Below are 72,089 nucleotides of genomic sequence, written 5' to 3'. Positions count from 1 at the left end.
TTTATCACATTATCTATGTTATTGTTACAATAGAAATATTATCTATAGTAGTGTATTTAATGGTTGAAACCTATCTTGTAGAGCTTAATTCAATAGCCACTACATCCCTCTTATATATTTGGGGAAATTGTCATAAATAATACAAAGTTTGAGCGATCTGCTAAAAACAAGTCAATCTTTTAATTATTTATGAATAATAAAAACTTTGGGAGATATCTTATTTAAACAAGTTATTTTACCTAATACTTATTTCCGGTTAATTTTTTTTATTTATCTTTTAAAGTTTTTTAACAGTTTTAAAAAATATATACAATGTTACGCGCTCCATATAATTTGTTCATGAGGTAACTAACCGGTTTTAACTTATTTAAAGTGAATATCCCTTAAAATTTGTATTATTCAAAAATAATTAAAAGTTGGACTTGTTTTAGACAGACAGCTTAAAGTTTGTATTATTTAATAAATAAAATAAAATAAAATAAAAAAATTGAGACATTAAATCAAATCAACTTATCAACGGCAAGTAGGGATTAACTTTGAACGACTAATTCTAAATAAAATAAAATAAAATAAAATAAAAATAATGATACAAGTATTAAAAAAGCTGTACATAACATGATATATATGAGTGCCTTAAAAATAAAGGGAATATATTCCATTTTATCCATCTCCTTAGAAGTAGAGTAGAGCCTATTAGGTCTATACTTCTTTAAATTATTCAAAGTTGTAAGTAGTAAAGATAATTAAGCTACTGTCAATTAATTTATTATTTTTTTTTAAAAAAAAATATATATATAATTAAGCTTTCAAAGCTCCTTATATTAAGAACATGCATGGTGGTATAAAAGGAGACATTCCTCTTTCTTTCTTTAGCTAGGCAGTAGGCAGTTGCAAGAGATCAGATGAGAAGAGCTTTTTCACTTTTGTGCATGTATCTTTCCTTTATTAATATGTGCTTCCTGTGCTTTTCATTTTCTGTTCCTCCACGTGCCTCCTTTAATTTGCTAAATTTTGATTATTAGCAATTAATTCATAATATAACATATACCACCTCCTACAAGTGTTTACCTGTATACTACCCTATTTAGATTTTGACTCATTTGGAGACAATATTTTAACATGACTCAAGTTTGAAATAGATTCAATCCGACCTGACATTATCAAACCTGACCCGAATACTTGGATTGAAACCTCTACCACCTACCCCTTGTATGTAAAATTTAAGGGAATAGGAATACTAATATCTTGTTTAATACTCCGTACTAAGTAATTATTCGCCGTTTTCCATAGAGTTTAGGTGACAAGTTTTTATTTATTTATCTATTGCATTTTAATAGAAAAGTAATGTTGCATGTGAAAGAGGTAAACAATAATTACTTGTAACAAATGGTTTGTAAATAGTTTTAGGTGATAAGTTGCTCACTTATCTATTGTATTTTAATAGAAAAGCAAAAACGTTTTAATGCAAGATGATTAATAGATTTGTGCGTCATTTTGTAGAAAAATTTTATGGGTGGATTCCTGACTTCCCATGAATCCATGATAGTTTTCTTACGACTGTTTTTTTTAACATATATATATATATATATATATATATATATATATATATATATATATATATATATATATATATATATATATATATATATATATATATATATATATTAAATCTCGTGCAATGCACGGTTTTTATTAGGAAAGATAATATTGTGAATATTGGGAATATATCTTAGAATATATTTTGTGAATATCTTTAGGTTATTTGGTCTTGCCCTCCAAGTATCCTAGCCTATATATTTTTGTATGTGGCTGCTTATGTTGAGTGTGAAATACAGAGAGAATTATTCATTCATTATATTTTATCATGGTATCAGAGCCTTGTGAGATCCAAATCGTCGCCTCATAGGTAGACTGATTTTTTTGTTTGTTACGAGACCTGATTTAGCATACTTTGTGCACATTTTATCCCAATTTATGCAAAATCCCATGATTGATCATTGGGAAGCAGCTCTGCGAGTTGTTAAATATTTGAAGAAGAGTACGGGACAGGGAATTTTATTGAGATCTGATAGTGCTTTACAGTTGGAAGGTTGGTGTGACTCAGATTGGGCAGGTTGTCATCTTTCCAGACAATCCTTGAGTGGTTGGTTTGTGTTTCTTGGTTTGTCCCCAGTGTCATGGAAAACTAAGAAGCAACCCACTGTTGCTCTTTCTTCATCGGAAGCTGAATATCGTTGTATGAATGCAACGACTTGTGAATTGAAGTGGTTGAAGCGACTACTTGGTGACTTAGGTGTAAGACATGAGAATGGGATGCACCTTTATTATGATAGTCAGTCTTCCTTATACATTGCGCAGAATCCAGTGTTTCATGAACGAACAAAACATAAAACAAAACATATTGAGTCAGATTGTCATTTTGTTCGGGATGCGATTACAGATGGGACGATTATACCTTCGTATGTTCCTACGACGGTTCAGTTGGCCGACATTTTTACAAAAGCTTTGGGAAAAGCTAAATTCGAGTTTCTACTTCGCAAGTTGGGTGTCCGAGATCCGTACTCTCCAACTTGGGGGGGGGGGTATTAGGAAAGATAATATTGGGAATATTGGGAATATATCTTAGAATATATTTTGTGAATATCTTTAGGTTATTTGGTCTTGCCCTCCAAGTATCCTAGCCTATATATTTTTGTATGTGGCCGCTTATGTTGAGTGTGAAATACAGAGAGAATTATTCATTCATTATATTTTATCAGTTTTCAAATAACTTTAACGACAATAAATTTTATCAAAAAAAGTATGATTAAGTATTAAAAAGGAGCAGGCCCAGGTTACACACGGTGAGAAACAATCTACACGTGGCATGGCAACCAGTTGGCAAGTTCAGTTAAAGATGTTACACGTCATCAACCTCTCCATTATTTCGTTAAGTCACGCTGTTAGTCTTCCACCACTAAACACCTGAGTTTCTCGCGAGTTTCAATTGAAGAAGCTCCCATCTTCATCTTCACACCTTCAATTGTGAACCTGCAATTGTTGCTCTGCATTGGCCGGATCGCCTGGTAGTGTCGGTGGTGGTAGGTGGCAAGCTCAATTTAAGGTAATTTAAGCTCAATTTAAGCTCCCATCTTTTGTGTTGTTGATGTTGCTTTCGCCACTTTTCATGGAGTTATATCACGAATTTCTGTGGTTTAATGTTCAATTTTTGTTAATCTGTGTGGCCTGTTGTTGAATTAGGGCATTGGTGAAAGTTTGTTATGTGAATTTCCTTTGCGTTTGCTTAAATTTGTCAATTTGCGGCTATATCATGAATTTCTGTGGTTTGACGTATAATTTTGGTAAAATTACGCAATTTAGTGTACTTGCATTTGTGATTTTTCTATGAATTTGCTACTGCTATCATTTTGCTATACTTGGGTATGTATTTTGTTAATTTCTGTTTAGTATTTGATATTAGATGGTATTTGTAGATGGACATGGATGTTAATTTGGTAGGTGGGTGTGCTGAGGCGGGTAATTTTATGGAAGTTAGTGTAGAATATAGTCAACACGAAGGTTGTGTTTTGAATTCAGAGAACCTTAGTTCAATGGGAGGTGGTCGTGATGATGGGGTGGGTAATTTGATTGAAATTGGTGTAGATGGGAGTGACAGTGAACATGAGGGGTGTGAAGTTTTGAGTGCACAGATATTAAGCTCAATGGGAGGTGGGTGTGATGAAGTAGGCAACTTGATTGAAATCGGTCTTGATGGAAGTGAACAGGAAGGGTGTTAAGACGCGAATACACAGTCCTTGGAGAACATCACCCTTACACAGACCATTGAAAACACTTCACCTTTGCCCACTAGAAATGATACGGCTAACAGTCCAGTGCAGAACTGCTCCCCAAATGAGACAATTCAAACCGTTGAGACTAATGTGTCAACGAATGAGTTCTGTATGATAACCACTATTGACCCTCCAAAAATCGGTATGGTTTTTAAGTCCTGGCAGGACATTGAGCTGTATTACAAAACATATGCAGAGCAGTGTGGATTTGGGGTTAGCAGGGTGCAAGCTGCTCCTAACAGTTCCAAATCGATTAGCAGGATCACATGGAAGTGTGAATGTTGGGGCCCGCCAGACATGAGGGCTAGGAGGGAGGCAAGGAAAAGGGCCAAGTTAATGGATGTTGGTGGCTCTGCTGGTAATGTGAATGGTGACATTGGTGAGGATGAACTTGCACGTGGTAAAAGGAAATCCAAGAAATGTTTCTGCTTAGCTAGGATATACGCCAGTCTTTCGAGTGATGGCCTATGGGTTTTGAAAACCGTCCACCTAGAACATACTCATATTCTTTCTCCAAGCATGGCTAATTTGGTGAAAGAGTATCGTATGAAGAAAATGACCTCAACTGTACGAAAGAGGTTAGTTAATTTTTATGGGGAGGGTGTTAGTGTTTCGCAAATTCGTGGGTGTTTAGGGACGGAGAACAAGAATTTTCCGAATGTGAAGGATATGCAGCACGAGGTTTACAAGCATAGGTGCCTGAAGATGGCCGGTGGAGATGCACAGGCAATGATGGATTACTTTGATTATATGCAGGCTGATAATCAAAACTTTTACCATGTCCATAGGTTGGATAAGAAGGGTCGTCTGAAGGATGTGTTGTGGGTTGATGCAAGGAGTCAGGTGGCTTATGAAGAGTTTGGAGACGTGGTGTGTTTTGATTCCACATATCTAACAAACAAGTACGAGCTACCATTTGCCAATTTTGTGGGAGTAAATCACCATGGCCAGTCCATTTTACTAGGTTGTGCTCTAATTTCACATGAAGACTCTGACACCTTTCGTTGGATATTCCATCAGTGGTTAGCCTGCATGGGGAACAGAGCGCCCGGTGCTATTCTCACTGACCAAGCAGCTGCAATGAGGAAGCCTTTAGCTGAAATTATGCCCAATACACGTCATCGTTGGTGTATATGGCATATACTTAGGAAATTCCCTGAGATACTTGGAAGTTGTGCCTTGTAAGTAGCCTACCGTAAGCTTCGTATTTAAAACCTGCTGTTCCATACACCTAATTTTTATCTTTTTTTTGTATCATAGGTATAAGCAGTTCAAGAACCCTTTGAAGGAAGTAATATATGAAAGTTTCACTGTTGAAGAATTTGTCACTCGTTGGTGTGATGCAATGAAGCTGTACAAGCTTGAGGATAATGAATGGCTACAAGAGTTGTTCATTGAGAGGCACATGTGGATACCGGCTTACATGAAAGAGTACTTTTGGGCTGGTATGAAGACAACGCAGAGAGTAGAGAGTATTAACAGGTTTTTTGACGGATTTGTTACGCGCAAAACTAAGCTTTGTGAGTTTCCTGAAAAATATTGCAAAGCTATGAAGAAGAGGACCTCCGATGAGATAGATGCTGACGCAAGGGATTCTAAATACATAAGGAGGCTTGTCAGTGGATTCAGAGCAGAGAAGTTTTTCCAAAAAATCTACACAGATTCCAAGTTTCAAGAAGTGCAAAAGGAATGTTCAAGGATGCTCTATGTTGTTCCTAAGGGTGAGAGGGTTGTTAGTGAAACAGAAATACACTATCTTCAAGAAGACAGAGTTTGGATCGTTCCTGAAGGAGCAAGTGAAGAAATCATTACTGAACGCCGGAGGTTTTACTCTCTTGTTTTCAATCCTATTACGAAAGACACTACCTGCGACTGTCGCAAGTTTGAGAAGGATGGTATTCTTTGTAAGCACATCATTAGAGTTTGGGATGATAACAAGGTCAAAGATATTCCATCAAAGTATGTACTTGATCGTTGGCGGAAGGATATTCCCAGGAGGCACACACGAGTTAAGGTGGCTTATCACGACCCCAGTGAAACCAAAGAATGTAAGCGCTGTAACAGCCTGATTCATGATCTCGAGGCTTTGTGCGACGAGGCATCATCGGTGGATGATGATACGGTTGAGGCAGTTCGCACAACAGTGTCAAAGATACGAGCGGAAATAAGGGTACGCCGTGCTAATCACTTGGCAGCCAATGCTCCAACTGAGTGTTCAGCATTCCCTTGTTCTGAAATTGGATCATCTAATCCCCAACCAGGGCCAAGCAGTACACCAAAGTCAATGTCCAAGGCAGCGATACCTGAAAGTGGGACTAATCACAAACCTTCAGCATCTGTGATTAGTGATCCCTTATGTCCAAAACGTCGTCGTGGCCGTCCGAAGGGCTCCAAAAATAAGAGCCCAGCTGAATTAGGGAGCACACCCATGCCTGTTAACGAGCCAGATCAACCACCAAAGCCAGGCACCGGAACTCATCAAAGCCATACCCATGGTGAAGGAAATGAGAACTCTGCATTTGTAATTCATGAACCTGTGGGCCAAGAAAGGAGTCGTGGGCGGCCGAAGGGCTCAAAAAATAAGACCCTGGCTGAATTAGGCAGCACACCGATCACTAAGCATGTGACCGAGTCACCGCAGCAAGTACTAATGCCAGACACCGAAACTGACAATTTTTCTTGTGTAATACATGATCCCGTAACTGCAAAAAGGCCTAGGGGGCGTCCTAAGGGATCTAAACACAAGACCCTGGCTGAATTAGGCTACAATCACAGTAAGTCGAAAGCTGCAAAGGTAACAACCTCAAATACCCTCCTCACTTGTCCTATCGCGTCTTCATTTGCTATTACCAGTCTCTTAATTACCTGTTATGTGCCCATTTCAAAATTAAGCCTCAAAACCCGGAGTCGTCACAGGACAAACATCCGGAAATTTCACAGGACAAGCTTCAAAGTTACCGGTAATTTTAGTATGTAACAATTACAGGTTGTTCACTAGTAATGCAACTAAAAGTCAACTAACTATGCTTTGTGTAACAACAGAGGAAGTGTAAAACAAGACAGAACCCATACGTTGAATTTAACACTGCCACTCATGATGCTGAACGTGATGAATTCGACCCATGGGGTGCCACGGAGGAAGGTCTCACAGAGCACTGGTACGAGTCTCCTAACGATTGATCACTAAGTACCATGACTTGGGGTCGTGGTTTTAAGTATCAAATGATGACACTCACTTTAAGTTTTCAATCAAGACAATATTTGTTTCACTTTGAAGTGATGATTTTGTTTGTCTGAATAATTTTCAACAAGATATTAGTTGCATCTAAAACTTAATTAAGGGGATGGAAAGACCATCATGTGTTATTCGTAATGGAAGTGCTAACTTCGGTCACTTGACTAGTTTCGGATAACTCATTCTGTTACTTGTTATATGTAATCGTAGCATTGATTTGCCTCATTTTGTAGTTCTGCATCTAAGATTTTGATCAAAATATTTGCAATTATTTTTATTCTTTTGGTTAAAAAAAAACGATATGGGCCTATAACCTATGACCAAATCAGGTGTCTGTACAAAAAATGTTGAACAATTTTGGTAAGTAACCATTTTGCAATATGGGCCTAATTAAAATATTGGAAAATGTTTGGCCCAATCTCCAAAACAAACATAACCAATGTGATATGGGCCTAGTTATAAGTGTAGCCTGCTTTTAGACCCATCAATATTATCATGCAAAAAGGTTCTTTCACTAAATGGTTACCAACCAGACCCACAATACCATACTCGACCCTCCATGGCCACAAACATAGCTGCAAATTCCATTGGTAACAAAACTAGTCCGAAGGGATGTAAATGTAAGTTGCAAATACCTTACACACTGTTGTAAGTAACTACGTCACTTACTTACTTAATTCATTTTCATTAGATGCAAAATTAGTTTCTAAGGATTCTGGTCGATCCACTACATCAAAACTTCAAAAACCAACCTTAATTAACTAAATAGGTTAATTCGTGAGATTAAATGTCACCAAACACAATATTTTACAGCAAAAGGGTGACTACATATGAAACTTTCTACTTGCATTTAAATCCCAAAAGGCACATCACATTAGACGAACGTCAAGCCACAAAGGCCACAACTTAATTCTCCGGAAACGCATATACAAAATCCTTGTTCTTGATTCCTACATCCCCAACGTTTAGACGCCTGTCCAGTCTCACGTCCTGATGCATCAAAACAATGCTCCTGGGATCCTTGTTCACTTGCTGCCCCCATTTCTGGCATACCCTAGTCAGCTTTGTGGTAAGCCTTGCACACACCTGGACCTCGTGGTATGGAGTACAGGTATTTCTCATGGTAAAATGTTTCACCCTAGTGTTCATGTTTCTTCTAGGAATCTGCCAACCAAAATTTGCCAAATTAACCCAGGATTAGTCTAAACAACTAATTAACTACACCTGTTTAATATAACAACAACACTAATGAAGTACGATTGAGATTACATACCACCCCAATAGCGTCGAGGACATCACCAGATGTTATCCTCAAGCTTGCAGCCACATCGGTTGGTGAGATGACTATGTCATTTTTTTCAGCACAATATCATGAGGCAATAGATCCACACGTGATGCGTAATCCTGATACATCTCCTCAAAGGTTTCGTCATCCCTCATCTCATACACAACCCCCCAGTCATTACGCTGCCTGCTCTTCACTAGGACAGTGTGAGTGTCCGAAGAGGGCTTTCGATCTGCAAGAGGAATACGCACATCCTGTTCAACAACAGGACCTGTTGGTAGGTCTGGCTCAGAGGATGATGCTGGTGGGCAGTTGAGTGCCTGGCGTAGCTCAGCCACGGCTTTGCCAGCTCTCATTTGTCCCATCACCCTCTCTTGAGCACCACCTGCCATGCTTTTGTAAGGGATAGCAGCTCGCAGCCTGCTTAAGGCATTACGAGTGACAACTCTTACAAGCAGACTTCCTTTCTTCCTTGTGAAACGCCTATTACACCGTGGCTTAATTGTACGCTTGGGTTTATGGTAGTAAGGAGAGCGATCTGGGAATGAAGCGGGTTTGGTTAAACCAAGTGGTGAGGGAAAAGTGGTGGAGGAAGTGTTTGGAGCCATGGTTGCAAGCACACAAGCTTAGGATTTTTAGAAAGGATGTTGTTAGTTTGGTGGGAAAATAAGAGTTTTCCCTCCACCACTATTTATGATGATACTCACCCAATACCAAGCTACCACGTAACATAAACTTTTGGCGGGAATAAGTATTGAGTGTGCCCTAATAGGGTTGCCATTGCTATACATATGCAATAACCTAATCAAGTTTTACTAAACTCACTATTAACTTTAAGTGAATGCTAGTATAAGATGTTTTGGCAATGATTGACCCAACTACTTGCCCTAACTGAATATCATTTCCAATCAATAAACAAACTTAATGCGTACACTAACATGCCGAGAATATTAACACCTACTTTTAGGATCAAGGTGTGCTTAATTGTTATTATTTAAGTTTGCATTTGATGATGAGGGATTTTGGGAAATAACAGGTCTTTATTTTTAACTACGTACTTGTATTTTACACCCACCGTTTTAATTAATATGGATATGTAAATGGTAATCGAGATCAAATTATCTCGACATTTGCAGTGAACACATTACACTCAAGTCCTTTGTCTTCAAATTTTTTTTCTTTTTTTTTTGTTAAGGATAATAATCACCAAGTGAGAGTAGCAAGACTAGCAACTAAAATTAAGCCTTTACATAACACTTTTAACATACCCTAGCTTTGATATCATAAATGTTAAGTAAAAAAAAATCCGCCCTTTCACTTAAAGAGGTAATGCTCATAGTACATTGCTGCAGTATATGCCTCACTAGGAAGGTAGAGCATGGTTTTATCCATTGGACGGTTGAGGCTGATGGAGACAAGTCCCTGCTACCCTTTTTCTACATCTCATTTTCCTTCTTCTCAGCTGAATACAAGTGCTAGCAGGCTCTATTTGGTCTACAACTATAGCATATGTGTACTGTCGACTATGCCCTAAACAAATACCAATACAACCCTCCTTCAAGAAAAAAAAAGGGAAAAAAAGGGGAGAAAAAGAAGGTGACCACACATCCCTCTACTTCATGTAATACCATTTTTGTTTTATGATTGCTCTTATCTTGTTTCCAAATAGCTCATTACGATTAACTACATAAAAGGCTATTATAATTTATGGCACTATATTCATATTAGTAATACTAGTAAATTATATTCTTATAATCAATCATGATCAAGATCTCTACTCGCAAAAAGATCAAACTACTAAATAATTCCCTGTTTTGGATTTATGTTTAAAGCACTATCGAGGTTTGTCCAGCATCTCGATACATAAACTGTGGCAATACTCAAATGACCATGAGATTAACCTATGCTACCACTTCAACTATAAGCATACAACAAGCTCATAACTAACTAGGTCGAGCCATAATCACCTTAGGTCGAAGTTATACACCATTGGATCTAATTAAATTAAAAGTACTCGTACTCATCACTGTTGGAATCTTCCAAAGTCTTCCCCAAGCCTGGTGAACTCGATAGATCATCAAAAGCAATCCATCCTGGCTGCATCATTAAAAAAAATGCATATATACTTAGAGTTATAATTGGTGTTGAAATCAACAACAATAGCAAAATATGAGTATAAATGTACTAGATAGCTGGAGGAATGCCTTACTGAAACAGTTGTAGACATAATGTGGCCATACACAGTTTGTTGCTTATGATGAAAACGTGGAACAGCCCGATTATCCCATATTACCATAATACCACCAATGTTAGTGTCCGGACCAATTACCTCTACAAAATATTCTCCTATCAATTTCTTTCGAACCAAGTTGATAAAAGGCTTACACGCTCTAGCCTCGGTCATAATAACTAACATCGGTCTGAAGGCCCTAAACAAATTCCCAAAACTTTCTTCGAAAGAAGGTCTATGCACGCTCCTTGCATTCCAAAATATAATAGTTGACCCCCTCAAGAAATTCCTGGTGCTAGAGGATTTAACAGTCTTTTGCGACCTGATATTGAGACTATAGAAACGGGTACCGGAAAATGGCGTAATGCAAGAGTGAACATTGATACGTATATGAGACAAGTTATCCTCGATTTTAAATACATGAACTCCAACCCTATTAGCTCCTAATAGGACTTCTTTAATTTTGTGAGGAAGTGAGAAAATGGGAATTTCATCAGTGGATATTATTATCTTTAAATAAAAAACATGAACTAGATCACTAGGAATGAACAGAGGACTTACATAATCCTCCTGTTGGCAATACCATCTCATGAAAACAGACACTCCCCTATGCAAGTACGCATCCATGTCATCTATTACAGGGATGTATGCAGGTTGAGTTACTGTTGGTGCATTTGCTAACACCATAACCCTGAAAGGAGATCTACAGTGCAGTCCGTTATCTGGGTCACGTGCTATTTTTGACCTCATACTCGCTACACCCAATTGATTGTAAAAACTTAAATCACTTTCGTCTTGGTAGTAGATAGTTGAGTTAAATTCCATCTCAGCTTCAATCGAAGCTTGAACTGGCTTGAAGTACAGAGATTCCTTCTTTGGATGATAGAGTAAACTCCGGCGACTAGATGATCGGAGTTGATGGTTTTTGATTTGGGAAATGATGGAGTGTTTGTTAGAATTCATGGTCAACTTTGTTTGATATTTGTGATCAATGAAGGAGTACTTGATGGAAGAACATTGAAGAATGCAATCCTTTTCTGACTTTCTGTTGATCTGAAGCTTTAAAAAAAGGTATTCTGGAAGGTCTGACATATCAACAACGTTATAGTAAGTTGGCAATTGGATGTATTCATTTTCTCATTGTCTGATTATGCTTTTTACAATAATACCCTCAAATCCACTCACAATTAGGGATGCTTATGATGCGAGTCGAGTTCGAGTTTGGGGTAGCTCGACTTGACTCGTTAACATATCGAGTCGAGCTTTATCGAGTCGAGTTTTGACCGAGTCGAGCTTCGACTAAGTTTGACCGAGTCGAGTCGATCTCGAGTAGCTTGGAATTTGATCCATCTTTAGTAAAACTCCGTATTTACTATAATATCTCGTCAATCTCTTTAATTTTGTCAATTGAGAACTATATATATGATGATTAGAGTACGTACATAATGTTTATTTATTAATTAATAATCTAAAATAAAAGTTTTTTAATCAAAACATTTTCATTTTTTGTAAATATTATACTATATGAAGGCTTTCGAGCTACTTACGAGCTTCCGAGTTGAGTAATGAGCAACTCGACTCGACTCGTTAACATTACGAGTCAATCTCGAGTTCGAGTCAAGCTCACTCGAGTCGAGTTTTGACCGAGTCGAACTCGAGTACCTCACGAGGTGTCTCGTCTCATTAGCACCCCTACTCACAATGAACCCTTAACTATTAACCCTTAACACTAAACCCTAAACCCTAAACCCTAAAGCCTAAACCCTTAACACTAAACCCTAAACCCTTAACCCTTAACCCTTAACCCTAAACCCTAAACCCTTAACCCTTAACCCTAAGCCCTAAACCCTAAACCCTAAACCCTTAACACTAGGTTAGTCGACTCGGTTAACTCTTTGTATCGATATTCGGCTCGAGCTTGATCCGGCTCTATCGTGCTCGTAGCCGTGTAAAAGTACCATGATTTAAGTCTTTTGGTCTTGTGTAACCCTTTAAGGTAAGGTGCAGTGGGGGACCTACTAATTTTACAATGGGGAAAAATTTCGATAATACAACTAACAACACCCTATTTAAACAAAATCGAGTACACATTAAAAATAATTTGGGTGTAGAAGGGAAACCGTTTAAACCCGACAAAAACCTGATAAACCGAAATTGTTTACAACCTGTAACTGGTTAGGATTGAAATGTTTATACCTCCTACTAAGTTCTGACTGAACCGGTTACAACCTGTAACCGGTTATAACCGAACCGTTTAAAATCCGCAAGTCCGTAACCCATTATGACCGTAGTGCTTTTCTTTTTTCCTCCTTTCTTGGGTATATTTTATCGATAGTAAAACAAAAGGGTTTAATTTGAATGACAAAGTATGACTTGTGGAACACTACATTGTATCAAAATAATTAAAAATCTAAATCAAAAGCTTACTCTAGAATTGTTTATCCTTAAGGATGTACTAGACGATATACGTTAACGAAACCCCTATACGTAATAGATAACATCAAACTACACCAATCTCTTAGTTACTAATTAACTATTTTACAATATATATGTATAATTTGATTTACAAATCGATAATGACTTTCAGCCATTGCTTGTGTTGTACTATGTATTTTGTTAATAATGTTAATCCACTGTACCAGTTACTCTTGATTTCCATAATGGATGCAATGTTCTTAGCAATTGATGCCAAATCTAATGGTATGACATCATCCCTTAAAATAAAATCTAGATTGATGTCCAAGTGAAATAAACGACGAATGCCTGTCTAAAAAAACATTATCACATGACTTAAGTCTTTGTTGATTTGACATACAACATGTAATTATTATCTTGTTTAGAGGTGTTAAAATTAAAGTGATAAGTTCTTGGTATGCCTTACCGATTTGACAAATTAAGACCTTGTTGTCTTTTCCTTCTGCTGATTTTTTTATTTAAATCAAGGACCTTAACTTTTACATTTTACTCAATAATAAAGTACAAGCTAATCAACTATGAATGTAGCCTAATAGTCTATAAATATATTATGACTACACACTAGTAAGTATGGCCCTTTGGTTTTCATTTTTGACAATTGTGTGTACTTACTCCAACATACAATCTGTCATTATCTTCCATTTTTTAAAAAAAGATCAATGTTATCCCTCCAAGTAAGTTTTAGAATTTACCAGATAGACATCTTTCCAGTTTTTGAAATCATATCCTACAGCTAAGAGCAAAAAATCTGTAATGTAAACTACTAATTAACTACGAGCTAAGCCATTTAAAAAAAGATTAAGAAAAATAGGAGATTTACTACACGATAAGAATGGGTATTGGCTTTTTCTCCATACTTGTTTAAGTAAAATTTTGTTCTTATTAATAGGTGTATATATTCAGCTTTATACTCCGTAGATTATGACACCATACTATTTGCAAAACCTTATGATGCTTCAACTTTTCAACTTATAATATAGACCCTAGGTTATTGAGGGTTTATCAGGCAAAAGTTCCCTTTAATTACATATGAAGTTCAAAAACGCACACAAGTGGAATGCTTTTGATTGATCTTGGTTAAATAAGGGCAATAATCACCACTTACCACATTAAACCACATCAGGCTCTTTAAGTTCAAAACAAATACATAGTAACACTACAACTACTAGTCACTAACAAAGCAATTCATTCTAGCTTGGCTCGTCAAGGCGACAAATACATAACATATACTCGTACGCTTTAACTCTACACCAACATCAATCCCAATCGCTGCCCTCATCTTCTTCTGCATGAGTAGTTAAATCATCCTCATTCATCGAAATCACGCTAGGCTGCCAACCAGGCTGTACAAAATCAAAACAAAGGCTGCATATTGTTAATTACCCAAAATTAATACAACAAATAAATATCGACTAATTATAACTTAAATCTTGACTTACACTTATAGTTGTGGACAATACATGACCCAATAAAGTCTGTTGCTTCATATGAATATATGGTATCGCACGTCTATCCCAAATAACTAAAAGGCCCCCTAATCCATTGTCAGGACCAATAACCTCGATGAAGTAATCTTCACCCAAGACCTTGCGAATTAAGTACACAAATGGCTTGTTTACTCTAGCTTCAGTCAAGACAACGACCATAGGCGAATAAGCTTCAAATAGGATGGCAAAATTTTCATCAAACGAAGGTCGATGGATACTCCTAGCATTCCATATCACTAACTTAGAACCCTTCATGAAACATCTAATTTTTAATGAGCCCGTAATTCTTTGAGAACTAATACATACGCTGTAGAACCTAGTTTGACTCAATGTAGCAACAGAAGAGAGGACATTTAAGTGAACATGTGTTATCATATCATCGACCTCCAACACGTGAACACCAAACATATTACTTCCAAACACAACTTCTCTTGGATCCGAAGGGACCGGGAATATTGGAATCTCATCCGGGGACATAATGATCTTCATATCAAAAATGGGTACTAAATCATCTGGAATGAACGGAGGATCCATGTCTTCAACATTGTAGCAAAACCATTTCATGAACACTGACACACCCTTGTGTAAATAAGCATCCATGTCATCTAGAAGAGGGATATATGCCAGTAAGAACTGATCCTGGTGATCGTGTTCTACCATCGTCCAAAACTGGGACATAAACTGGGATCCATTCTCTGGATACGTATTAAGCTCAGAAAATAAAGCATATGAAGAAAGCTCATTATCAGGTGTAAAATCACTATCATCGTGATAGTATTTTGTTTTGTTGAACTTCAATTCCGACTCAGTAGATGCACACACAGGTTTGAAATACATTGTTTTATTTCGAGGGTGGAAATTGATTTTGCGCCTTGATCTACCAATCTCAAGGTTGTGCAATTGTGAGATAATTGATTTTGGATTCTTTTGCATTATGCCAGTAATAAGTGTTTGTTTAATTTTTTTTTATTTTTTCTTGATTGGATATTTCGGAGGAGTTTATGGCCAAAAAAAACAAAGGATATAGCCCATATAGGACAAAGACATGACTAGAAACTTCTCCCTTTCAATCTGGTCTTTTAAAGAAATAGTTATTCTCAAAACTCGTGGAAAATAAACAACTATTAGTCGATATATTTACCAATTTACCCATTTACCCTAAACCCTAGACCCTAGACCCTAGACCCTAAACCCTAAACCTTAAACCCTAAACCCTAAACCCTAAACTCTAAACCCTAAACCCTAAACTCTAAACCCTAAACCCTAAACCGTAAATCCTAAACCCTAAACCCTAAACCCTAAACCCTAAGCCCTAAACCCTAAACCCTTAACCCTAAACCCTAAACCCTAAACCCTAAAACCCTAAGCCCTCGACGCTACGAGCTCGAATATAAACCCAGAAGCCTAAACTCAAAACCCTCAACGCGTTAACAATATCATGAATACATACAAAGTTAACATTATGCTCGCCGGTTCATCAAAATATTACGAAGTAACAACTTTGAAATTGATTTCAAGGTGTTCTAACATTATGTAATTCTCATTGTCGGGTTGGTCGATTTAGCTAATATAATACATGCATTTTGTTGATAATTCGATGTATACTTACCATTACCGTCAATTGATTTGTGTGGATTTATTGGATCGGAAATAATGGTACCCCTCACTACCATAAGTCGTGTGATCAATAATAAAAAACGATGTTATTAATTCCTAACGTCGATTTATTTCACATCGCGATTTATTTGCATCGTATATTATATGCACACCACACCAAAGATGACCACGCACTGTATGCTGGTGTATGTAGCCGACACTCGCACTTATCCAGTATATACACACCCGTCCTATTCGCCATGTATTGTGAATCATAAACAATGTTTCGTCACATAATATATTTCCTCGCCATCATCCTAATATGTTTTTCAAATTACAAAACTGATCACGCGTGTAACTAGTATATTCTTACGACCGCTTCACAATTAATTCATTGTTTAGCTCAATTCAACTCCCTCACATTCAGCTCGGTTCAGTTCATTTCTAGACAAATCAACTCACTCCAGTTCAGTTCAGCTAACTTAATTTAGTGAAGCTCATTTCATTAAATGTAACCGAACCCTTATTTATAATTGAATGTAGGGATGACCGTGTCATCGTTTACCGTTCATTTTAAGAGTTAACGTGGTCATTTTGAAGTCGCATAATTTTTATTTTGTTTAAAAAAAAAAAGTTAATAAATCATATTTATTTAAATGAGCACGAATTATTCTTAATTTATAAAATCTTTATTTGCATATCATATTTTGAACAACTTTAGTTACTTCATTTACACGGATTGAACACCTGTAGCCATATATCACCGTTGATTTGTGTATAAGGACTATAAATAAAAATTTAAAAAGCGTAAAGGGAAGCATAATTACGAAGACCCATAGAAATTCAGTTACTGTACATTGTCCAATAATAAATATTTAGTAAGGGAAGTTGCTGTAAATATCATACAAAATCTTCAAAAGATATACTTGGGTTTTTAACATGTCAGTACATTTTTCTTCGGATTTTCAGCCACAGAGTACATGCATACAGTCAGCTAATGCTTTGCTTCAATTTACAAAAGCTATGACAAGACAACTCATAGAAAAATAGTTTTTTCAAAAAATTAAATCAGAACTGTTGCTGCAATTCTTGACAATAGGCTGTTTTGCAAAGTCAGTAGGACTTAAAGTAGTACTTGCTCTGCCAAAATTTCATTTTTTTTAAATCTTACTTCAATTTAATTTCTGGGGCAAATTTTTTTAATTTTTTTTCTCACTGTACTAATGTAATGGACGTGAAGTTTTTATCCATTTCAGTTTGATGACCGCCACGTGTAAGTTTCGAAGGATAGATGATGGACACCTGTTAATTAAATGGACATCTCTATATAAGATTTTGAACAGATATTTTGCACACAGGTGATAACCTAAAGTACCCAACCAAAGCAAATTCAAAACTTCTTTAGCATGGGGAACCCAAACTTTGATCCTGAAAACCCAACTTACCCAGCTGGTTGCTATCCTATTGCAACCAAAGCCAAAACAGTTTTCCGCCAAAGTAGGAAGGCTGGAACTCCAGAACTAGATTTCAACATATTCATGTACTTTACTAGGAAAAAGGCAAACGGAACAAGGGATATTGTCAGTGACAGGATTATCGGGGAGATCATTCGCAGTCCAAATAGTCCCTTGATCGAGGAACTGGATGGAATGGTCATGGTTGGCCCCTCAGGTGAATTTGTTCTAGCCCATCTCCCTAATTTAATTGATATTGTTGGCATGATTAACTTAGTTGATGTGTTTAAGGAACTATATGGTGATAATCCTGATGTAATTTATGACAAATCTAAGATTAGTGAGATTGTGCCCTATTTTCTAGTTAAATTAATTGACCCAATCCCTGTGTTAGAGATTGAGGGCCCTGTTTACCCACTTAATATTCAGAAAACAAGAACTGAACTTGCTTGTTACTCTGATGGTCTGCAAATCTTTTACCTGCATGCTAAGATTAGTACTATCGATGTTGTCGCTTGTTTGGGAAAGTACAAGGTCGACCCCTTCATTAGGTTCATGGATGTTAGCATTGAAACAAGCTATGTTGATAGTGAAAAGCCTTTTGAGTTAGGTTCATCTATTGTGCTGTGGAATGCTCGTGGCATTACTAGGCCATCCTTTAAGGAAAATGTCCTTAGGATTCAAGAAGTCCACAAGCCAATGATTTTCATCATTTCTGAGACTAGGGTTGGTAAGAAGTCCTTTGAGCAGGTTGTGGAGGCAATTGAGGGTGATATGAATTGGACATTTGATGAGAGTGTAGGGCTGAGTGGTGGATTTGCTATAATTTAGGACCAGAGCAGGGTTAAATCTGATGAGATCCTTGTGTGTGCTGATGCTGAGAGCCCTCTTATGATTCTAGGAACCCTTAAGGTAAATTCACATACAATGTTAATCCTTTTGTGTGCATATATTAGGTTCACTTTACTTACCACATGTATTGGCATAATTTGACAGGCTGCTGAGGAAACCCCCGCACAGGGAGCTGATAAGCCATCTGGTGGTGAAGGACCTTCCGGGGGAGTGACAGGAGATGGAGAGCAGTCAGATGGAGTGGCCTAGGCTGGAGATGAAGGTTGGATGGTGTGGCACTCAGCTATCTCTATGTGTCTGGATTTTCTATGATGACTATGTTTAATTTTGTTATGCTGTTAAGCTGCTACTGTTGTTTAATTTATGTTATGACTATGTTTTGATGTGGACCTATTAAACTCTATGGTATGTATTAACTAAGCTCAATTGCTGACTTGGGCAACTATGTACTAATATGTGGGATGTATTCCTACATGTGCTACTTATGTGTGGATTTGCATGTTTATCTACCTATTTTGACTGCCTATTGTGGTTTTAGTAGTAATTTTTATTGATTTTGTTTAATATGAATAGTTTAAGCCCTAAAAGGGATCAGACAATTAGATGTAGCTCTAAAAGGCATGACAATATTAGATTAAGCCATAAAAGGCATCAAAAGATAGGTTGAATAATTACAGACCTGCCAAAGTTAAGTCCCCATAGAGCAATATACAGTTATTCACAAATGATTCAATCTAGTACAAAAGACTTAAGTGTTTAATCCTAATTACATCAGTACAACATACAGACTAGAGAGATGATGCATAAGCTTCCAAGAGGACCTTCAAAAGGGGGTAAAGGGTCGATTTGGCTTCGCTATCCACATAGCGTACATCCTCGATGTCAGCTGCATAGAGGCCTGCATTGAGTGTGTAGTTAGGAATTGAATGAGCATCACGAGTGTGGCATTGAATCCTTAATCAGTGTAGAATGTTGTGTCGATGTTTTTAGGTGTTAGACAAATATTGATCTACTATATATATATTGATCAAGTGAAAGGGTGTTGTGAAGGAAACATTATTCCAATACAAAATTTTACTCCCATAGCTCTTGATCAACACAACTAGGCACCCAAACACTGAAAATCACATTAGCCCCTAAGGGAATTGGCATATAGAGATGTGTCTTTTAAAGGTTAAGATATCAATTCATGGAATAAAGGGTCCAAATTTTGGCATTCATATGTATTGTATCTCATTCTCATCATGTAATATAGGATAACTACTTAATTGAGAAACCATTACCAACATCTCACAATGCCACTTTGTTCACATGGTTTTGAAGACCACTCATGATCTCATAGGAGATTCCATAATCAGAAGATATTCAGCAGGATATTCAGAAGATTATGGGAGAGTGTGAGAGATACTAGGAGCTATTCTAAGGGAATATACAAACAATATATACGAATTAATTTACAATATTCTAGCATTTCACGAACTAATGATACTTAGATATGTAGTTATCTAGTTGACTAAGCCCAAAGAGGCGAAACCATAGCTGGAAAACAAGCCAAAGAATAGTGGGAAGAAGTAATCGAATAGAGGTGAACTTAACACGTACTCATGCTAATATACACCTAACTAAAATATCAAGCAGTTCGAATAGCAAAGGCTTCAATTCTATTACTTAACTCAAATTATGTGTTCATCCTTAGCCCTAAGAAGTCAGAAACTATAAATGGCAGCTCAAAATAAAAAATATAACCGTTATACGATCTCACAGATACAATTTCACATGTGTGATCATATTCATTCCATTCTATAGACATGTGTGAGTATAATAATATGACCAATTAGCCCCTATGCATTTGATTATTCTACAGGCCAAAATATATTTCATGTAATGTAATCTAGATAGTGGTTAATAGATTTCAATTTAGACGAACTTAGAATCCAGTTAGGTGTGATTGTGATAGTAGAATCAAGGGTTATTACATAATTTATGATTAAGCGGGTCTATCAACCAATGCTAGTACACTTCACTTCATACCCAAATCTGACCACACAACACACAGACTTATCAAACACACAATCTTATCAAACACAATCTTATCAAACACACATATGGTATACCAGTTTATACTAGAAATGGCAATACACAAATCAGACAAACACCACACAATACTCTATTTATTGATTCAATGACATACAATGAGACCTAAATGAGCCGCAATTACACATTCTACTGTCACTATCATACCTAAATTGAAGCCTACAAACACTAACAATAGCATACCCTTGTATGAATTAATATCAAAATCCAAAAGATGTAAAGAATTACAAAGGATCTTACATTCTAGATGACCCTAATTAATTTAAGTAGTTGAATTCAATTAAAGAAACAAACCGCATTTATTTTCTTCCAAAAATGATCAGGAGCAGGACATTCTTACAGAACAAGACAATCTACAGAAATTTTTCACACACCCAAGATTAACCAATCAACTACAAGCCCTCATGTAAAATACTGGTATATGCATTGAGACAACTAGACAAATATCAAGAACATAGTGTAAAATAGTGTATAATACAGTTAGGCAATTATCAAGAACATAAAACCCTAACCTTGTGAGTGATCTGGAGACTAGATGTAACGGCCGCCCCAATACTGGCTGCTGGTGCTGTTGACACTGTCAGAGTCGTTGCCGCCGGAGTCCACCTCAGGGTCAGAATCATACCAGCTGTCACCGTCGTAGTTCCAGTCTTGCCCACTGGCCTTGGTCTCTTTTGCCCGCCCTCCCTTATCTTCCCCGTCAACCTCCTGATTGTCCTGTTCCCCACCCTCTTGGCTGTCCTCATCACCGGTGTCTGTCTCAGTTTCATCATCGCCTTCATCTTTTTCCTTTTCTTCTCCAGCAGCCAACCGTTCGACTTCTTCTTCGCTATCAGAGATGAATCCATTCGTCTTCTCCTTCGCTTCAAGGTAATCACGGTAGGAGGTGATATCAGCCATCAGGAAGATGAAGTAAGCGTCGAAGCTAGCTAGGTTTTCAGCTGAATTTTTGCTTGGATCGGGCTTCCAAAATTGTGGGTTGAAAGGTGTTGGTGTTGCAGTGCTTTGGCTTCCAGTTTCCAATTTTTGGAGTGTGAGAAAGGAGAGTTACAGAGAATTAATTGCAGGATAGAGGAAATACGATTGAAGAAGACAGAGAATAGAAGTAATGAGCGGGACCCACAGAGTAAATTAAGGGGGAAAAAAAACTGAAGTAGCCCCAAAAATTGACCAATCAGAACAATGTTGTAATTATTTGCATGTTTGTATACGTAAAAAATAGAAAAAAAATTAGACAAAACGTTTCCCAATAAAGAGTTGTGTTTTGAACTTTTGGTTGATGTATGATGATTTCATGTCGTACTCCGTACTCGTAGTATTTATGGACTTCGTACTCAAATAAGAACAATCTCGGAGTAGAAGGATAGTTTTATCCGTTTCATTTGTAGTCGATTCTAGGGGTGGCCATTATTCTTTGAGCTGAATTATTAATTTGGATCGGATCCAAACTTTAAAGCATATGGGAAACGGATTGTATTTTTTATGGAAAATTATATCGGATCAGAACGGATTGAACTTGTTCGACAAAATTAAACGAAATGTGAGATCACACTTTTAATATTAAGGATACATTATATAAATCATGTAAAATTTTAAGACATTGATATACATTATGTTATAATATGTGTATTAATTGTAAGAACTAGGAATTTAAGAGTAGGATTTCTATAATTGTTTTTTTAAAAATAAGAAAATGCAAAGTAGATGTCAGTGCAAACTATAATTGTTTGGACAAATAAAAAATTAAATACACAATTATCATTGATGATGGCACATAAGCCAACAACATATTGTAAATAGTGTAGTAGTAAAGATTTTAAAAAATTACTTTAGAATCTATTTTTTTTTTTAAAAAAAATAGGTAACATTAAAAATTGTGAACTGCTATTAACACTGCGAGTTTAGAGGCGCACGCAAAACGCCTTGAAATTTAACCCCTTCAAATTTACTTACAAGATTCTTCACATTTCGTTAGTTATAAGTTACTTCGTTCTATTTAAGATCATTAAGAAATAAATAAACATTACGTATGTAATCGGAGCATCACATATAATGTTGTCAATTAACAAAATTTTCTGAGAATGAAGAAAAGTTCTAGTGAATAGGGAGTTTTACCAAAGATGATACAAGTTGAAAAGTAGTCGAAATCGACTGGATTCGAACAAACTAGACTCGTCAACGCTCGGTCAAAACTCGACTATATAAAGCGCGATCTAATATGATAGCGAGGCTAGTAGCAGTACCCCATTCCCGATCTAGACTCGCAGTGTAAGGACCCCTAATATTCACATGTAAAGGATAGTCTACCACATAAAATAAAAAAAAATACCAAATCCTATGTATAAGGTGAGAGGGGGTTTTCGGTGATAAATTTTACTTTCCCAAAATACCCCTCTCATTTTTGTCTTTCCTTTTTTTTTTTAGAAAAAAATACCATCCTTTAAAAAAACTACCATCTAAAAAGTAACTAACCTCTAAAATTAAAAAAACAAAATCAAATTAAAAAAAAAAACTTCCATTAGAAAAAAATATAGAATTGAATTTGATAGATTCACGCACACGAATTTTTCGTGCGTCTCTTACCTTATATTATTAAAAGGGTAAGGTGTATTACCTCCGTTTCTTTTTAGTTGACACGCATTCCATTTTAGGAAAGTTTTTTTAATTTTACCTTCCATTTACAAGCTACCGTACTTGAATTTTCTTTCTCTCTCACTCTATCCCATCTCCTTAATATATACGCCTAAATCAAACGTGCGTCAACTGAATAGAAACGGAGGACGTATGGTGGGTGTCATTCAGCATTCCGACCGCACATTGATACTTATCTTGCTTGTTCTTTACGGAAACACAGACCCGATTGAATCTAGTTAATATTTTACTCGTGAATTTTGGTCGCAGTAACTCGAACAATTCCATACGAATTTCAAAAGTAAGGAGAAATTAAACTTGCTAATTGTGTCACATAAATAATCATAATGTACCAAAATTTGAATTGTGTCAAAAAAAAAAAAGAATGAATTGACATTTGGTCCACGTGGCATTATTAACTTCCATTTCTAATTCCTACACATAGTTTGGCGCGAAGAATTTAGGGAGTTGAGGAGTTACGTATGAAATCACCCCTTGATCACATAACTTCTCCTCCCACTATCTTTATATCAACTTCCACACTCTGTATTTCTCTCCAAACTTCATTTTTCTTATTCCAAACTTCCCCTCTCTGTATTTTGCAACTGTCTTTTCCGAAATTTACAAAGTTTCCAAACCTGAAAAAATGGTGAAGCAGAATAAAGGAAAACAGCCAATGGAGCCCTCAGATGAGCCAAAATACACAGAACTTCAATTCCTTGAGATGAAGGAGAAGATGCTGAGTGAGCAATTGAACGACCATCAGTTCATTTGCCAAAGCCTGCAGAGCCAATTGAATCAAGTTACTTCAGCCATTTCTAACATTCGCCGTCCACAGGCACAGTCCATTCAGGCACCGAAGCAAAAGCGACAGAGCAAGAAGGCGGTGGATAGTCCGCTAAGGTTGGGGCCTACAACAAGACCCACCAAGGCAGCGAATACAACGGCAATGAAGAGGGCAACTGGTCGGGGTGGTGCAGCAGCGCAAGCACCAGATGGTGATGGGAAAGGAGACAAATCTGCAGCCAGAGCAAAGGGGGAAGGTGAGGAAGCCGTGGCAGCACCAAAGGTGGCAGCACCAGTGGCGGCACCAGTGAGGCCAAGGCCAAGGCAGTGGCAGGTGAGGCAGAGGAGTCCGGACAGCCCCAGGGATGTCGCATCACCCGCTCCGTACCATGTCCGTGACCGGTGGTCCCCGGAGGTTTCTGACCAGGAAACCGGCGACTACGGTCACTCGGCTTCCACCATTGAAAAGTTTGACTGAAGGAGGTTAAGTAAACTAAGCCAATTACATTTGATTAAGGATTTGATATATCATGATTTAGTTGGCTTACATTTAAATTTATGTTTGGTTTGATAGTACATTTTCATCTTTGTTGATTTTGAACAGTATGTTTTTGCTTGGATTTTTCTTGGGTTTTTCTGATGTAATGAACAATTAAATCGTGGTTTGGACATGTTTAATTTGATGCATTTCGGTATTTTGGTACTATTCTGATCAATTAAGCTGTACTTTTGTCGTGAAATACTCAATGTGTTATGGGAACATATTTGCTTATGTAATTTACATTGAAATCGCATGTTGGACATGTTTATGGTACTTCCGTATATTGATGCAGTTTGGTATTCTGGTCATTTTGAGATCAATTTAATGGTATTTGGGACATGTAATTAGATTAGCTGTTATGGGATCATATTTGATAATGTAGATCAATTATATCATATTTTGTACATGTTTAGTTTATTAACTAGCAATGGAACTTTAGTTAGATGATGCAGTTTGGTATTTTGGTAATTTTGAGATCAATTTAATCGTGTTTTGGACATGTAATTAGCTTATCTGTTATGTAGAGCTAATTGTAACTAACCCGAGCCCTATTATGCGGACTTCATAAAATGTCCAAGCCCACTCTATTCACGGGCCGGGCTTGCCCACGGGCTCACGGGCCTACAATATTTGTTTCCCATATATCTAACACTAATTATTATTTTTTTAAAATCATTTACATATGTTAATATTATTTCGATTTAGTTATTTAAAAATTTCTTGAACACTAATGATACTAGACAAAAACATATTTAACTTGTGACATATGTTTGTGAAAAAAAAAAAAATGAAAGAGTGAACTTATTTCATACAAGTATATGAAATTGAAAAACGCAGTTGTAGCTAATAATAGGTTAGAGTCCAATATAGTCTCTTTGTATTTATTTTCTAAAATATACTACATATTCAACTAACTTAAAAATCATTAACCTATTACTCTTTGATATAAAGGGGCCGGATTGGACGGGTTTAGCGGGTTGACCCGTCTATGAACAACTCTACTGATATGGGGTCATATATGTTGATTTTATGAACAATTAAATCGTATCTTGACCATTTGTAACTAGATTATCTTTTTAAAGCAATTAGTTTAATCATGCTAATTAAGATGTTAGTATGGTTTGAGTGTGAGTATGTTAACCAGTTAAAACTAATAATGCTTATGTACATGCTGGGCCAAACGCTAATAAGACTATGGCAGGCCAAATGTATTATAAAGCATACACCTATTCTATTACGCAGTCCAGCCCAATCACTCACATCAATCAGCCCAATTACTGATGTTCAGGTTTATGCATCCAAATACTCAATATGATTATTAGCTATTCCCTATTATTAGTTAGTTCTAACAGATAATTAAACAATCAGGATTTACAAGCTAAAATAAAAGTAAAAACAATGCATAGAATACAAGTTATTTGGGCTGATCAACAACACAGCTATCATCTTAATGTTGCCACCATTGGGAGAAATTCATAAAACTCTTGACTTGTAGCGGCAGGGGGTATAGAAACCAATTGATCGGAAATAAATAGCGTGCTTCCATGATACAAAGGGTTCGAGCTTTCACTTTGATGTGGAAAGGAGTTTGGTGGTGCACCCCTCCTCTTCTTCGCTTTACAGCCACGTTGAGGAGTATGAAAATATTCATTTACCCTGCAAGGTCCATCGGTGTCTCGTGCTTCCTTTGGGTGGCTCTCACCGTAAGCTACATCCATCGTCTATAAAATGTAAAACAAAGACGCAACACGGGGTTAATCTACCAATAAACACTCATTCATATGATTGGCAACAGACAATGCAACAAAATTGATAGTATTACTAACCCCCAACACACCATAATCACCACCGCAAGCAATACGATCTTCTTTAGTGGCTAAGCTAATCTGATTTAGGTTCCAAACCTTAATCCTAGGGAATTCACCCCACTGAACGGGAAACCTATCCAGCTTATCCAAATAGAATACCTACAAGCAACAAATGCAAGAACTTTGTAATAAGGGCATAAGGCGGTACAATGTAAAGGCATATAGTAATATAGAGATGCACACAAACCTACCACAGCAAAAATGGTACAGCCACCACATCCTCCTGCTACTCCCGTCGAATAAAAACGACGCGCAAAACTAGCAACGCTTTCCATCAACTTATTCAGAACAAGCTCACACCAATTGTACGAGGCAGCATTCATAGCACACGTTAGGGCGGGACATAAATCACAAGCCAGCCTAGGAGACTGCGTAGGACATAAAACCATCTCCAATGATATTAACAGGAAAATAGTCTTAAACTCCTCTTCCTCATCTACATCCCATTCACCCTCCAACCTTTCCATCAACCTGGAATTCACAGGTATTCCAACAGAAGTATAAACACGCCCTCCATCCTTGCGCGATCTGGTCTTTGAAGATTGGCCATATTTTTGCTGGATTTCATTCACCTTCTTTTGCAGATCACCTGACATGGATTTCCCAGTGGGAACAGTTAACCCACCATTTGGGATACCTAGAACCCAGTGTACCTGATTAGCCGATAACCTAAATTGCTTTCCATCCGGAGCAACTAGCAACTTATTAAACGGATCAATACGACTCATTAGCCAATAACCCATTTGTCGGGGCAAATGAATGTCAGTTGGGACTTTCAACAGCCCACCTAAGCCCATTTCATTTACCCATCGTGTCCTCCTCTCATCAAATGTATTGCATATCCTAGAAAAAGTCTCAACTCGACAGTTCATGTTTGGTGGCTGCAATCACATTACAGAACACTAGTTACTTTTAGGACATTAAAAAATGTGGTTCTCTTATTCGTTATTAATACAACCGAGTTAATCACATACCCGACGGAAAATATTACATTGTTGCTTTATAACTTCACCCTTTGCTTTCACTATACCACCAATGCTTAAAGTATCATCCTGCAGACCACCAAGCAATGCATTATTACATTTGACTGAATATTACATTTCAGACAAACTTACAAGCTTAACATACCATAAAGACTTCCTTGCTTAAGACTTTCCTCTTAGTATGATTTAATACATTGATATCGCCCTGTTCAAAATAAACAAAATCCCCATATCACAACTACACAAACTCACACATTTCAAGTTATCAATGTAAGGTTCAACTAGAGCGTTAGATAACAATGACACTTACCATCCTTTCCAATAGTCAGCCTCCAACCACCGAAGAAATTATCCTAATTAATTGCTACAAGGCCTACAATCTGCATATTGACAATATTCAAACAAATTACTAATTTCCTACAATCTACACTGCATATACAAATATGGTCCATTTGATGCAGCACTAGTTTCTCAGGTAGGAATTCAATTGCACATAACAAACAAACCTAATTAGCACAAAAATATAAAATTTCAATTTCCAAAATAGACACATAGGCGATTAAATGCAATAAATACATTTTAATGCAATGCTAAGCTCATTTCAGGAACTCAACTCAAAGAATGCTAAGCTAAGAAATTAAAGTACGCATCAAACGTGACCTGAAATTCAAGTTCAACTACGAAAACTGGAATAATTCTAACAAGTTCGAATTGAAAATCAAACAAGTTCGAATTGAAAATCTAACAAGTTCGAATTGAAAATCAAACATCACCAACATATTGAAATTCAACCAGGTGACAAAAATTAAGGCTCTATAATATACTTACCAGCTAGGGAGCTCCAATCTTCGAACAACTTCACGATTTCAAAAGCACTCCCTCAATGTTTGAGATTTTCTCACTCTAAGGGTTTCGTTGAGGCCGTTTGGGAGACTGTTAGCACCGTCAGTCAACCAAATGAGTCATACACATGACATGTCCAATTAAACAAGTAAAAAGATGCTTTTGCCCCCGCTTTTGCCCCGTGAGTAACATATTTCATCTCTCACGGTGATAAATATGAATTTGCCCATTAAAAAGTATGAAATATATTTCTTGAAAAAAAAAGTATGAAATGTATTGTTTAAAAAAAAATGATAGGAGTATATATGTGAAAGAAAATAATTAAATATATATGTAATAGTTATTATGGGCAATGTTATAGTAGTATTTAAAGAGGTTTGTTTTAGATTTTGTATAAATCAATAGTCAAAATTTTGATACAAATATAAAAATAAGGTTTTTATAGTAAGTGTTTTGGAGGGAAAACTCTTTATATTATATTGCCAAGTGTCCTTTCAGGTCGCCTTTAGTATAATGTAATTGATAAATTTTATCAAAAAAAGGAGTAAAGGTACAATACAGTCCCTAAACTTTTGTATTTGTGTACTTTTAGTCCCTGACAACTTTTTTGTGCACTTTTGGTCCCTCCTCCACCATTTTAGGTGTTTTCTAGGCAAAAGTTTAGGGACTATATGCTGACTAAGCATTAGTTAAGGGACTATGAGTCGGCAAAATAGTTTAGGGATGTTGAGTCATCAATAGTTTAGGGACCATGACTTATATATTTTTTTTCCTTTTTTTTAGAATTTATTAAAAAAAGAATCTTTTAATTACTTGTCATTTTTACTCTTTTTTTTACAGCATTATTTTTAAAATCAGCTTTAATTATAAATCAAAAGTAATTAAAAATAATACTTTTCTTTATAAAAAAAAAATTGACAGAAAAAAATAAAATTAAGCTTTATCTTTTCATGGCTTCTACTCTCTCCCCTTCTTCCCTAACACCCCCTTCCCAATTTTCTCTCTCCTCCCTTCACCCATGGCTTCCAATTCCCTCTCCTCCTTCGAAAATGGCTCCCACCCCTTAAAAAACCCAACCTCAACCACCAACAAAACAATGAACAAACCCTAATTTCCCCTCTCGAAATCTCCGCTGAATCCTCCCTAATCTTCCCACCATGACCCCACAAAAGCTTGCATCAACAATTGCTCGCACTTAAGGGTGTTTAAGAATGGGTTGAATTTGGCCGGATTTAAGGATTTATCTGGGTAAATGCAGATGTAATTGTTCTCTAATGGTGGAATTAATGGTGATTCGGGTGGTACGATTACAAGGCTTAAAATTACTACGGCTGATGAAACATTTTAGGCTTTGGTTTGGATTGCAATGGCGAGCTGATGTTGGATATGCGGCTGCGTGAATTAGGTTGTTATGGTGGAGATGTGCGAAGGGGGAGATGCGGTTGCGGCGACATGAGAGGAGGAGTAGCAGAAGTGGTGGTGTTGTGAATTAATGCAAGTTGCAAGGTTGGTAATGGTGCGGTACGGGAGGTTAGGGGAGACAGGGGCTGTGTTTGGTGGTAGTTGCGGTGGGGATTGAGTAGCAGCAATGTGAATTGGTGATAAAAGAATTACATGGCTTTTTTATTTTTATAATTGTTAAATAAGAATATAGGTTTTTTTTTTTTAATTAAAGAAAAAATAAAGGAATTTTTCTTTCTGTTTTTATTTATTTATTGTTATTAATGGGGGTGTTAAATAAAATTTTGACATAAAAAAATTTAAAAAACAAAATAATATAATGAGTCATGGTCCCTAAACTATTGGTGACTAGGCTTAGTCCCTAAACTTTTGCCTAGAAAACACTAAAGTGGTGGAGGAGGGACCAAAAATGCACAAAAAAGTTGACAGGGACTAAAAGTGCACAAATACAAAAGTTTAGGGACTGTATTTTACCTTTACTCTCAAAAAAAGTATGATTAAGTAATAAAAGGTATGAAATATATTTCTTGAAAAAAAAAGTATGAAATGTATTGTTTAAAAAAAATGATAGGAGTATATATGTGAAAGAAAATAATTAAATATATATGTAATAGTTATTATGGGCAATGTTATAGTAGTATTTAAAGAAGTTTGTTTTAGATTTTGTATAAATCAATAGTCAAAATTTTGATACAAATATAAAAATAAGGTTTTTATAGTAAGTGTTTTGGAGGGAAAACTCTTTATATTATATTGCCAAGTGTCCTTTCAGGTCGCCTTTAGTATAATGTAATTGATATCATAATAACATGCAAATTGTCAACTATTACTATGAGTAAATCATCATTTGATAATTGATAACAAAAGAGATTATGATCATTTTTGTGGGAGACCTAGTCATTATTTACACTTTAGTCAAATTTAAAAGAAAACAATAATTAGTTGAAACATAGTTATAGTTACAGTTTTATAAAGAAACAAACCAAAAAAAAAAAAAAAAAAAGTAAAAGCAATTGTTAGTTGTTAGACATCATCAGAAAAAATTGGCATCTCAAACTAAAAAGACTTGAACAGGTAGCTTTGGATCCAACACTTTACGAAAAGAAAGCAAAGGACTAAATTCACGGTCTTCCGATGTGATGATATAACACAAAGAAAACAGTTTGGGAAAATTGGAGTCACTATAAACTCACTATTCCATGTGCTTCAATTATGTCCATGTTAGTTGGTGTGTCTTAGTACTACATCCTTTTCAACTTCTACTTTCTTTAGTACTCCCTCCATTATTTTTAATATCCTATCTTGCACAAATAATTTGAAAATATAAAAAAATGATTAGAAAAATGACTCAAGAAATTTGAAACATGCACAAATTTTTAATATTGCGGAGGGACTAAAATATTAAAAATGACCGAAGAAATTTGAAATTAATATTTTAATTAATCATTTTTCTAATCTCTTTGTAGGGTCTTTCATCGGTGTTCTTACTGGTGCTACGCCATAAAACCTTTGTAACTGTTTTTAACAAATTGAACTCATCATTGAGGGTTATTTATTTATTTATTTTTCAATTGTGCATTATTTTCTTTGTTTGTTCATTTGACCATGATTGATGATATAGTTCTTCATACATCTAAGTAGATCACATGAGTATTTTCATTCAAACGACTATGCATAAGTGGATTTTTACCCAAATTAGTGCTAACTTACGGATTGTATTGTTTCGAATAAGTTTTTTTGTCAAGGCAATTGTTAATCAAATCAACATAACCAGTTCTAAGATGTTATGTACATGTGTTGGAATTTAAGAATTTCAAAAATTGATTGCAACTGTTGTTTGATTATCTATCTTTTATTACAAACTTTTTTGGTTTAGCCAGCCACACCATATGGCAAGTTGATACACATCAAAACACTAACCAAGTAATCCCTTACCGACCAAGTAACCAGTGACTGAGAAACCTTGACCACACAACCTTTGAATGACCGAATAACTCTTGATTAAGTAGCCCCAACCACATATGAAATCCTTTTTCTTCCTATAAAAATATAATAAATAATAATTTAAAGAAGATTATTTATGATAAGAGGTTAATTAGGGTAATAATATCAGAAAAGGTTAGGTCAGTTAAGTAAAAAATTTAATATATCTATGTTATTTTGTATGGTTTTATTCACCCAATATTTATTTTTTTTTTTATTTTTTTCTATTTTTTTTTATTTATTTTTTGCGAATGAACTTCATTATTGTTATATTATTATTTTGATTTTTCCTAAACTTATTACCATTTTTTTTATACAATCGCATGCTTTCGTACAATAAATTTATCAACAATTTTTTTTTGGCAAAATTGGCCTCAACACTCTGGTGCGCCCACCATCATGTATTTTGCGTAGTAGCTAAAACATCACAAACTAATGACTTAGGTGCAAAGCGTACCTTTAGTGAATTTTCTGGCCACCATACTCGCCGTAGTCGGTGAATTAAATTTTTATTTTTCGATGTGGTATCGAAAAATGTTTTGTTAAAGTTCGGGGGTCATTTTGGTTCATAAGGGTCCAAAATAAAAAAAAATAAATAACGTAAATGCTGTTTCAAAATAAATAAAGAGCCTATTTACATCAATGCTATTAATCAGGAAAAAAATCTTTTAAAATTCCTTAACTTTCCGTAATTAAAGATTTTAAACACTTTTATTAATAAAACTTGTTCAACAATTATTATGGGAAATCTCTTTGGTAACACTATACTTTCTAATTTTCTTGGTGGTAAATTGCAAAAAAATTTATTATCTTTGTTAAAACTTAAACTTTTTATATTAAGTCAACTATAACATTAATGACAAATTTAAACTAAATACTTAACTATAGTTAGGTTTTTTTTTTAATATTTTTTTAATTTTAAAAATATTTTTTTAAGTAAAAAAAGTCACCCCCTTTAATACCCCCACCCAGCATTCCACGACCACTCTCCTGCCAGCCACCTCCCTTGCTGGCGCGCCGGCCTCCCTGCCCCATCCCCTGAACCACCACCTCCTTTCCCTGAAACTTACCTCATTTCCCTTCGAAAACCCTAGAATCCCCTCCCTCACCCCCGAAATCTCACAGTCGCCCATCCCCCTTACCCTTAATCGCCATGAATTAGAAATTTCTGTTCAAAAATTCAATGAATTACTTCCTGAATTTGACCCCAAAAGGCAAGCAAGAATCGCTGCCAAAAACTCAAAATTGGAGATATTATTCAAATCGTAGAAGAAATCAGGCTTTTGGAGGGTCAAATTAAGGAGATTTCAAGCCAAATTCAGTGGATTTCGTTTGAGGAGGAGAGAGTGATTAAGGATTTGAGGGATTATTTAGGGAGGGGTACAGTGGTGGTTCGGGGGGAGGAGAGGTGCAGTAAGGGTGGGGGAGGCCGGCGCACGGTGAGGGAAGGGGTTTTGGACGCTGGCGCCAACATGGGTAGGGACGGGGATGAGGTAGCTGGATGTTGACGATCGAAGGTGGCGATTGAGAAAGGTGAGAAGGAAGAAAGAGGGGAGGATGAAGATGATGTTCTTGATGATTGAGGGCATTTTAGGAATTTAAGTGTATTAATATTATTAATTGAGCATACTTTAGGAGTTTTAATTTTTATTATTTTAAAAAATATTAACGAGGTTAAGAATTAACTAAATTATTTCATTAAGTGCACCATTGAAAAATATAACTAATTAAAGTATACCAAGAATAATAAGAATTTTTACAGTTTACCACCGAAAAAAAAAAACTATAGTGTTACCAAAGAAAATTTCCTAATTATTTTTGCCTCAATTAAAAATATATTAAATACTTTTGAATAATAAATTTTTATAAACTCTAAGTTTGATATATAAAATATAAAAATACATAAAACTTTATTATTATAAAATCTAGAAAACTGTAAAATATCACACTATCATCGTTCGTCCCACAGCCAGCTTCTTTTCCACACCTCATTAGGAGCTCTCAAGATATTGTCACCGATAATGCGAATCTTGCGAAGTCCACAAACCCGCCACCAACCTTTAGTTTTGATATACCATTTTAAAAGTGAGATGTTTTCCGTATATATGCTAATGCAAAATTTTGACCAATATTATCTATTATTTTAAATTAAAGGTATACCAATTAAGTATGAATAATCTATTCATATAAACGATTCCAACAAGTACCCCCAAGAAAACTATGGGTGAAAACTGCAAAAAAAAAAAACCTAAATATTTTACTTAAAAATTATCGCAATGTTAACATTATTGTCGTTTGTCAAGGACAAGAACGTTTAAATAGCTCATACGTACTATTTTGTCTTTATTCTGTATTTAATCAATTAAACATGTTAGAGGGGTGAGTGCACAATAGAAGCCAATTAAAATATGTAGATATTGTAAAAATAAGAAAGTAATAAGGTGCAAGAAAGCCCAATTAAATATGTAGATATTGTAAAAATAAGAAAGTAATAGGGGCAGGTAATGGCAAATTCTTGCTATGTGACCGCTTTGAAGAATTCGGTGTGAGAAAGCCCAAATGCGAATAGCTTGAAAAGGGACAAGGAACCGTTAGTTTGAGATTTGTCAATGCGATATGGGGCCGGTAACAGTACCAAGGCTAGCACCAGGAGGAGAAACTGTGCAATATCCAAGTGATCCTAGCCGGACAGTGAAAATAGGAGCTGACATGGATACGGAAATGAGTTGTAATCTGATCAGTTTGCTGTGAGAGAATGCAGATGTGTTTGCTTTCTCGGTAGATGAAATGCCAGGGATACACCCCGACGTGATGGTGCATAAGCTGAATGTTGATAGAAATTTCAGCTAGTCAGGCAAAAGAAGCGGAACTTCTCAACAGAGAACATTGAGCCAATACAAGCCGAGATTAATAAACTCCTAGCGGCAGACTTCATAGAGCCATGCACATATCCTGAATGGTTAGCTAATGTTGTAATGGTGAGAAAGCCGACAGGAAAGTGGCGGATGTGTGTGGATTTCACATATTTGAATAAGGCCTACCCCAAGGATTGTTATCCTTTGTCCCAAATAGATAGGCCGGTAGACTCCACATCAGGCTATGCAATGCTCAGCTTTTTAGATGCATTTTCAAGATATCATCAGGTCAGCCTTCACGAATCATACAGAGAAAAAAACGACGTTCATAATGGATGCCGAAGTTACTGCTACAAGGCCATGCTGTTTGGGTTAAAGAATGCAGGGGCGACTTACCAAAAATTGGTTGATAAAATCTTCGAGAAGCAGAATGGTCGAAATGTAGAGGTGTATGTGGACGATACGATTGTGAAGAGTAAGGTGAAGAAAGATCACATAGCTAACCTCAAAGAGACCTTTAATACTTTACGGCAGTACCAGATGAAGTTAAACTCGGAGAAATGTGTATTCGGGGTCCGATTAGGAAAATTCTTAGGGTTTATGGTGAGTGAACGAGGTATTGATGCCAATCCTGACAAGGTGAATGCAATCCTCAAAATGAAGCAACCAAAAACAATTCGTGATATATAGAGGCTTACAGGCAGGATGGCAGGGTTGACTCGGTGCATAAGTAATTCGGCTGCCCGTTCTTTGTAGTTTTGCGACAGAACAAAACTTTCCAATGGGGAAATGACCAAAGTGAAGATTTGGAGGTGGTAAAGAACACCCGAGAAAACCGCCAACAGTTGCTAGACCAGAACGAGGTGAACAGTTACAGTTGTACATATCGGCTTCACCAAAAACAATGGCTACAGCACTGCTGGTAGAGAGAAAAAAGCATCAGCTGCCGATATATTTTGTCAGCCATGTGTTATATGCAGCAGAACACAGATATCCAGTGATAGAGAAAAATGGCACTTGGTGTAGTAATAGAGACAAGAAAGCTGTGCCCTTAATTTGATGCTCATCCAATAGAGATATTAACTAATCATCCACTGGAGAGGTCATTACAGATAATGGATACATCAGGTCAATTGTTAAAATGGGCAGTTGAATTATAGGAGTATGAGTTGCATTATAAGACAAGGGTGTCGATTAAGGCCCAAGCCTTATCGGAGTTCATTATGGAGACATCCTACAATGATAAAGAAGAGCCGTCAGGAACTTAGCAAGTATCAGTACATGGATCGGCAACATCAATTGGGTCAGGGGCTGGTATATTAATAACAACGCCGGATGGTACAATATTTGAGTATGCTTTGAAATTCAAATTTAAGGCTGCCAACAATGAAGCGGAGTATGAAGCGGCCATAACTGGAATTCAGTTATCCATATCGGCAGAAGCTAAGCATTTGATATTGAAAATCGACTCCCAGTTAGTATCAAGCCAGTTCAGTGGAGATTACGAAGCCCGAGAGCCGGCAATGATAAAATACCTTGAAAAGATCAATCAGCTAATGACACAACTATAACATTTTGAGGTACAGTTGATCCTAAAGACGCAAAATGCACAAGCTGATGCCTTGGAAAAATTGGCAAGCTCAAGTTTCGATGATTTAGAAAGAACGGTAATGGTAGAAATCTTGAATCAAAGGAGTATAGATGCGACCTCGGAGCAGGTTCTATGTGTAGATAACGATAATCAGTGGTATGATAAGATATTGGAGTACATCCTTTATGGGGAGTTGCCTCTTGACAAAGGAGAGTCAAGAAGGTTGAGGAAAGATAGTGTGTGGTTCATCATACATCAAGGGCAGCTGTACAAGAGGCTTCTCATTCCTGTTGCAAAGATGTATCACATATTGTGAATCTGCAAGACTCATTGAGGAAATTCATGAGGGCACCTATGGAAATCATCTTGGAACCCGTGCTCTATCCTGAGACGCAATGACACGAGGATATTACTGGCAGACAATGAATGAAGATGCTATCCGATATATGAAAAGGTGTGAAAAATGTCAAAAGTTTGCCCCAACCATTAATCTCCTTCGAACGACTTGATGCCGATACTGAATCTAGTTCCGTTTGCACAATGGGGGATGGATATTGTACGGCCATTTCCATCAGCTACAGGCGGAAGAAAATTCCTTTTGGTGGGAATTGATTATTTCATAAAATAAATAGAGGCAGTTGCAAAGATATCGGCATCAGAAGTGAAGAAGTTCATTTGGAAAAACGTTACCAATGGCAATGGTTTTCGATCACGAATCAGAATTTGACTGCAAGCCAGTAAAAGACCTTACATGGTAAAATTTGCATATGCTGCGGTGTGTCATCCACAATCAAACGGCCAGGCGGAAGCAGCAAATAAAAAGATAATAACGGCAATCAAAAAGAAAATTGAAGATGCAAAGGGCTTATGGACAAATCTTGTGCTAGAAATACTGTGGGTAAACAGAACTACAACCAGAGAAGCAACAAGCGAATCCCCTTTCAATCTGATATTTGGAACAGAAGCTGTGGTGACGGATGAGGTTGGGTGGCCGACATTCAGGATTCAGCACTATTCTGAAGAGAAAAATGATCTACTCCTGAGGCAACAACTTGATTTCCTACCGAAACTCCGAGAAAAGGCTACAATCAACTCGGTAGCCTACAAAGACAGGATGTCCAGAGCGTATAACAAAAGCATAAGCCATCACCCGCTGAATACAGGAGATTTAGTCCTCCGAAGAACGACAACTACTGGAAAGGGGAATGTTGATGGAAAGTTATTGGCAAACTGGGAAGGCCCATACCGAATCAGAGAAATGGTTATGCAAGGATCCTACTACTTAGAAACAATAGACGGAAAGCCATTGAAAAATGTATGGAACTCAACAGTCTTGAAAAAATATTATGTTTAGTATGATGTAATATGTAATACTTTTGAATTATCTTGGTTGGATAATACCGATAAATAATACAAGGTACGACTTCTGATATATAAGTTGATTAGGCATCCTCCATTTAACAGTCCATCGTTAAATGGGATAAATGGGATGGACAGCTTAAAACCGCTTATATGACGTTAATGTTCTTACAACCTGACAAGTTGTATTCATTAACTCGTGCGGTTGTTGGTTCAAGATATTATACCGGCAAAATCATGTACTGGTATATGCCAATTCGAGGCGTAGCCATAACTATGATTGTCGAGAAGGGTACTTAACTCACCATAAGTATAAGGTGGAGTGAGTGACCAATGTTATACTCTGAAACAGCAACAATGAGTCACATTGTTGTTTAAAATATGTGTACACACAGACAAAGATTGATAGTGTGTATAATAGCAAAGCGAATATATACACTGCTAGCAAAGCGAATATATACACTGCCGGGCAGGAAGTAGTATACCACAAAAAAGGGGTATATGCCGATAATGCCCAACGCTCAAAACAAACAGCATGAAAAACGAAAATTTGAGTCGTTTTAAGACAATTTTTAAGACGCCGATAAGTCACATCATTTAAATGAGTATTATCCAATTCCTTTTGAACTATAGCAGAGACAAGTTGAAATATAAAAGTTCAATCATATACAAATATAACAGGAAGTAAAAATGATTAAGCATATGTGTATGTGTTGAACAACAAAGTTCTAGGCAACCTTCTAACAGAAATAAAAACGTTGGAATGACAATCGGCAGGCATCACTACAAAAAAGGGGTATATGCCGATAATACAACATTGTAAAAAAACTACAAGTTTTTTCAAAAACTAAAAACTTAAACATAAGCAGTTCAAAGCAGATAAGGCCCAATCACACAAGAGTCGCATGAGGATGTCGGTGATGAATGCCCGCCCCTTTAAGCTACAGGAGAATTCAGAATGCTGGGGTCCACTGTAGCACCAGTCTCGGCTGGCGCAGTGTTGATGATGTCTTCATCCGTAAATTTCTGTTGCTCAAAGCCAGAAGGCTTTGCATGAGCCTTATTGATAAAGGCATCCTCGACCTTAGCCCAATAAGATTTGGTCCAACTGGCAGCATGAGCAACACATCTTTGAGCAGCAGTCCAGCCGTCGTCAAACCGATCCTGCAATCTCTCAATAAACGCGGCAGAATTCAGGTATCGGTTGACAGCTCTTTGACGAACGCCAGGCTTATCGGCCTCCATTTTCTGAATCTTAGCTTCCAAAGTGCCGATGGTATTTTTGGCATCAGAAAGCTTGTTTTGCACAATAGGAAGTCGGTCAGCAGCCTTGCTCTTTTCAAACGGTTGGGTTTTGAAGAGCTTCACCTCTTCTTCAAGGTTGGTAAATTTGTTGACCTTATCCCGCAAAGTTTTGAGCTCCTCATCATCCTTGGCCTTTGCTGCCTTGATGCCGTTAAGGGCCTGCTCAGCGTTCTTCAGAGCCGATTGAAGATATTCTCGGTTTGCAGAAGCTAGGTGATGTTGTTCCTTGTAGTATCGGTACATCTCAACAATCTATGTCCCAGAGACAACGACCTGCTCACTAAAAGCAAGCCAAAAAAAAAAAAAAAAAAAAAAAAAAAAAAAAAAATAATAATAATAATAATATTATTAATAATAATGCATGACGAAACAACGACGCTAGACTTTAATATCAGTTAGTGTAACAACTACCTAACGAGCTAATTATCAAAGAAAACAAACACAAATAGCACTTACGTTGAGGCTTCTCCAAAATTAAAGGGTAAGCCACAATCTAAATTGATTATATATGTATATAAAAAAATCTTTAAAGTATTAGCCTGTATCCCATTTAACTTACATTAATAGATTATTAAAACAATTTTTTATTTTGTTGTTGTTCCATCCGGTTCATCCTTTGAGCTAATCCAGATTCGGGGATCAATTCTAAGTGGTTAGGTTACAATCCCCTCCAGATTGTTGTTGCGGGAGATCGAACACGGATCCTCCCTACCTAGTATAATCCCAAAATCCCAATCACCGCTATACCAACAACCAATTAGTAAACAAAATTATTATGAAATATAGTTGAGTGTGTTCTTATGCATACCTTTGTAACCCCCTTAAGGGATCGGAAGTAATAATGCTAGGGGGTTACAAAGGTATGCATAAGTACACATATATTTAGTTAAGTGTGTTTTTATATGTGTACTTATGCATACCTTTTTAACCCTCTTAGCATTATTACTTCCAATCCCTTAATAACCCTTTGTAACTCTTGCATTGTTCTGACTCTTCATTACCTATGGAGAGTTAAATCTTTCTCATGTATATATAATATGCATTGCCTAAGAAGAAAAGTAACTAAGATTACTCTCTACATATTCCTTTTAATTTTTCCTTCATCTATTTTATAACAAAAATTTACAATAGACACATTTTAAGATAATTTACGCATATGATGGAACATATGGCTACTTGGATGGAGCAAAATAGAGTTCATCAAATCAGTCAAGAACCATGGAAGTGAGGCGAGGTGAAGTTGAGAAGCGTAATCATTCCGATCCACTATTTTATACAAAGTATATGACATTATTATACTCCCTTCGTATTTTTCTTTAAGTGAAACGGTTCTGTTGGACACGTATGCCAATGCAAAAATTCAACTAAGTAAAAATTATAACAATTGAATATTGTTAAACTATATATTGAGACGATTCCAACAAATACTCACATGATTATATTTCTTTTTTCTCATGTAAAAATTACTAACATTAATCAAAATGGATTGGGTAAATAGCGTAAAGAGTCAAAACACTTCGCTTAAAAAAATTTCTAAGAACAAGACACAACAATTTTTTATTTTACAAAGATCACTACCAAACAAAAAACACAAACTAAAGAGACCAACAAAGGAAACGAAGTTGTCGACCACGCACAGCCAGGGCGCGGGGGTAACCTATCCCCTAGGCACGTTAGAGATCCTGCAAGCAGAAAGTTGAGGAAGAATGTAATTAACATCTTGAAGCTGCCAAGCACAAGAAATATCAGCCGAATTAGTGTGCCGGAACAAGGAAACCAAGGCGGCACAATCCGTATAGATGAGAAGACAAAGATAACCCTTACGAATGGATGCCTTAAGAGCCAAAAAACAAGCTTGAAGTTCCGCCTGAAGAGCAGATGTAGTTTTACAGGCCCTAGCACTACCGTCAAGCACCTTATCAGAATAAACCTGCCTGCACTATTGTCCTCACAGTTCCAAGCACCATCAAAAAGTAGACAATGGTCAAGAGGATCAGTAGGACTACCTCTCACACACAATGAAACCAAAGGTCTCCGTGGGGAAGATCGACACCTGTGGGAGAAGGATGGCTGAATTTGAAAAACTCTAGCCTGAGAAACCTGGGCAACCCAGTCCATAGAGAGGTGGAAAATCATAGAAGGAGACCAAACTGCCTGCCTGAAAATGCATTCATTACGCGTAACCCAAATAGCCCAGAGGAAGCAGACAAAAGACACAAGGACCTTCAAAATTCTTAGATCGCTGAAAGTCCGATATCAAATCCATAAACCAGTCATTAATTGGTTTAGCTAGCAGAAGATGACCATCAAGTGCCAAAAGATCTTGCTCCAAATGTGGACGTATATACGACAATCACGGAAAAGATGAGAAAACATCTCGAAATCACCATGACAGAAAATGCACACCGGATTGACAGGAAGACCGTTCGAACACAAAATTGAAGAAAGGGGTAAAGCATCATGCAACATCTTCCAAGAAAACATCTTAAATCGAGGAAGGAGAGGCAAACCCCAAAATCGTTTCCACCAAGAGGAAGGAACTGGTTCACTAACAACTGAATGCATAGACTGAGGAACCAGCAAAGTATAAGCCGATTTCGTAGAAAAGCGACCATCCCGTGTAAAATTTAAGTATACAATATCATCCATCGGACGCTGAGGCCACTCCGCCAAAAGAACGCGTTAAGCGGAATTACTATCAAAGAGCCGATGGATCAGAGAAGAGTCCCACGCGCCAGATCATGGAATAATAAAGTAGGAACCTCCGACTCAAACAGAAGGTTTAAATTGCACCGAACCTCCCAGGGCCCAATCATCCTCGAGAATGCAAACATTCGAACCTGAACCCACTTTCCAAGCTAAACCTTTGACCAAGGTTAACTCTCCATCCGACAAACCACGACAACCCCAATAAGGTCGTCGAATCCTATCCAAGCCCAAGGAGCGAAGAGAAGGATATTTCGCACAAAAAACTTTAGAGACTAACAACTGATGATGGTGATGAATACGCCAACGTTGTCGGGCAATCAAGGCCCGATTAAAATTCTCCAAGTTTCGAAGACCTAAGCCACCCAAACCCTTAGGAAGATGTAACAAAGAGGCAGAACGAAAGGCCAACCCCCCGGAAGAGGAAGAGGAGCGCCACAAAAACCGAGCAAGCATGCTATCAATGAGATGACATATAGTGGCCAGGATCCGGAAAATCGACAAGAAATGATTAAAAGATGCCACCAAAACTGAATTTATAATGAAAAATTTAGCTGCTACCGATAATTTGAGAGAGGCAAATGTGAAAGACGATTAGAAAATATATCAATTAAATATCGGAATTCTGAAACCTTACTCTTGCCTGGTCAACTGGTAAACCCAAGTGAGAACCAAGGGACGACTTGTGTTGAAGACTCAAGCACCGAGCCGAATAATCTCGAGTATTCGGGCTGAACTTGACAAAAGATTTTTGGAGATTAATCATTTGTCCAGACACTTCCAGAACTTTTGGATAACATCTAGACGATGGTCACAAGCAGTAGGAGACGCTTGGAAGAACAACAATGAGTCATCGGCAAAAAAACAAATGTGAAATAGAAGGAGCCCCCCATGAAATACGAATGTTGTGGATCAAAGATTGCTCCTCTGACATAAGAATGCAGAGAAAACCTCCATACAAAGTACAAAAAGATATGAAGAGAGAGGATCCCCCTTACGAAGACCGCAACGAGGCTGAAAAGTGGGTGAAGGATTGTCGTTAACCAAGACTTGGTATGAGACTGTAGGGATGCACTGGTGAATAATATGAAGCCTGAAGGGTATGCAGCCAAAAGTCCCAACTAACACGGTCATAGGCGTTATTCATATCTAATTTGAGAGCTGCATAAAATCGCTTACGAGCCTTAAAAGCATTCATAAATGACAAAACCTCGTGAGCAATCAAACCATTATCTGATAACATTCACCCCGGAACAACAACATTCTGATAATCCGACACCAAGAAAGGCAAAATCAGCCAAAGACGACCCGTAAGACATTTAGCAATGCATTTGTAAAGAACATTGCCCTAAACTAAAGAACCAATTCTGGACAATCCACCTTAGGAAGCAGGAAAAGAAAGGTACGATTCCACTCCTTAAGCATATAACCGTGAGCAAAGAAGTACTGAACCACAGAAACAACAATTGGGCCTACATCTTGCAAATGAGTCTTGAAAAAAGCCTAAGGAAAACAATCTGGACCAGGAGCCTTATTGTCATCGATAGCAAACTAGTGTCTCGAATCTCAATATCTGGAAAATGAAGCATTAGTTGTTGTATATGTTATGAAGAAAGAGAGGGTAATTATAATTGGTCCCACCGAGAAGATTCCGGAACAGTAGACGTATAGGCAGGGTGGATGACATTACGTCTATGCCAGACTGAACCAAAGAGAAAAACAACTTAGAATGAACTTCCCTCATGGCATACCATCTGATTTTGGCACGTTGGCACCGAAAGGCCGCATGAACATCTGCTAACTATTCCTCCTTTGTAGTAATGAAAAGACAAAGATCGGCCCGACAATCCATATTGAATTCTTCCTGATTAATATCTGAAGCCAAGTTTTCCAATTAATCCCCCCAAGCTTTCTTATGAGAAGTACACCAAGCTAGCAAACGATTCTTAATAATTGAAAGCTTTCGCGACAAAGAAAACATCGGTGAACCAGCTAAAAACGACGATAAAACCGATACTATAATAGACTGAACTTCCTCCGCCGACAACACCAATTTTCAATTCTATAAGGTCGTTTAGCCTGATCCTGGCTCTCTGAATCACATAGAATAATAGCCGCATGATCTGAAAACAAGAATGCTAGTCGTCTTGGTCTTAATATCATCGCACAATCCGCCGACGTGGTCTTGTAGAGAGAGAAAGCTAGTCTAAAATTTTTAATTTAACTAGAAGAGGAAGGCAATGTCACTATGTCCTTAATATGATCAAATGGAAAAAAGGCCTATCATCAACATTAAGGCTGCATCAAGTGGAGCAGGATCTATGTTTCTCAAAGCTTTTGACACAAAAGGTAATATAAAAGATGCAGAGTATGTTGCTTATCTTTTCCAAGATGTTATTGGCAATGAAGGATTTCATATTGTTATTCAAATCATCACCGGTAATGCTGCGTGCTTAAAAGCGGTGGATTTGAGTATAGAAACCAAAATTACATTTTCTAAAATCCTTGTGTCGTGCATACTGTGAACATAGCACTCAAAACATTGCAAACCAACTCTCAGTTCAAGCCAATACGACGAATGTAAGTGGATCTTTTCCTTATGGTCAAATTGTGACGTCATTGGTACTTTTGTTTTGTAACATGGAAAAGCACTTAGGGGGCATTTGGTTCGCAAAGGATAAAGGAAATGGAATCAAGAAAGGGATAAAGAGGGGAAGGACTAATCATCCAAGTCTAATACCCATACCCAAATCTTATCATCCTAGATAGTGTGGCCATATGCTTTGCAGTTGCATATGCTTCAGGAAGAGGTAATGAAACAAAATACATAATTAAATTGTGAATAATTTAAATGGATATATCAAAAGAAGAGGTAGAACTAATTATATGAAGGACTTACATCAACACTACATGTTTAAAATTATCAGCAGAATCAGGGTGAAGCTTAACTTTCTGTAAAATATACTACGTACACAAACATGGACATATAAAAATTTGCTCAACGTACCAGACAAAATGACAAAGGTTACTTTCCAGCAGTTGGCTTTCGTTTTATAACCAAATCTTCAGCAGAGTAGTAATCTGCAATCAGCCTATACATATATGATGGATTATGCCCTCCTCTGCAGAGGAAGCAAACATTAAGTCAGGAGTCTGAGCAATATTGTACTTCGTATGTTAGAAGGAAGTTAATGCATAAAACACAACAAAAGTAACAAAAAAGACAAACAAATAATTTCATTCAAAAAATTCATTAAGACCAGACGATAACAAGTATAAAGTTGGAAGAATCTCTATTCATTTACAATAAAAGGTCATTCTGTGATACATCTACGCCTTATCTGTTCCTTAATGGTGTAATGTACTATTGAAGTCTACCAAAATTGCCCATGAGCAAAATTCAAAGATATCTTTCCACACAACACATGTTGACTCCATTATAGCAGTGATGATGATTTTACACTAAGAGAATATTGTTTACTAAAATACTAAAAGGCAAAAAGATAGTCACAGAATCACAAACAGCAGTGTTGGACCCCCCCCCCCCCCCCCCCGCGCCACATCCACACACACACCAAAAAAAAAAAAAACCTTTTACAAGCAACTAGTAAGGCCCTGTCAGTTCACCTTACAAAAATAATATAAGTTCAGTAAAATAAGTTCAGTTCAGTAAAAATAATTTTAGTTTAGTAAAATTTATTTTAGTTCACTAAAAATAATTTCAATTGAGTTGAAATCAGTAATTTTAAAGAAGAAATATAATAGAAAATCGGTTAAAATAATTTCAGTTTAGTAAAATTAATTCCATTTTAGTAAAAATAATTTCAGTTTAGTAAAAATAATTACAGTTCAGCAAAAATAAGGTGAAGTGAAGGAGCCACACCCCCCCTTAGTGGAGCTGCCAGCTGATTTATTTTGTCAGTTAAAAAAGAGGATAAGATAGGATGAAGGCATTCGGTTATTTGTTATTTGACCTTAGCACTAGGAGACTGATAGCCTAAATATATCACTATTGGAGATTGGTAGGTTAAAGCTACCGCCTGTACCAAACACTCTTTTCGATTTATGCCAAACAATCAACTACTCTTGCTTGACCGTTTGACTTGAGTCCATTGCATATGGATGATGATTTAGTATATTTGGCTCATAAATTCTCTTTTCTATCTAGCTATTAGGAGAAGAATTGCATCCATTAAGCTTGAAATGTGTTATGATAATAATTTCTAAACCTTTCTTGAATTATGCTATTGAAAGCTCTTGGGGGTTTGGTTCACCTAGTCGGAATAGATTGATATGGAAATCCATACCAAGGAGGTATGGACTCGAAACCTCATACCATTCTAAATTTCTAAAATTGTCTGGTTCAATTTTGGTATGGATTCAATATCCATTGCTGATGTCTGGTTCACGCTAGCATTAGATCAGATTTAAGATTCAATAAATAATTTTTATAAAAAATTAAAATAATTTCACCTATTCCTTTGTTAATCACCCTCCATATGTAGACACATCAACTTCCACGGCTCATTGGTGGAGAGACAAAATAGGAAGGGAGGCAAGCTGCTGAGTTTAACAAAGAAGAGAAAATTGAGCAGCAAATGACAGACCTTTATAACAACACATCAGCACACCAACACAGCAACAATAGCTAGTTGGCTATGCCTGAGTTTAAAGGAGAAGACAAAAACCACAAATGAGAGGAGTCAAAGTAGATTCCAACAAGGCATATTGAAGAACGGCTATCACAAGAAATGCAACAACAAAGCAAAGGAGAGAAAAACCTAGGTGAGAAGAGAGATGGAAGCAACAAAGATTGTGGGTGGCTTTGGCTACCTGATGATAAGATTTGATAGTTGCAAGCATTAAAGTAGACCTGGCAATCCTGACCCAGACCCGATGACCCGACCCGAATGACCCGAAATCAGTGACCCGAAATTGACCCAAAACCCGAATTAACCCGACCCGACCCATACCTGACCGGAAGTGGAATTGACCCGACCTTGACCAGAAACCCGAAATGACCCAACCCGAGATGACCCGACCCAAAGTTGACTCGAGACCCGAAACAACCCGACCCGAAGTTGACTAGACCCGAAAATGACCCGACCTTTAACTTCTTTTAGTAAATAATTATATAAGTTATAAAAAGTTTATATTAGGAAATTATACATTAAAATAGACCCAACAACATCTTACATGACTACATTGACTTTCATATAATAGCTAAAAAAGATGGTCAAAGTGAGATATGTGAATAGTGCAAAATGTCAAATCGTTAAGAGTAATTTGGGACGGAGGAAGTATAAGAATAATTCAAAGAAATTATTACAACAATGACAATGATAATAAGAGTACGTATTAAAACTAAGATCAATAAGAGAGTGAGGTATAACTCAATTAGTTAGAGCATCCCTCTTAGTTTCAGGAGATCCTGAAAGTGATTCTCAGTCTAAAGTTCTAAACACAAAAAAAAAAAAAAAAAAAAAAAAAAAAGTTAATAAAAGTCAATCAATTACTATAATCCATGAAAAAATAGCTTTAATAAATATAGTGAGTTTTTCGTCAAAAAATAAATTAATAAATATATATACAGAGTTGAATTTAACCCAATGAATCACCCGAATATGACTCGACCCGAAAATTGACCTTACCCAAACTGACCTGACCCAAACTTGACCCAACCCGAACTCGACCTGAAACCTGACCCGACCCGATTATCAGTCGACCCGAAATCAACCCGAAACCCGAAATGACCCGACCCGACCCGAACTTAACCCGACCCGAAATGACCCTACCCGAATGACCCATTTGCCAGTCTACATTAAAGTAAGAAACTTAGAGGTAGGGTAGAATGAAATTCTAGGGGCATGGGGTGGATTAAGAACCCCTTGGGTAAGACACTCTACCTAAAAATGCCTAATTAAACATTGTAATGGCATCACATCCATTCCGTACCATTAAAAAAAGCCCCAACTAACACCCCCTTAATATGAGTTTGAATATAATGTAAGACTAGCGTCATAGTTAGGAGTTGGGTAAAGACCCAACCAGCATGCTAGTTGTTGATTATAGCATTTAGGGGGAGTATTTAATTGTTTAAGGTCCTTGGTATTGTTAATGGATTTGAATGTATTGATAGAGGCCTAATTAATGCAAGTTAAGGTTTTTAAATTAGTTAATTTAAATTGTTTGGATGGGTAGAGTGTGTGTGAAATTGATTTAATTGTTAGGATGGGTTATCAAGTTATGGTAAAAAATTTAAATAAGAAAAAAAAAGAAAGAATCTATACTAAAGCGACACATGACTTTTAACATGAGAAAAACCACTAAATTCTACTAGGACTTTCAAAAATGTGTAAGGTGTGACACTATGACTTACAAGGCATTCTCAATGTTCATAATACTAATTTTTTTGGCTCTCTATAGTTATTCTTACTTGCACAACAATAACATGCGACATTCGTGTATCATGAACTACACTCATTTGCCATATAATTCGCCTTTTCTCAACAAAGTGGCACACAACCTTGTACATGATCCACACAATCTCTGAAAATGTCACTTCACATAATCACACATGACATGCTTCATCAATCATGCCTTCTCTAACTACGCTTGTTCATAACATCTCCACAACCCAACAAACTTCCACCAAGAGATCGTTAGAATGGAAAATCATCCACCATTGAAAACACATCACCATCATCAAACATCCTCCGAACACATAACCATCTTCCAAAACCCTCATCTAATCACTAAATCATGTTCGCTGCGCATTATCCTATGGTTCTTCTCCAACAGCCAACAAAATTTTAGCGACACCTTTGAGAAAACTCATAAGCAAACGTCCTTTCCATTCAAAGTATATAATCTACCAAGATCCTTCAACCTTTATTTCTAGTTTCTTCATCAACTTAGCATTATTGCCTAGTATGCCAATATCATTACATGGTCACATATCCTTGCAATAGTAGGTTAAGGTCCACGATAAAAGGAGAGATGATCATACAAGGTATAAGAGGTTCCATCCTAAAACCATATGACAAATCGAGCAAATGACGACAAACATATATGCTTGATACCTTCTTAACACTCTTCCAATTTTGGACTATTTTTCTTAACCAATTTGAAATTTCCAACAATCTCTCCCATCACGAGTTCAAAACTTCTTTGTTAATTATACATCCCTACTCAAACCAACAATACTTACAAACTTCTAGAATATTCACTAGTACAACCTCAATAAGAGACTTTTTTCCATCAGTCACATCTAGCTAAAGAAGTTAAATTCAAGTGCCCACACGTGGAACCAATTTCGCCGAACCATGCCTATTGAGACACTCATCAAGCAACAAGTATGTTTCCGCTCATGCTTACAGGAAATAAGACTTGCAAACAATATGGTTCCACTTCTCTACCACATTCATTGTAAAAATTTGATGTTGAAAATTACATCAAATCATCATAAAGTGGTGGAAATTTGGTGTTTGTTGGCCAAAATCATAAAAGCAAAAATGAATATGCAAAATCACATTCTCTCTTATCCAATCATCTAATAGTGTTATCTTTTTATCTTTAGGGAGGCAGCAAATCATGTGAGATTATAAAAATTTGAAAATAAATAAAAGTGAAAAACAAATACCACATCAACTGTAACAAAGGAAATAAGTCTTTCTTTTGGAAATTGTGCACTTAGGCATGAAGCCTACATCGGTCACATGATCCCCATAATTTTTAAAACTAAGTACACATGAGAAGAATCATGATCCCCATAATTTTTAACATTGAAAGAAAATCAACCTCTCTTACATGACCCCAAGCTAATTGTTACCTTTTAGCAAGATGTTTGGGTGGGAGGGGGGGGGGGGGGGGGAGAGGGGATAAGAAGAATTGACAATTTAAAAGGAATTATGTTATTATGTAAACATATCCAGATAAAATTAATGCAATGTGCAAAGCATCAACCCTATGTTACTCGGACTCTTCATTTTACCTCAAGTACCCGTGTCGGACCCTTGACCCTCGGACATGGGTATGACACATGGACACTTCATTTCAGTTGAAAATCATAAAAAAATTTCACAAAATAGCCGAGTCGGACACTTGGATACGTACCCGTGTCGGACATGGGTACCCGAGTCCGAGTAACATAGCATCAACCCACTTGCATAGTATAATATTTAGCCTTTTAAACAAAAATAATAAGCCTAAAAGAGCTTACGTGTCCGTAATAAAGAGGCTCACGAGACTTGGTGGCACATAATCAAATGCAGGGTTGACAACATGCAATAGTGGTTCACCAGTGCCACATCCAAAATCTAAACAATCTGAGAACTCTCCAAAATCCAGCAAATCAGATGGAGATTTCAGCTCGTTGAGTAAGACCTCAGGATTGTGAGGATATAAGGGGCATAACTGTCACAAGTCAAGCATAAACAAACTCATTTGCTATATGAATCATGCGAATCATCTCTAAGAAAGAGAGCAAAAAATCAAGAGCACAAAAATCCATAGCAGAAACTAAATCATCTCTTTTTTTTAATTATCTTCGAAAGTAACATGTGGATTTGTGAGAGATTTCAAACCACAAGGTAAAAAGTGATAATTAAGTCAGAGTACAAGGCACTAAAATGGAAACACAAAACTACCAAGCACAAAAAAAAAAAAAAAAAAAAAAAAAAAGGTAAAGTGGAATTAGTGAAACAACATAGCACCAAAGTGGAATTAGTAAAATAATAGAGGCATAGAGCAGCAAAATCACGGGGCAAAGTGGAAATAATGAAATAACAGGGCACAAAAGTGAAAATTTTCCAATCATAAAACCAATACCAAATGATAAGGCTCTTATTTATATTTAGATTTTTCTTTAACTAAATTTAATCAATCTAATGGAAAGTCATACAACATCTACAATATAAATCTAAATCTAAGAAATACATATGAACTATCATATTTGATTAAATAGAACTTTTTTTTTAGTAAAATTGCAATTATTGTCTATTATGTACAATGTAAGAAACTAACAATTATTATATGATCTTTGAATCAATTGTAGACAAAGATCTGACATTTGACTTGCAACCGCATAATTTCCCATCACAAATCAATTATTAGTAGACCATAGACCAGTAAAAATAAACTGAGCAACAATAACTCCATAAGGGAGATTTAATAACAGAAACAACGCAAACTACCCTCATAACATGTAAAACTAAAAAAACATAATCTGAATCAATCAAAGAATTAGGGTCGATATATTTTTCAGCCTAAAACCAAAAACTCAAAACAGAAAGAATGAAGAGGGATACTCAAACCATATATTTAATTAAGGCACGAATACGTATAAGGGATTCAGAGCCAATTACCTTGTGACTTCCAGCAACTACCACAAATGGGACAGCATGCCTTTGAGCAGCAAGAGCAACCATATTCAAGCCAACAGGGGCTATCACTCCACCATTAGCCATGATGGCATGAGCTCCAACAATGACCTTAAAACAGGAAGCTTGAATATCTGAATTTTCCCAGACTTAAGAAAACCATTAACATGTTGAACAAATAGTCGAAATTATACCATATTCACACGAGATATCATGGCAAAAACAGCCGAGTCAGTGATTACAGTGGTCTGCAGATCTCTAGCCACTAATTCTTTGGCAAGAACATGCCCTTGGTACCTAGCTCCAACATGTACACATAAGATTAAGGCAAAAGTTATGAAGACACAAGACATCTATCAAGGCAATGTAGCCTTTTACCAAATCCCAACGTGATCAACTGTTGCTATTGTATGCAATAAGAAACCAACAAGACTTACACAGCAATAGAGCGGTAGATAAGCAGAGTTCCATATTAACAGAGTTCCATGCATTAAATCATTGTTTTTTCAAGATACTTTTATATAAGCTGAAAGAAAAATCGCTTTCCCCATCCCTTTCATTGGATGAATTTTCATGAGGTTGAGAGTTCCTTCGAGTTTTTAAGAGAAATCAGCAACAACATTAAGGAGGAAAAGAATAAAAGAAGGGGAACTGAACATCAGACTATTTGTAATATTTCCGAAAATGAAGATACAAAATGGTAAGCCACTCCAGATCAAAGCACTCCTTTTTTCAAAAAATTCCTAGTTTTATTATCATGATTATAATAATAAAAAATAATAAAAAAAATCATAACAGATTTGCATTTGTATGCAACAAAATTGACTGATAATGGATCCCTCAAAGTCTCAAACATCTTATAGTATACACTATATTAAGAAAAAAATGGGACTTGAGAGTACCTTGGAGCGCCTTCTGCCACAAATACCCGAAACGATCGTTTTTTCTCCTTTGCTGCACAGAGAAATTCCATCACTGTTCTTGAGCGGCCCAAAGTCAATATCACCTCACTGCAATAGGAATTGTCATGGATTTCATGGTGGAAAGAGCAGATAGTAGTTGGCAATTTGGCGTGTTTTGAAATTTAAGTGGTTTAACACTATTCATAAACTCTATTTTAACTACCTTGTTTGATTCACATATTTCAAAAAAAAAAAAAAAAAAGTCACGTGGGATCTTGTTTGATTCCTCTCGAAATGTATATTCAAAATATCAACTATTTATAACTTTTAAATATTGATAAATTAGTTTTATTTACGATGGAATTTAAGCATTGGTAAATGTGATAAAAGAAATGAGTAATTAAATCAAATTAGGACCTATGCAACGATGTTATTAAATTTAATTATTATTACTTCAAAAATAATAAAAAAAAATATAATTTGTTTAATGGAGTAAAATCCATGACAATTATCATTAAATATGAATACTCGTTAACTAAATAAAAGTTCGACTAACAATAAAAGCTTTACTTTAAAGTATATTATTAATTCCTTCCAAAAAAAAAAGTAAATTATTAATTTAAATAAGTTGTTTTGAAAATGATTAATATACATTTTAATAATATATATATATATATATATATATATATATATATATATATATATATATATATATATATATATATATATATATATATATATATATATATATATATATATATATATATATATATATATATTGAAATAATAAGTCCATAAGTTTATAAGTAGTTTTGATGAGGGTTTTTAAAGCAACTCTACCAATTTGTAACTAAATAAGTTATAATGTCTTGTAAGTCAAGATAAAAAAAAACGTAGCCTTAACATATCTGAATAACTGAATTGGAAATAAAATGAGGAGAATGAAGCTCGGAAGTCATTGGAAATAAAACTAAAATTGCAGTTGGTAAATAAATGATATTACATAAGTTAAAAGTGTTTTTTAATGGACTTAATTTTCTGGTTTATTTCAATGTTACACGGTACGTGGGACGTTTTGGAATGTGGGACGGGAACGGGAACGGGGAACGTAGGCTTTAGAGTTCCCGGAACGTATGACTCTAGTTCTCGAATTTTTTTTAATTAGAATTTTCTTTTTTATTAGACTTTAAATTTTTTTTTTGAGGGAATATTAGACTTTAAAAGTTTAAATTTATTAGACTAAATCACTAAAACTGAAAAGTACTCGTAATCAACTACTTCGTATTAACCAAAAAATAAATAAAAGGATATAATTGTACACTACTATCAGTACATACCTAAAAACTAGGCACTAAAAATAAGATAATAATAAAAAGAAAAGATTACAGCTGTACATGACTACATGGAGTAAAAACAAGGTGCTAGTAATAAAATAATACAGTAAAAAGAAAAGATAAAAAGGTAGGGGTCCACCATTTTGTTTAAAAATTAGGTTAGGGTTATTTTAATCATTTACAGCCGTCAAGGACCCTTCTTCTTCCTTCTACTCACTTCTTTTTTCATTTTCCTCCATTAATAGAACTTGAAGCTTTAATTATATTTAAAAACTCAAGAAAACAGAAGATTCCTTTGCCTATAAGTGGGTACCCTATCAAACACAAACCAGATCGCGAACCACCACGAACCGGAACGAGTAAGTTCCGCGTTTCGGGACACGCGTCCTGGTTCGCGGAACGTGCCGTCGTCCCGCGTTCCGTGTATCTTTGGTTTATTTAGAAAATAACACCACAAAAAAGTCACAATTTTGATTAAAACACCACAAAATTTCAAACTTCTATTATAACACCACATAAAAACACAAAAATTTGATTTTACCACCACTTAACAGATCATTTGGATGAAATCCGTTAATGGGACCCACCACGTACACGTGTCGCTCATTTAGTGGATTAAAATTTTTTTTTAAAAAAATAAGAAACCTAAACCCTAACCCAACCTCAGCTCCACCACCGACAACCCTAACATCCACCGCCGGCAACCCCTCTCTCTACCCTATCCTGACCTTTGACGTCGCCAGAAGTACGCCACCAAGCCCCAGCCTTGAAACAAGCCACCACCAACAAATTCCGGCCAGCAACCAACGAAACCCAACCTTGAAACACACCACCTAGCCTCTAAAGAAACCGACAATGGCCGAAAACCACCAATCCATTACCCTTTCACCCTAAAAATGGCCAAAATCGATCAAGGAAACCCAAAACGGTCGATTTCAATGGTCGAATTGGCCGTTTTAAGGATGAGGGAAAGAGGGTGATTTTGCGCGGTGGTGGCTGTGGTTGAGGTGTTTCGGGTTGTGCTGGGATGGTGCGTCGGCAGGAGTGTTTTGGGTTGGGCTAGGTGGTGCGTCAGGCCGTCAGCTGGGATATGAAAGGAAGGAAGTGTTGGCGGCGGGGTTGGGTTGCCGGCAGTGGTGGTGGTGGGGTTTGTTTAGGGTTACGGCTGGGTTAAATTTGGGGTTTTTTTTTTTATTTTTTTTAACAAATAATATAATGTCATGTGGCAACGTGACCCCACTTAACGGATTCCATCCAAGAATCTGTTAGGTGGTGGTGAAATCAATTTTTTAGGTTTTTTTGTGGTGTTATAATAAAACTTTGAAATTTTGTGATGTTATCATCAAAATTGTGACTTTTTAGTGGTGTTATTTTCTATAAAAAATCTAATTTTCTTACCCCTATTTCAAATTAAATTGAATAAATATATCAAGTATGTATATATTTTACATTTTAAAGTAGTATATATTTCAAACTAAATTGAATAAATATATCAAGTATGTATGTATTTTACATTTTAAAAAAACAAGACATAAATGCAGTAGATGTATACTTCAATGGACAATACAAAAATAGGACATGATAAATTACAAGGTATGTATCGTATAATGAATCATACTATTAACTTTATTTGGATATTTAAAAAAAAAAAAAAAAAAAAAAAAGGAAGAAGAATAAAATGTCTATTCCAATGTTACAAGGAACGGGATTCGATTCGAAACGTGGTACGGAAACGAATACGCGGAACGCTACCCGTGGTGAATCCGATACGATTGGGTACGAAATAGTAAATTAATAAAAAAAAAAAATATAGGTGATTTTTATTAATAGATTTTATATTAGAAATTAAAATAAACACAAATATATAATAATTCCTCCAAAAATATGTATTTAGGTGAGTGGATTGCTAAAAAATTAGAGTATATAAAATAGAAGGCCCAAGTTGCTCATTGAAAAAAGGCCCGGTTGTTGATAGAGGTTTAAGCCCATTCACCAATTGAAACAAAACCCTACCTGCCACCCTAGTAAAATGTTACTGCTATGTAAAACATGAGAGAGGAGAGAGAAAAAAGTCAGAAAATTTTCAAAAATTAAATAAGCAATGCACGTGAAAGAAGGAAGAGAGAGAATATTGCACTGCAAATGTCGGGAAACAACCCATTAGAAGTTGCATAGGGAGAACAACCGTCTTCGGTCAGCCACAACTAGGAGTCGCCACCTTCAGCGTTCTGGTTCGCGACCACTAGCGACTCAGTTCGCGTTTGTTCCGCGTTCTGGTTCGCACGAATCAGTTCGCGATTCGTGGCACCGTACCGCGTTCCTTGTAACGTTGGTCTATTCATATCAGAGTAATTATCTTTTACAAAAATAACTAAAAATGTACTTGTATATTTTATATGGATAATAACCATAATTTAGATGACATTTAGTGATTGCTTTTTTATTTATTCTAAAGTTATTTGATTAGCTATAATAAAAGTTCTTTACATATAATTAAGGATTTTTTGTAAATTACTACCCTAAAATTTAACATGTGTTGAAATAACCATCCATTTTTGTTGAAATTAAAAATAACCACCCATATTTTACAAAATTGTAGGTTTTATCACCCCTACCTATACTCCGGCCAATTTTTCGAGCATGTGCCCCACAATTTCATTATGAAGAACCGAATTTCCAATTCAAGTCAAATTGAATGAATCAAACAACAATTACATCATTAAGTTCCTAATAAAACACATTCTAAACAACAAATATCGTATAACTTGAAATCTACTTCATTAAACATTGCAAATTAACTAAACAAAAATAAAAATTAAGTGCGTTCTTCAATTACCTTGTTGTACAAATTGGTGTAAAAAAATTTAAGAGTGTTCTTCAAAGGATTCGCTTATCAATTTGCAAAACTTGGAGTAAAAATTGGTAGAATTTGTTGAAAAAAATGAAGAATTTTAAGTTTGGGAGTAGTTTGGGAAACAAGGGAGGAAATAAATCGAGTAACAACTTTAATAAGAATAAAAAAACAGTCGTTATATGGGGCCCATGCTCGGAAAACTGGTCGGAGTATAGGTCTGGTGGTAAAACCTACATGTTTTGTAACATATGGGTGGTTATTTTTAATTTTTTTTAAAAAATAGGTTGTTATTTCAATACATGGTACATTTTGGGGTAGTTTTTTTTTACAAAAAATCCTATAATTAATCTTAAGCAAAGATACGGCGCGTTCCGCGAACCAGGACGCGTGTCCCGAAACGCGGAACTTACTCTTTCCGGTTCATGGTGGTTCACGATCTGGTTCGTGTTTGATAGGGTACCCACTTATAGGCAAAGGAATCTTCTGTTTTCTTGAGTTTTTAAATATAATTAAAGCTTCAAGTTCTATTAATGGAGGAAAATGAAAAAAGAAGTGAGTAGAAGGAAGAAGAAGGGTCCTTGACGGCTGTAAATGATTAAAATAACCCTAACCTAATTTTTAAACAAAATGGTGGACCCCTACCTTTTTATCTTTTCTTTTTACTGTATTATTTTATTACTAGCACCTTGTTTTTACTCCATGTAGTCATGTACAGCTGTAATCTTTTCTTTTTATTATTATCTTATTTTTAGTGCCTAGTTTTTAGGTATGTACTGATAGTAGTGTACAATTATATCCTTTTATTTATTTTTTGGTTAATACGAAGTAGTTGATTACGAGTACTTTTCAGTTTTAGTGATTTAGTCTAATAAATTTAAAGTCTAATATTCCCTCAAAAAAAAATTTAAAGTCTAATAAAAAAGAAAATTCTAATTAAAAAAAATCGAGAACTAGAATCATACGTTCCGGGAACTCTAAAGCCTACGTTCCCCGTTCCCGTTCCCGTCCCACGTTCCAAAACGTCCCACGTACCGTGTAACATTCTTAAGTTTATACTTTGTTATTACTATAGACCATAATTGTTTTCTGGAAAAATTATCAACAACTACCTATCTAATAGGTTATTTTGTCAACAGTTACTCGCTTAAAATTTTTATCTACTAAAAAATTACCCACTAAATTTAAAAATTTTGAGTAGCACTACCCATTTGGATTCTCCGACAACAAAATCCAGCAAGTGTGGGCGAATTTTTATCTACTAAAAAACTACCCACTAAATTTAAAAAGTTTGAGTAGCACTACCCATTTGGATTCTCCGACAACAAAATCCGGCAAGTGTGGGCGAATTTTTTTTTTCTTCCAAAACTTAAGCCTAAACCTCGTATTAACAACCAACTTAATCTCATTTACAACGATTTACCCTAGAAATACAAGGATTTCAATATTTCTCCAATTAAAAATGGCAAAAGTAATTGTGATTTCAATTAAGAAATATGTAATGCTTCTAAATTGATGTTAAATTCACTTGTTTTGGCTTCTTAATTGAGTGATTCATCATTTCGTGTTTCAATTTTGAGAGAAAAAACAAAAGTAAACCCCACTCGCCGGATTTTGTTGCCGGAAAACCAAAATGGGTAGTGTTAGTCAAACTTTTTAAATTTAGTGGGTAGTTTTTTTATAAAAATTTTAAACGAGTAATTGTTGACAAAATGACCTATTAGGTCCCAACAATTTTTTCCTTGTTTTCTAGTTATATTTTCCTAATGGAAGTGATAGCTTTTTTTCCTTTCTAAAATTCAAGATTTTAGTTATTATTAAAGTTGGTTACATGTAAGTAAACTAAATTTTTTTATTATTATTGTTACTATTATTATCATGATAGATTGGAATCATAATCTATATGATATTTTCCTAATGCAAGTGATTGTTTTTAAATATTCAATTAAAGCTAAGAATTGGACAATAATTGATTTGCTATAATTAAAATTATTTATATATGTCCTTATGTGTAAGTCAACTAAAGATTTTTGTTTAATTATGTTGTAATCATAACCTTAAGGATATTTTCCTAATGCAATAAATCCAAGATTTGGGAAATAATCGATTTCATATAATTAAGGTAGTTTATTATTATATAGTACAATAAAAATCTGGGTGATATTTAGATATGGCAACAAAATATTTTTATTATTATTACAATAATTGTGATAATAATTTCGATGATATTTTCCTTATTCAAGTGATTGCTATTTTATGATTCTAAAAATCCAAGATTAGAGCAATAAATAAATTCATATGATTAAGGTTCTTTGTACATATCAAACAAACATGTATGTCAACTAAAGATTATTTTTTAATTACTACAGATAGCAATCATAATGTAGATTGGTATTTTCTTCTTCTAAAAATCCAAGATTTGGCAATAATTATAATTAATGTTGTTTATTATTATAGACTATAATCATAATCAAGATGATATTTTCCTAATGCAGTTGGTAGCTTATTTATTCTTGTAAAAATCCAAAATTAATTAATATAATTACATTTGAATTTAATATATAACTAAAGATTTTTTATAATTACTACAATAGATTGTGATCATAATTTAGATGACATTATCCTAATGCAAGTGATTACTATTTTATCTTTCTAAAAATCAAAGATTAGAGCAATAACTAAATTCATATAATTAAGATTCTTTGTACATGTCAAAAAACATGTATGTCAAGATTTTTTTTTTTTTTAATTATTACAGATTGTAATCATAATCTAGATGATATTTTCCTAATACAATTGATTGGTATTTTATTCTTCTAAAAATTCAAAATTTGGGCAATAATTGATTAAATATAATTAATGTTGTTTATTATTATAGACTATAATCATAATCAAGATGATATTTTCCTAATGCAGTTGGTAGCTTATTTATTCTTGTACAAATCCAAAATTTATTTATATAATTAAGGTTGTCTATATATGTCATTAGAACGTAATATATGTCAACAAAAGATTTTTTAATTACTATTACAATAGATTGTGATCATTATTTAGATGATATTTTCCTAATGCAAGTGATTGTTATTTTATCTTTCTAAAAATCCAAGATTTGAGCAATAACATAATTTATATAATTAAGGTTGTTTGTATTTGCCAAAAAAACATATATGTCAACTAATGATTTTTATTTTAATTATTATAGATTGTAATCATAATCTAGATTATATTTTCTTAATATAATTGATTGGTATTTTATTCTTATAAAAATCCTAGATTAGGGCAATAATTGATTACATCTTATTAAGGTTGTTTATTATTATAGACTATATTCATAATCTGGATGACATTTTCCTAATGTAATTGGTTGCTTATTTATTCTTTCAAAATCCAAAATTTATTCATATAATTAAGGTTGTCTATATATGTCTTTTGAATGTAATATATGTCAAATAAAGATTTTTTATAATTATTACAATAGATTGTGATAATAATTTAGATGATTTTTTCCTAATGCAAGTGATTGCTATTTTATCTTTCTAAAAATCAAAGATTTGAGCAATAACTAAATTCATATAATTAAGGTTGTTTGTACATGTCAAAAAAAAAAAAAAAACATGTATGTCAACTAATGATTTTTTTAATTTTAATGATTATAGATTGTAATCATAATCTAGATGGTATTTTCCTAATATAATTGATTAGTATTTTATTCTTTTAAAAATCCAAGATTTGGGCAATAATTGATTTCATATAATTAAGGTTATTTATTATTATAGACTATAATCATAATCTAGATGCTATTTTCCTAATTCAATTGGTTGCTTATATATTCTTTTAAAAATTCAAAATTTATTCATATAATTAAGGTTGTCTGTATATGTCATTTGAATGTAATATATATTAACTAAAGGATTTTTTATTATTATTACAATAGATTATAATCATAATTTATATGATATTTTCCTAATGCAAGTAATTGCTATTTTATCATTATAAAAAACCATGATTTGGGCAAAAGTTGACTTCATATATTTAAGGTTGTCTATTTATTTCACTTAAAAGATATATATTTTTTTATTATTATCATAGAATCTAAGCATAATATAGATGATATTTTCCTAATCCTAGTGATTACTTTTTTATTTTTTCTAAACCCAAGATTAAGGCAATTATTATACAATTGCTATTATTAAGGTTGTTTACATCTAAGGTAACTAAAATTATTGTTATTTTTATTATTAAAATACAAGATTTAGGAAATAATTGATTTCATATAATTATAGTTATGTACATCTAAGCCAACCAAAGATATTTTATTTTATTAAGAGCTATTATCATAATCCAACTAATGTTTTTCTTCACATACATAATTGTTTTTATATTTTTTCTATAGTCCTAGTTTTTGGCAGTAATTGATTTCCTATAATCAAAATTAATTATAACAAAGACAACTAACAGTTTATATTTTTACTATTTTTGTACCCCGTGCGATGTCCGGGTTGTTTATTGAATTTTAAAAAAAAAAAAAATTAATCTATATATCAAATTTTAAAATATATCATTGACACAAAATTAATTAGGAATTAATGTGTTTTTGTGACGATTTGCTATCTAGTATGCATATGATGACTAATAATAATGTTGATAAAAATGTTCAATTAATACATTAAAAAAATAGAAAAAAATAAATTTAATAAAATAAATGTTCAAAGCTCATTGGGTTGATCCGAACCCAAAACTTTGGGCAAGGGTTAAACATTTCTTGACTCGTAACCTAAAGTGACTCAATCCGAGATGACTCATGACCCTATCCTAATTGACAAGTCTATACAGTAATAAAATTCTATTAAATTGTGAAGTTTATTATTTTAATCAATTAGTATATATTATAAATGGATGTTTTACGCTTTGAACTACTTCCTTCGCTCCAAAAAATATTATGATATAAAAAATAAAATTATATGACAATTTTTTAGAATTATAATCTAATAATTTTTTTAAAATAAAATTATAATTTAATTTGTACATCTAAAATATTGGTATTTTTTCAAAAATAAATTCTAAACTAACAATTTTATCCTAAAATTCTATCCAAAGAGAATTCTAAACTAATTTTTTTTTATCTTCTAAACTCTATTTAAATCTATTCAATGTGGCGCAACACTTGGCGAAAAGTTGAAACGCCAAGTGTCGCTGCCTCGTGACCTGGCTAAAAGTTTAGCTTTATATATTAGTTAAATGATTTATGGACTATTTTCATAATCTAGATGATATTTTTCATGATAAGGATGATTCTATTATTCTTTCTAGAAGTATGGTATAATCAATTTGTAATGGTTAAGGTTGTTTATATTAGTCTAGTATATGATTAAAAACACAAAATCAATAAGGACACTCTAGAAAATGACATGAGTCATTATTTGTGTCTTTTAGTATATAGTTACTAAATCAGGTCTCGAATCATGCATGAATTTTTTTTTTATCTATTACTAATATAACACTATTTAACACTAATCTTTTTACATAATTTTTAATTACATAACATTTCTTTCTTGTTGGACTTTTCTATTTGATATATAATTATTATTTTTGATATATAATTATTACTAATATATTATTTTTGTTGAATACTTCCTTCGTTTCCCAAAAATTGCAAAGAGGACAGAGATAGAGAGAACTAAAGATAGAAACCCATTTGATGAGAAGACATAAAGAGATAAAACATGTGCATTTAGGGAAATATTGCAATATTTGTGGAACGGGGAATTATATTCAATTGTTTGTATAATTATGTTCGACTGTTTGCATAGTTAGTATGTGGTTAGGGCATCGCCTCGAGTATGACTGTTTTTTTTTTTTTTACCGTTAATTATGTGAAATTTAAAATATTAATCATAGTTGGTTGAGATGGTAAATGTATGATCATTATGTGTTGGAGAGATTCAAATCAAGCTCCATTAAGACTAGAATAGACCCGGTCTACAATTACTTATTGTAGACCAAACCTTCTAGTATAACATACGAATGTGATTATATCATACGAAATGTGATTATATTACTACAAAAGGGATTATATCATGTTGAAACTGTTATGTAAATGTATCGCTCAAAAAGTGAATTTATCATTATAAAAATTATCAAATAGTAAATTACATCATTCAAAAGATGATTTTTAAATTTTTTCATCCTAAAGATAATTATATAATCTCATTAAATTATTTACTATGAGATTATATAATTCAAAATATGAATCACAAAAAGATAATTATATCATCTAAAAATGTGATTATATTATTTGAAAGTGTCAAATTTTGAGTCTACAATAATTTATTGTAGACCGGGTCCATACAAGACCAACTAATCTAGCTCAAAACATAATTTATTTTGTTAGATAAAGTGACAAGCTTACGTGGCGCATATACTTTAATTAGTGACATGGCATTGTGCATATACTTTGAAGTGGCACCTTTTCTTTGAAAGGAACGCCTTTTACTATATAGTATAGATTCAAATTAAATAACTTTGTATTATATTTTGGAGAATTTATTATATAATCCTTCAATATTTTTTGCTTGTATCTTTTTACAAAATGAATGATGAAGAAGCAAAGAGAATGACAAGAAAAAACACACCAAGAATCAATGTGTTTCGTACTTAGCAAACCTTATAGTACGTATAGTAGTAGATAACTAGTTCTTTTTTTTTTTTTTTTTTGACGGGGTAGATAACTAGTTGGTTTTAATTATAATATTAAATTAATCAAGCAATAACAAAAGTATGTGTCACTAATTTGATATTTGCATTGCTTTGTTGTAGCTTTTTATACATAACTTAAAACATTTAGACGAAAATAATCTAAAGAATATTATTTCTCGTAAATTATGATACAAATTAGTGTTAAAAATCTGATTATTTATTTGTTTTTGGCTCTGATTTATAGTGTTTAATATTGTTTTTAGGTCAAATCCTTTTATTTTTAGTAATTTTTATTATATACATAGAAAAAAAAAAAAAAAAATCTTTGTATAAGCTTTGTTTGTTTAGAAGAATTTTTTTCTAAAACAAAAAGGCACACTAAGGATACACACATAGATGTAATGTGTCAAAAAAAAAAAAAAAAAAAAGGCACGTGTCATAGTTGGTATGACTTTTAGTACATAGGCATAGATTAATTGGTGATTATTGATTTGGAATACAGAAAGATGCATGTAAAGAGACACTTAAACAGCCACTGCAAAGGAGGAGCATAGATGAATTTGAGCAAAATTAACAGAATGAGCACAGAAAACATGTAAACATTATCATTGCAGTATGTAGTATAATGATATGTGAATGAAGCAACAGCCAACAGAACAAGAGAGCCCAAAAAATGATGCTCAAAGAGGTGACATTAATAAATGGCTAACAAGTAAATGTCAACAGGAAGAAAAGATTTAAATTAGAAATTAAAACATACTTTTGATGAATGTGCTCCACCGCTTGCTCAGCAATATGTTCATGGCAAGTAGCAACATCCTGAATAAGTTCATTAACTGCTTCAATGACATCATGTTTTAGTTTTCGGCTCCTTGAGTTCTTATCAGCAGCTGCAGTCAGTTAAGTCACTAAATTATCTTGACATAGCAAATTAAAAAGTCTAAATTTTATAACAAAAGCACGATCTTCCAATGCCATTCTAAGAATTATAAATATTAAGGTCAAGGCAAGATGTAAAATGAACAGTTTTAGAGAGAATAAGATTATACAAGCCCTCTTATAAGATGGCTTTCAATTCCATTGCTATCTCCCACATTTGTCTGTAATTTCTACTGAGTATTCTAGTATAACAGGATTTCATATTATTATGAATACTTGGAATAATTTCAACAACAAATTACCCCACAATCTCTCTAATCTTGGCTAACCATTATCCTACCAAAATATAGTTCAGAGAAATTAGCTTCAATTCCCCAATTGACTCCCTCACTACTTCAAACTTCATATCTTCTAACCTACAGCATGAACATCAACCTCAAAATTACCCCAATACCTCTAAGGCTATAAGAGGCTCCCACCCTAGGCAGGGCAAGTAGGTTGGATGTAAATAGATTTACCCTGTAATAACATTCACATAATACTGATAATAGTTAGAAAAGACCCTCGAATAGTTAGAGAATACATTAGAAATGGAGAAAATGGAGGGACAGCAAAGTGTATATATGTTGTTCTCAAAGATTGGGAGGTGAATATGAGATACAGCAGGAAAGAATGGGGCACATGAGAGACAATAAATGAACCAGGACAGTTTTAGCCTATGGGATTGGGAGGTAAGCCAAGGATTAGAAGTCCACTTTTGTTGCAGTCATGCAAATATCCAAATTTCCTTTCACAGGCATAGATATGCTTCAATAAAAAACAATAACTACTACATGGTTATCCAGTAAAAACACTTCATCCACAAATATAAGACACTACATATATTGTCCCAAATCAAGGAACTAAATCCATCCTTGAAGTCAAGTGAAGCATATATATGTTGCATCATACTCAAACCCAAGCTGGTGCTACCAGTGGGAAACAGGAAAAGAAAAATTAGGCCAGTATTCAGTTAACGATTAGGAGTGAGAAACATTTGAATCCATTCAGCACAACAAGTGCAAGAGAGCTTAGACAGTTGCACAACTGCGTGACACTCTCGTTCCCATTTTAACTAGAGTGGTGCTTAGAATTCTTATTAAACTCTAATTGTCCACAATAGAGGTAAATGGTCAGTCCCAAATTCGACAGACATGAAAACTAAAATTTCTATAACTCTAAATTGTACTGTGGACTTTGAAAGATCTTTTGCTGAGAAAAGAAGGCAACTGTCTCCAATGGAAAGCTTAGAGAGGGGGAAACGGGTCTGGAGCAGCTTACAGCCACCAGCAGATTATAAAGAATTTCTTTTAGCATATCTGCAGATTGGGAGGCTTGCATATGAAAGTTCTTCTGCTGTCAATCTTATGAGTTAAACTCAGACTTATATTACAGACAGACACATTTAGGAAGAGCTTATTGCAAAGAATTCTCATGTTTGTGTATCTACGCTGAACTAATACTTCCCTGACAAGGCTAAGCCTGCTTAGTTAGATTTTTTCCATGACAAACATAAATGAGACACAGTTGTCACAGTAAGCTTACATATACAAACAGTAAACTTACATTTGCTTCTCCCTTCAGAATCACCCCCAGATGAAGAAGTATGAGGAACAGCAGTAGCATCAGGTACATCCTCAAGAAGAGTCTGCAATGATGGTGGGCGCAAAGTACTCCTTGCTGCAGCAGCTACAGCGGCTGCTGACAGGACAGGATGATCATCTTTGTTATCATCTTCATCATCATCATCACTTCCAACTGAAATGTTCAGGTCACCTATAGCCGCAGTAGTGAGAGATAAATCCTCCTCCCTGATAATGTGCAGCACCCTCCTGATAATATTACCAACAGAAAGCTCTGCATTTCAATTCGAACAATAGTCATTAAAGGTTCCTAGACAATGTATCACAAAAAAGCATTACCTCCTGGCATTCTGGCAATGAAACACAGAGAAGTGATGGAGATGCAAAAAAGCACCTCCAGACACTTAATTGAAAATACTGACACTTTCAAGTTTTTTTCCAATTATTCTTTGATTAAGCCAACGAAATTGTGATGTTTTATTGTGACAATCCTAATATGCGGTTTGTGTTATGTCCCCTTCGTCCCTAAATAAAAGCTCACTTCTATTTGGGCACAAGAGCTTAGGAGATGGATTGTAGTGGGGTAATAATGATTAAAGTTGAACAAAAAACAGAAAACCCTGAGAAATGTATATTGTTTTTTAGGAAAATGAGAGAGGTAAAAGGGGTTTTGTTTATTAAAAGTGAATATAAAAAAAAGTTAATAGGTGATGGACTCCACCCAGATTAGAAATGAGGCTCTTATTTAGGGACAAGAATTTCGGGGTTTACCAGCCACACACACACAAAAAGAAGAAGAATTTAGGGGTAATAGGGATTTTATTTCACAGTAGAGGAAGAAATCTAATTTATACATGAATGGAGAAACAGAAACTAAGAATGCATATCTAGATCAGGCTTTATGTCCCATCTTAAGCCTAATCTCCAAGATTCTCCAAGATCCTTACTGAACTATTGTGACTCAAGTCTTTCAAAACACTGTAAAATCAATATATTACACGATTACATGCTAAAGTTGCAGATAAAGATGCAAGGCGAGCCAGGGTGAGAAGTCAAAGAATGTAACCAATCCAACAAAAGATCCTTTCATGCTTATTTCCACCTCTCCTTTTAATGACACTAGTACAAAATGGGTTCTAGAAATTGCCTCTTCTTGAAGAGGTATGCACTGACACATAAACAACAACGTAGACTCACTAGCCAATTATAATAATGAAAGTTCTTGTAGTCATATGTGTCACCTACCGTTGAGAGTATGATGCATTAAATAATAGCCATCACTTTTGGTTCATGTAGACGACCCCCCTTATAGGTTAAGGCTTTGATTGATTGATGGATTGATTGACTAGGGGTGATAACGAGACCTACTGTTTATGAACTATTCGAGCACGGCTTGGCCAAAAATTGACTCGTGTTCGCATTCGGCTCGAGACCTTAATGAGCCAAGCCAAACAAACTCAAGCTGGCTTGGTGAATAGGCTCGCTGATTTTTTAATTATTGAAAACATATTTATATACATAATTTAAATATTTTATTTGTACTTTAAAAGAACTTAAACATACGAAGAATTCATCTTAACTATCCATATTCTACGCAAATCTAACCCCTATATGAATCCTCAGACCCACTTTGTAAGCACACCTTTCTAGACATGATTCCCTTTGGCATCCCATGAAAAACATATATAGATCAAGTTCATACCAATATTAGCTATGTGGGTTACAAACTTAAAGAAAATAGATAAATTCACCACTCTTCAAAACCATTGGCCTGCTCAAACAAACTCATGCAACTACCATTAAACCTACCCACATCTTATAAAAAGGTTAATCGCTACTCTCCATAAATAAAGTCAAATTCATAGATAACTTGTTTTTTAGCAATAAATATCAATGGCGATAAAAGAAGCCCCAATTACAATCAAGATGTATAGAAGCATCTCATATTACCAACTAACATCAGTCAATTGAATTATAAGCTTTGAAATACAACATGAAAATCAAAACTTTAGATAAAATCCATCAATAAATGTCTGCTTTAATATCGAAGACAAATCAAGGGTTCTTCAATTCACCATCCTTAAGAGCTTGTCCAGCATTAATCACTGATAGTAGGTACATGGGAATAAGAACTATAAATAACTCTGACTTTACACCTACCTTTACTTTAATATGCAAACTCTTCGGACTTCATTTGGGCTAGAGTTTGAGTTTGAGCTAAACAGTTATTTTGGTTGGGCTCCACAAAATTTAAGCTTGTAGAGCTATAATTGAGCTTAAATTTTTAAATCGCGAGCTCCACTCGAGCTCCAAATTTTAAGCCTAACGAGCTTTAAGCTCGAGTCGAGCTTGAAAGGAAAGAATTAGGTTCAATCATAAGGTAGAAAGTAATATTAATTTCAGTTGTAAAATGTGTCATTTCTCATCCCATAAAGAATTGGAAAATTTTGACGTCATATAGTGGTTTTAGGGGAAGTAAGATAAAACTTTCACTTTTATTTCTCTACCAACCACCACCCTCCCTGATCTCCCACTCTCTTCTCAAACTTCACATCTCAATTTGAATAAATTTATGAATACTAGATTGAATTTAGAGTTGCATATTTGAAGATTTTTACCTTTTTCCTAAATATTCATTACTTTTGACCGGACTTAAAATTGAAGAGAGAAAGATATTAAAGACAACACTCATTAACCGTTGACCAGTATTCCATCCCAAAATCCTAGATTTTTTCAACGTTCCTAAATGATGATTAAATAAGATTTGGACAAGCTAGCTAAGAAAACTCATGGAGGGTTCAGACAATTCAAATAGAAAAAGAAATAACAAAAACAGCAGCACTAGCCACAAGGCCCACAACCACTAACAACTTTTTCTCCTCATTCTCTAGAGAGCAAGATTGCATCTTTTTAATTGCAACTTGATCACCTTAGACCACAAAAGGAGCATGGCCTGTGTTGAATTGTCACCTTACACATTATCTGTTCCTTCCAAAATCAAAAACATTGGCAAGTGATAACACATAAAGTTTACTGAATGTGCCTACTCTAAGACATTGCGCGTGAAAATATAGATAGTGATGGTGATGGGTCAATTCCTAGTGTTGTGACTTTCTCTATACATTGTTTTCTTTTCAATGCTCAGGAGAAAGTGAGGAACAGAAAAGAGTATATCTTCATGCTCAGTTCAAAGGAAAAAAGGCCTTAATTTCAACAATAACTTTTTTCAAGGGAATATACAATATACTGAAATAACAATTTCAAGATATGGACAGACAACAGCACAACATGAAGCACAACATGAAGCAGAGGCATCATTAGATTCTCAACTTTCACCACAGTTCACAAATCTTCAAATTGTTAATCATACTTCCTATTACACCGCCCGTCTTGCCACAAGAACTTTTTTAAGATATCTTAACCAAAAAAAAAAAAAAAGTCATAATACGAGGTGAATTTGTATTCAACACGATTCGTCAAGTACAATTCCACATTTTAAATTAACCTACAATTTTCTTTCTAAGACGGAGATTCTCCATCTTTTGGGAAGAGAGTTTCTATTTCATGCTAAAGAAAATCTATTTTCCTGCGTTATCTAGGAAGGTTCGCATTTTTAACCGAACCATTCATCTAGGTCAAAGAGAACGCTGGGAGCGATATCCATCACCTCGGCAAAGCGGTAGATCTCGATATAGAACCAAGGAGGAGTCTGCTTCGCGGAGGTAGATTCTCATGACTAGGAGGAAGATTGCTACCTGAATGTTTCGCGGGAGTAGCGTCCCATCCTTGTGCTATAAGCCTATGCCCCCCCAAGCATTTCTTTCCTTTCCCTAAATGAGCAGTTGAACTTCCGCTTTAAAAAACCAGCAAAAAGGAACACGATCCAACCCCACGGGGGAGAGTTTTCCCAAGAAGGAAGTTTGCAAGAAACCGTAATTAGGAATTCTTGGGGCATGCGAGGTCTGTGGGGATTCAGAAGTGGAGTAGACATTCTTGGAAAAATGCAAAAATCTAGGTCCAGTGGTTAAATCCGGGGGACACTTCCTCGGCCCCGGGTGATGGTCAACAACCGCAGGGTGAGGTGGATCAACCAGCCGAGGTCATGGGGCGGGAAGCCCCTGATCCGGTGTAGTTGAAAAACCACATTGTGAAGGTTTTCTTTCAAATAAAACTAAGGTCACACACTTACACAACATATTTCCCACTATTTGACTTGACTTCAAGCAAAGATGTCGATAACAAGTTCTAACACCCCTCCCTCCACCTCAATAAGAAATTATAAACGTATTTAAAAAAAACACTAGGAAAATGTCACCTATATACTACATAAAAGGATCATAGCTAAAAAGATATCATGCCCTCAAGTTATTGGGTAATTATTATGTAAAATTCAAGTTTCTGAGTAATTGTGAACATGAGGAAATTTAAGTACTTAAACCTCAGATATAGGACGTACATAGAATAGAGGCCTACCAACAGGGTTTGCAGCAATAAGCTGCTCTCCAACAGCCTTTATAGCATTAATAAGAGCTCCAGCCTGGTTTGTGTATGGAATTCTCTGCTGGGATATAACTGAACGAAGCAATTCAGCAGTGTGCCTTGCTGTGGCTTGTGACCCCTCGATTTTGCTAAGAAACCAACAAAAAGAGGAGATTTCATATGTAAGCTCAAATGTTAATCTTTTTCCCAATAATATTATCGAAAATCAGGAAGCTAAAATTAGTCACTTACCGTTTCTTGAGTTTGTTAACAAAGTCATTGACAAGAGCCTGTGTGTCGGGCATATTTAATTTATTTCTGGAAAGTTAAACCTGAAGCCATGGAGCACACAGAATTTAGTTCTCTAATTATTGAACTTGTATGAACTTCTGGTAGTCAATATTACTTTAACACTTGCAATTTGCTACATCAAACAAGTTTCCCCATAGGCTCATACTTGGGACATATGATTTCATGATCTAAAATTGAGATGTAATTTCGTACTTCTGACTATATACTTGGAACATGATCATGATTAATACCACATGACATTATAAAATTAACATAAATAAGAATGAAAGGAATTCCATGAAATTGAGAGGAGGGTATAGAAGGAGATACAAAGAGTACCAATGAATCGATAATTTCTATTTTGAGGCGGACAGTGGATTACTAGGACTGTCGTAAACTCATAATGACCAATTTTCTCTATACCCATTGCTTTCCCAGTATTCTAAATATTGGCAAAAAAATCAACTACTGCAATCACCCAAAAAAAATTAAAAAATAAAAAAAATTTACTCTGAAGTTTTCTTACATATAAATCATAAAAAAAAATCTGCAAAAGAGATACATAATTCGCATTTCAACCCAAAAAACTTGTCTAAGTTAGGGATTTCTTTTGTCAAATGCCGAAATTCCTTAGACTTTAGTTCATCACTCATCACTTCCTAATCGAATAAACAATGACTTACTAAGAGGTTTTTTCAAATTTCACAAGTTATACAACTCGGGCAACAAGAGTTACAAGAATAAACTGTTTATTAATCACAATCATACATAGACAGTGCAACCCAATCTGCCACGACAATAATCATAGCTCCAATTCAACAATATTTTCCTCAATTGACACAAAACTTCCACAAAAATTCTCACAATAATCAGTTTGCATGAACACAATATCATCTCAAGCTATGAAAACAACGAAATTAACTAATTCATCAACATATTAGCCGAAAAATAACTATTTCATTCACATGATCATATAAATTATGCAGAAATTACATATATTACCAGGAGTGCCGTATTCATGAAATCTATATTTGAAATATATGTAAAAATGAATTGAACAATTTGAATTCAAAAGAACATTAATCAGAGATTGAATTACCTTAGAATGAGTGATTTTGAAATTAAATTATTTGGAAAAGTTTGAACGCCCCGTATAATTTGAAATTATTTCCTCTCAATCTTTTATTTATCTGGAACGTAATTGAGAATTTGAGAATAGAGAGTACGCTAATGATAATCTTGTAATTGAGAATTGAGAATTGAGAATTTTGTGTTTATCAAATGGCAATCTTCTAAATAAGTTACCAAATAAGTACGGACTACGGAGTATAAAAAATATTCCCACCGTTTCTATTTTACTTGCAACATAACTCTTGTGGCACGTATTTTGAGGTTGAGTCTATATAATGCAAAGTTGTAAATGGGTAAATTACTTTTACATATAACTAGGACAGCTAACGAGTGGCTTGCCCTTTCTTGATGTTTATATTGGATTGTGTTTAAAACTTTAAACACTTTACTACATTGGGTTTAGAGTAAATAGTTTGATAAACTAGCATAGTGCCCGTGCATTGCACGGTTTATAAATCAAATCATTATTTTTTTGACAAAGCATGATTGAACCCGTAGGAAAAAAAAAATCCTAAGATAATTCAATTAGTAATAAAGGGCTTATTTTCTCTAACAATTAAAGAAAGATGTGATTTGAATATTATTTTATGTCATTTGCAATTCTTTTCTTTTATTCCCTATTATTTTTTTTTATAATGTTATTTATTATAATTGAAAAATAAATTAATTATTTTGCCCCACATAACTACGTAAGAGAAGTAGAGGAAAAACTAAATTTACTTGTCATACATTCCGCATATTACTATAGAAGAACAATAGAAGAAAAACTAAAATTTACTTGTCATACTATATGTTCGGTATCTATACAATCTAAACTTGTTTTACCCGTCAAATTCACTATCTACAAACACGATAATAACCTTATATCTTATTCACCGCCATATTTTACAGTTATCTAAGCTAAGCATTGTGTCAAAAACTTTTACATAATATCCATATAACTAATCAACAACTGATGATTGAATATACAACACAAAAATATAGAAATGGTTATTGATAAATTTTATATGATAAAAAAAATATTTATTAAAATAATAAGAATTAAAGATATATTTTATCAACTAACCAATCATG

At 35.0% G+C, this 72,089-nt stretch overlaps 3 protein-coding genes across 4 annotated transcripts; 1 reads left to right on the top strand and 2 right to left on the bottom strand.

Moving 5' to 3' along the window:
• Positions 1-36,831: 36,831 nt before the first annotated feature.
• On the top strand, positions 36,832-37,739 carry LOC145640013 (uncharacterized). Its single transcript, XM_081691323.1, has 2 exons — positions 36,832-37,395; positions 37,545-37,739. The coding sequence occupies exons 1-2, from the start codon at positions 36,832-36,834 to the stop codon at positions 37,737-37,739; spliced, it is 759 nt and encodes a 252-aa protein (XP_081547449.1).
• Positions 37,740-40,292: 2,553 nt separating this feature from the next.
• Positions 40,293-71,177, bottom strand: LOC145640917 (uncharacterized). 2 transcript variants are annotated; one of them, XM_081692147.1, is made up of 11 exons: positions 70,984-71,177; positions 69,846-69,925; positions 69,588-69,742; positions 65,098-65,388; positions 63,374-63,503; positions 51,733-51,840; positions 51,025-51,127; positions 50,816-50,941; positions 49,672-49,865; positions 44,458-44,572; positions 40,293-40,426 (listed from the first exon to the last, which is right to left on the bottom strand). In XM_081692147.1, exons 2-10 carry the CDS (start codon positions 69,896-69,898, stop codon positions 44,476-44,478), a joined length of 1,257 nt encoding a protein of 418 aa, XP_081548273.1. In that variant the 5' UTR covers positions 69,899-69,925; positions 70,984-71,177; the 3' UTR covers positions 40,293-40,426; positions 44,458-44,475. The 2 variants fall into 2 exon arrangements, with proteins under 2 accessions (XP_081548273.1, XP_081548272.1); XM_081692146.1 differs by lacking the exon at positions 40,293-40,426 and having other exon boundaries at positions 44,282-44,572.
• LOC145640012 (uncharacterized) lies at positions 40,402-41,393 on the bottom strand. Its single transcript, XM_081691322.1, has 3 exons — positions 41,119-41,393; positions 40,798-40,986; positions 40,402-40,678 (listed from the first exon to the last, which is right to left on the bottom strand). Exons 1-3 carry the CDS (start codon positions 41,391-41,393, stop codon positions 40,402-40,404), a joined length of 741 nt encoding a protein of 246 aa, XP_081547448.1.
• Positions 71,178-72,089: the final 912 nt, after the last annotated feature.

This window comes from Chenopodium album, chromosome 7 (assembly GCF_948465745.1).
Source record: "Chenopodium album chromosome 7, dcCheAlbu1.1, whole genome shotgun sequence".
Lineage (NCBI taxonomy): Eukaryota > Viridiplantae > Streptophyta > Magnoliopsida > Caryophyllales > Amaranthaceae > Chenopodium > Chenopodium album.
The sequence above is the reverse complement of the archived record's forward strand: the minus strand, read 5'-3'. Positions and strand labels throughout refer to the sequence as shown.

Coding starts and splice junctions, on each gene's coding strand:
- LOC145640917 (XM_081692147.1), bottom strand. CDS start 69,898: ATGCCCGACACACAGGCTCTTGTCAATGACTTTGTTAACAAACTCAAG. Junction 65,389..69,587: donor TATTGCTGCAAACCCTGTTG/GTAGGCCTCTAT, acceptor ATTGAAATGCAG/AGCTTTCTGTTGGTAATATT. Junction 50,942..51,024: donor TGATATCTCGTGTGAATATG/GTATAATTTCGA, acceptor TCCTGTTTTAAG/GTCATTGTTGGAGCTCATGC.
- LOC145640013 (XM_081691323.1), top strand. CDS start 36,832: ATGGTAAAATTTGCATATGCTGCGGTGTGTCATCCACAATCAAACGGC. Junction 37,396..37,544: donor ACGGAAAGCCATTGAAAAAT/GTATGGAACTCA, acceptor TCCATTTAACAG/TCCATCGTTAAATGGGATAA.
- LOC145640012 (XM_081691322.1), bottom strand. CDS start 41,393: ATGGATGATATTGTATACTTAAATTTTACACGGGATGGTCGCTTTTCT. Junction 40,987..41,118: donor TGTCATGGTGATTTCGAGAT/GTTTTCTCATCT, acceptor TCGGACTTTCAG/CGATCTAAGAATTTTGAAGG. Junction 40,679..40,797: donor CAGCCATCCTTCTCCCACAG/GTGTCGATCTTC, acceptor ACAATAGTGCAG/GCAGGTTTATTCTGATAAGG.